Below are 72,089 nucleotides of genomic sequence, written 5' to 3'. Positions count from 1 at the left end.
CAACATATCCATTCCTTATAATGCACTCATGAATCAAAGTAAAACTTTTATTTTTATATTTTTCAAAAGGATTTTGTTGAAATCAATTTTTCTTTTTGTTTCAAAAATTACTATCAACAATAAATGACATTTTAAGAAATATGAAAGAAATAAGATTGCAAATAACGGGCAAAGGCTCGAACTTTTTAATAGAATGGTAGCCTGCAAAAGGCAAGACCCCACAGATGATTACAAAGTTTGGAAAGTGGTAATTTTGTGGAAAAGGTACATTAAAATGTAATGACCCCATCCTCTCTCTCAACTTGGAATTCCTGAGCAAAGGCTTCCGTTGAAATCTGTTGAACTTCTTCATGATAAACAGAGGACTGCTGATGATCAAGTCTTGTCTGATGTAGTTACTTGCCATGAATCCCTAACTTTTGCCTGGACCGCCCTTTCGGGTTTTCAGTCCACCGGGTATTTTATTCTGTTTATGTCTCTAATTTTTGTCTGGACCGCCCTTTCGGGTTTTCAATCCACCGAGACGCTCTTTTTTGCCTAAGCCGCCCTTTCGGGTTTTCAACTTAGCGAGCTGTTCTTTTATTATTTTTAGGCAAAGTATTTCTTGACTACATCAGCATTCACGGGACGTGTGAGCTCCTCTCCATCCATAGTTGCAAGAATTAATGCACCGCCAGAGAAGGCTTTCTTAACAACATATGGTCCTTCAAAATTAGGAGTCCATTTGCCCCTTGAATCGGAGGTGCAAGACAAGATCCTTTTGAGCACGAGGTCGCCTTCTCAGAATACACGAGGTCGAACCTTCTTATCAAAAGCTTTCTTCATTCTTTTCTGGTATAATTGACCATGGCATAAAGCCGTCATTCTCTTTTCTTCTATCAAATTCAATTGATCAAACCTGCTCTGACACCACTCAGCCTCAGATAACTTGGTTTCCATTAAAACTCTCAACGATGGAATCTCAACATCAATAGGGAGCACTGCTTCCATACCATAAACCAAAGAAAAGGGAGTTGCCCCGGTTGAAGTACAAACAGATGTACGATACCCATGCAAAGCAAATGGGAGCATCTCATGCCAGTCCTTGTACGTAACAACCATCTTTTGCACAATCTTCTTAATATTCTTATTTGCTGCTTCAACAGCTCCATTCATCTTTGGCCTATAAGGCGAAGAGTTGTGATGTTCAATTTTGAAACTTTCACACAGTTCTCTCATCATGCTATTATTCAGATTCGAGCCATTATCAGTGATGATCTTGCTTGGTACACTATATCTGCAGATAATGTTGTTCTTGATAAATCTGACCACAACTTGCTTTGTTACATTAGCATATGAAGCAGCTTTTACCCACTTGGTGAAATAATCAATTGCTACCAGGATGAATCGATGTCCATTCGAAGCCTTAAGTTCAATCATGCCAGTCATATCAATACCCCACATAGAGAAAGGCCATGGAGAAGAAATAACATTGAGAAGTGTCAGAGGCACATGAATCTTGTCAGCATACACTTGACATTTGTGACACTTATTTACAAACTTGTAGCAATCAGATTCCATTGTCAGCCAATAATAACCTACTCTAAGCATCTTTTTAGCCATCGAATGTCCATTGGCATGAGTACCAAAAGAACCTTCATGAATTTCATGCATCAACATGTCTGCTTCGTGTCTATCCACGCATCTGAGCAAAACCATGTCATAATTTCTCTTATACAAAACATCAGCATTGATGAAGAAACTGCCAGCCAATCTCTTCAAAGTTTTCTTATCCTTATTTGATGCCCCAAGTGGGTACTCTTGAGTCTGAAGGAAATGCTTAATATCAAAATACCAAGGCTTTTCATCTGTTGTAATCCGGGGCTATGGATTTCCTTCTCATCAAGCTACGAGGGCTATTCTTCATCCAAATTCATCAAAGTAGGATCAGGGCCTTTCATCTGAAGCAAATACATGAGCACGTCTATCAAGACGCCTGATTGTAATCCGGGGTTCCTCATTATGGAAATTCACTTTGTACATGGAGGACAATGTGGCTAAAGCATCAGCCATCTGATTCTCATCTCGAGGGATGTGGTGGAATTCAACTTTGTTGAAGAATGTCAATAGCCTTCTGGCGTAATCTTTGTAAGGGATTAAACCAGGATGACGCGTTTCCCATTCTCCTTTAATCTGAATAATCACAAGCGCAAAATCTCCATAAACATCAAGAATCTTAATTCTCAGATTAATGGCCTCTTCAAGCCCCATGATGCAAGCTTCATACTCAGCAATATTATTTGTACAATCAAAACATATCCTTGCAGTGAAAGGAACATGCGATCCTCGCGGAGTTATAATAATGGCACCAATACCATGGCCATGAACATTAGAAGCTCCATCAAAAATTAAACCCCATTTGGATCCAGGCTCTGGTCCTTCTTCTGGCAACGGTTCATCCCAATCTTGAGCTCTCAAATACATTATATCTTCATCTGGGAAGTCCATTCTGATGGATTGATGGTCATCAATTGGTTGGTGAGCGAGGTACTCTGCAAACACACTTCCTTTCACAGCTTTTTGAGCTCGGTATTCAATATCATATTCTGATAACAACATTTTCCAGCGAGCAATCCTTCCAATTAACGCAGGTTTTTCAAATATGTACTTAATTGGATCCATTTTGGAAATAAATAGGGTGGTGTGATTCAACATATATTGTCTTAGTCGGCGAGCAACCCACACTAAAGCACATCAAGTTTTCTCAAGCAGCGAGTATCTTGTTTTGCATTCGGTAAACTTTTTGCTTAGGTAGTATATTGCATACTCTTTTCGACCAGACTCATCATGCTGACCCAACACGCATCCCATTGAATTCTCAAGCACTGTGAGGTACATAATCAAAGGTCTTCCCTCAACTGGAGGGAGCAAAATGGGAGGTTCAAGCAGATATTCTTTGATGTTGTCAAAAGCTTTCTGACAATCTTCATTCCACACACATCCCTGATTTTTCTTTAATAACTTGAAGATTGGCTCACAAGTAGCAGTCATATTGGAAATGAACCTGGAGATATAATTCAAACGTCCGAGGAAACCACTCACTTGTTTCTCAGTCTTTGGTGTTGGCATTTCCTGAATTGCTTTAACTTTATCGGGATCCACTTCAATTCCCTTCTGACTGACAACGAAACCCAATAACTTTCCGGAACGGACACCAAAAGTGCATTTGTTTGGATTTAAGTGGAGACGATACTTTCTCAAACGCTGAAACAATTTTAAAAGATCTTCCATGTGCCCCTCCTCTGACTGGGACTTGGCAATCATGTTATCCACATAAGCCTTAATTTCTTTGTGCATCATATCATGGAAAAGAGTGGTCATGGCCCTCTGATACGTCGCGCCAGCATTCTTCAACCCAAAAGGCATTACTTTGTAGCAGAATGTCCCCCATGGCGTAATAAAGATTGTCTTTTCCATGTCTTCAGGTGCCATCTTAATCTGGTTGTATCCTGAAAAACCATCCATGAAGGAGAAAACCTCAAACTTTGTCGTGCTATCTACCAACATATCAATGTGAGGTAGAGGAAAATCATCTTTCGGACTGGCTTTATTCAAATCTCTATAATCAACACACATGCGAACTTTTTTGTCTTTCTTCAGAACAGGCACAATATTGGCAATCCATTGAGGATATACAGAAGTGACAAGGAAACCTGCGTCTATCTGCTTCAAGACCTCATTCTTAATTTTCTCCGCCATATCGGGATGACTCCTTCTTAGCTTTTGCTTGACAGGAGGACATTCAGGTTTCAACGGCAAACGATGCTCCACAATATCCGTGTCCAACCCTGGCATGTCTTGGTAGGACCACGCAAAAATGTCAACATACTCTTTAAGAAGCTCTACAATTCTCTTCTTAACATCTTGACCAAGCAGTGCCCCAATCTTGACTTCCTTCTTATCCTCTTCAGAACCCAAGTTGATGACTTCTAATGGCTCTTTATACGGCTGAATGGTGTCTTCCTCGTGCTCAAGCAGTCGGGAAATCTCATCAGGAATACATTCATCACTCTCTTCTTCCGCCTCATACACAAGACACTCGAAGTGAGGAGAGGGTGCAGGGTCATTACTTTCAACGGTTTTATTGATTAATCTGCACAAGTGATTATTATTTCAGGAAAAGGAAAGATATATGCAAACATGTAATCGTGCAGATTATGGAAAATGAAAACATATTTTAAGGTTTTTTGTGTTACCACTTTCCAGAAAAAGCAAAAAGATAAAAAGCATGTATATGCAGAAACAAAATGACTTTTATTCATGATTTTAATGTTTAAAACAAACAGGAAAAAGCCCCAACAACTTCACTTTCATCTTGGGCAGAATGAAAGGATTTTTTTGAAAAACATAAAAGAAAATTACTTTGAAACATGAGTACACTCGGGAATGTCAATGGTGATCCAGTTCTTAATCATCTTTCCATGGGTCACAAAGCTTGGCACTTCTGGCTCTGATTCGTCTTCAATAATAGCGTTCACTTCTGGAGGAGTCGGATGTAGAAACCCACCACTATGGAACATCTCCTGATAAGGACGAAAAGCAGATTCAGGCTTCATCACAGACTTGTCAGAGGTAGAAAATCCCAGACCAGCTCTATTCTTGTTCTCTTGCAGACTCACCACTTGTCCCCATACTCCTGAATGTCCATTATGAACCAACAGCTGAGCGTCTTTGAAGGAGGCAATGGAAGCTTCATCCTTTTTGGATTCATCATTAATAGACAGGGCTTGGAATGCAGTTCCAATGACTACTTCATCAGCCTCTATGGTACGGAACGAAGAGAGATGACTAATCAGCAAAGCTTGTTCTTCATTCACAACGACCATCTTTCCATCTTTCACAAATTTCAACTTCTGGTGAAGAGTTGAAGTAACGGCCCCAGCTTCATGGATCCATGGGCGTCCCAATAAGCAACTGTATGCAGGAAAGATGTCCATCACTTGAAAAGTAATCTTGAAGACAAACGGTCCGATACTAATAGGCAAATCAACCTCTCCGACCACTGATTTCTTCGATCCATCAAAAGCCTTGGCAATCACATTTCTAAATCTCATTGGTGTGCCACCATAAGACAGCTTAGCAAGAGTAGATTTTGGCATGACATTCAGCGATGAGCCAGTATCGATTAGCACATTAGACATTGAGTCCTCTTTGCAACTGGCAGAAATGTGCAAAGCCAGATTATGATTTCTTCCTTCCTCAGGCAAATCTTCATCACTGAAGCTCAAATTGTTACACGCAGTGATATTACTCACAACCCCATTAAACTGATCCAGCGTCACATCATGATCCACAAAAGCTTGATCAAGTATTTTCATCAAAGAATCCCTATGAGCAGGAGAACTCGTCAACAGCTCCATTATAGAGATCTTGTACGGAGTACGATGTAGCTGATCCACAATCTTATAATCACTCATCTTGATAAGCTTCAAAATCTCATTCATCTCCTTTCTTGAAGATGACCCAGCATTCACTCTTGTCGCATCATTCACAGGCACTTGAGTAGGATTCCTCTGGACATCCACAACTGTTTGGGGCTGAGTAAAAACTCGTCCACTTCTAGTCACTCTACTAACATCTGCTATATTCTCAACAGAAGACAGAGGCTTAATCTCGACTTCTTTTCCAGCTTCCAGCATGGTGGCATTGTATCTGTAAGGTACAGCTTTGTCAGAGCTATAAGGTACAGATCCAGGCAAACATATCACAAGAGGTTCTACAGCAGCTTTGCCATAATAACCAATCTCTACACATTTCGGGATTTCAAAGCATGGCTCAATCACACTGACATCATCTTCATCTCTATCCCTCAGAATCTCAATGAGCCTTTGATATATCATCTCTTGTAAATCTCTTCTCACAATATAACATCCTCGAGGATTGACCGAACAAATCCTACAAGCAGCATGATTATGGTCATAATGACTATACTCACACAGAGTGGCATGCATCTCTACCAATGATCCTCTGATGTGTTCCACACAATAAATCTTATACTTTCCAGGGCATCCATGCACCATGTTCACAGCAGACGCTTCATGAGTTGGCAATGGATTGTTCTGCACGTTTGGGCCAATATCACGGAAGGAAAGCATACCCAAACGAACCAATCTCTGAACTTCATTCTTCAGAGGCCAACAATTTTCCAAATCATGCCCAGGAGCATTCTGATGAAAAGCACAAGTGGCATCAGCTTTGTACCACCAAGGGAGTTTCTCTGGAACAGGAGGTGGTGACCTTGGTTGAACCAACTTCTTATGAATTAGTGCAGAATACAGTCCAGTATATGTCATGGGGATAGGATCAACATTAACTCGAGGATATGGATTCCGCCTTGCTGGTTGTTGATTAATAGGAGCTTCAGGCACTGAATTCACAACAGGAGTCACCGATGCTACTTGTTGAGATTGATTTCTGAATCTACTATTCCTCCCATGAGAAACAGCATTAGCATCTGATTCTTTCTTCTTCTGGAATGAAGAACCATACTTCTTCGCACCACCAGACGAATTGTCATTCCGAACCAGATGGCCTTCTTGCACAGCTTCTTCCAACCTGACACCCATACCCACCATTTCGGTGAAGTCTACAGGAGCACTTGCAATCATCTTCTCATAATAAAATGGGCCAAGAGTTTTAAGGAAAATCTTAGTCATCTCTTTCTCTTCCATCGGAGGAATCACTTGGGCGGCAACCTCACGCCATCTCTGAGCATATTCCTTGAAGGATTCCTTCTCTTTCTGCATCATAGCTCGCAATTGATCCCTATCAAGAGCCATGTCCACATTATACTTGTATTGCTTCACAAACGCCTCAGCTAAATCATTAAAAGTGCGAATATGGGTGCTATCAAGGCCCATATACCACTTAGAAGCAGCTCCAGTCAAACTATCTCTGAAATAATGGATCAACAGACGTTGATCATCGGTATGAGTGGACATCTTCCTTACATACATCACCAGATGTGCCTGAGGACAGGAGTTTCCTTTATACTTCTCAAATTCAGGAAACATGAACTTAGCAGGTACTTTCACATTGGGAACAAGGCAAAGATCATGCACATTCTTTCCAAACAGTTCTTTCCCACGCAAGACTTTCATCTCTTTCTGCAGTTCTTCAAACTGATCTTGGAAACCATCCATTCTGTCATGAATTTCACTTGGAGCAGCATCATAAATGGGCTCCGGGACAAAAGGACCAGTGTGAACAATAGGAGACGTGTTGACAATAACAGGAGTCAACAGACGAGTCATCTCAGGAACAGACAGATAACCTTCAGGCATACCCCAGGGATATCCATTAGGCATACGTTACTGAGTAGCACCAACAGGAACAGCAGGAATTGTTGTAGCAGCAATTTCAGAAATCACAGTGGCCTGACCCTGTGCTTGGGCATTGGGAGGAGGAACCTGATTCTGATTCTGAAACTGAGCAGCCATCAATGTCTCAACTAGAGTAGTGAGACGATCCACACCAGATCTGAAAGTAACAACCTCTTCGCGTAGCTCACGATTCTCTTGTTCAAGACCTTCCATCTTCTTCTTGCAGTTAGCTCGAGTGTTATACCGGTGAGTCAGCTTGATTCTGTATGAAGAACACTGAATAAGACCTCGGGAATACTCTCGGAAGCAAGACCAAAATGCGGAATGATGCATGAAATGCAATGCAAATGATTTTCATTGGTTTTCAAGGATCTTTAAGACTTCAATTGTAAACATTAACAAAAACAGCATAAAACATAACAACATTCTTTCATTAGTAATGGAAAAGCTTACAAAAGGATTCAAAGATCCAAAAGTACAAAACAACAGAAAAGCTAAAAATTAGAAGGGAACGCTTCTGATGAAGATCCAACTCCTCTCTGCAGCTTCCTACGGAGCTTCTCCAACTCATCTTCATAAAAGGCCTTCAAATGAGCATTCTCGACCATCATCTTATCAGCAACTTCCTTCCATGCAACTGAATCTTCATGACTACTAGAGGAAAATAAATCCCCTTGTTGTCTCTTTCGCTTTTCACCATGTTGTTGAAGTAGCTCTTCCTGACGATGAATCTGATCATCCTTTTCTAACAACCAACCATCTTGGATATCAAGCATTTCATCCTTTTCTTTCAAATGTATCTTCAACTCTTTATTCTCAATTTCTGAAGCATGAAACTTCTTCTCCCAAGCATCTCTTTCCATTCTCATCTTAGCCACGAGCTCTAGATGCTCCTTACTACTTTCAACAGGAGTAGTGAAAGATAATGGTGGAGTAATGAGTAGAGAAGGCTCTTCGAGTAATTAAGGCATCTGAAAGGTGTGAGCTCTAGCTTGAACCCAATCAGTATAGTCTTTGAGAGCAACACATTGCTTCTTTCCCAAATGTCTCTTCCTATCGATATGGTGCCAAGCACGCACAAACCGATTTCTCATATCCAAATTTCCATCCTGATTAAGATAGAAGATTCATGATACAAGAATACTAGCGGGTCTCTCCTTCATGGGGTAACAAAATTGACGCCTTGCAAGAATGGGGTTGTAGGTAATTCCTCCTTGTATACCAAGAAGAGGTACGTTAGGGAATTCTCCACAACTATCAATAATCTCACCAATGTCATAAGCAGAATTATACCAATGGATATTCCCATTAGTAAGAGGCATGATCTTCTGAGACCATGAGAGACCATCCGGATTACTCAAGAAATTCTTAGTCTGAGGTAAATGCGAAATAAACCACTTATAAAGCAAAGGAGTGCAACAGTTGATAAGTCCACCTTTCTTATCAGTCCTATGGTGAATGGAATGATAAGTATCCCCAAGCAAAGTAGGCACATGATTCCCAATCATGAAGATCCGAATAGCATTAACATCGACAAAGTTGTCAATGTTGGGAAAGAGTATCAAACCATAGATGAGCAAGGCCAAAAATGTCTCAAAAGCAATCATACTTCCTTTACTAGTCAACATAGAAGCCTTTCCAATCAAGAACTTAGAAGTCAACCCCCAAATTCCTCCTTTTTTGGTCATATTTGCTTTCACATATGATATTTTTAACTGAAGAAGCTCTGCTATCTCATCAACCTGAGGCTCTTTCTCCAAACCACTAAACGGTATATTATTCGTAACTAGCAAACCAATCCAATAAGAATACTCCTCCAAAGTGGGCATAAGCTGATAATCCGGAAAGGTAAAACAATGATAAACCGGGTCATAAAACTGCACAAGAGTCTCGAGAATCCCCTTTTCCACTTTGGTCTTCAAGATAGAGATCAATTTCCCATAACGGTTTTTGAAGTAGTCAAGATTAGGAACCAAAGTTGCTAGCTCTTTCAATTCCTTTGCACTTGAATTCTTGAAAGTGTACTTCTTGATGCTTCTCTTTTGATCCATGGTACCTGTGATGTTTACAAACAAAGTCTCTAAGTTCCTTGAAAACCATTTGTGAAGAACATTTTTATGAATGCATGAATGCATGGTTTATGCATCAATCATAATCAAGAGCACACAAGATCACATCAAATCACACAAAATCACACAATCCAGGTTCAAAGGTTCGACGTCACGAGCATGGAGCCATGGGTCTACCCATCCCACAAGGTGTGTTCTAAGGAATTTTGTACCTGCCGATCGGATTCTACAAAGGTTCCCAGAGTTTTCAATCTTCTATCGGATATTACCGGCACGCACAATTGCTCATGGGCGCCAATAATATGCCTAAAAAGTCCTCATCTGAGCGTAGTATCGCATGACAACAAGCTCAAATTGGTACTTGATCTTGTTTCTGCACTACATCCTAAAAAGGCCTAGATTGGTTAAAAGGGTTCTAGGCCATTCAGCTTCTACGGACACTCACTATTGAAAGTAATAGCGTTATCACGATGGTTCGTAACAACCTATACTACCTTCCATGAGGCCTCCACTGATTGGGGTTCCACCATATGACGCTCATGGTAAGGATTGCTCTTGACATGCGACTATTGGTCTTACCACCTCCTATCTCAAGCTACTCACCAAAGTCCGGGTTAGAACTTTATCTCATCACAGAGGAACCATCGAGCACCAAAAAGAAAAAAAACAAAAAAAAAACAAAGCACACAACAATATATACAGATAAAAAACACACAGATAAAAAAAAATAGGCTTAACACACTTAAAACTGGATCCCCGGTGAAGTCGCCATTTTTCTGTAGCGGGGAAAATCTGAGATCAAAGCCATAGAATTGACTCGACTCAATATTTCAGTGAAAGTCGCCACCGCGCTTTATTGTTTCCAAAGGAAAAGGGAAAAGAACGAAGAAAACCCAAAGTTTGTTTTTTAAAACAAAAAGAAGAGATCTTAGGTACGGGTGTTGATTATACAAGGGGAAGGTTTTAAGCACCCCTCATATTTGTGGTACTCCACAGGAACCTTTTTGAAAATCTGTGTCGTGTGTGCTAAAAAAGGGTTTGTTTTATTTTTAAGATAAGATCGGCAAGACATTAAGCCTTGTGCCTACATACCTCCTCGGTGCAATGGAGAATTCAGAGCTAATGTAGTTCCGCTTAAAAGGGAAAAACGTTTAAAAACGAATAAACACTTTATCATCGTCGGAGAGAAATACTCAGCCATTGATCTTGAGCATGAGAACAATTGAGTTCTTTGCATCGCAAATGAAAGAAAGGCTCCAACTCGGACAAAATCAACGAGTATGCCACTAGCTCTCTCACGTGGAAAAGATCTCATTATATCAATCAATTTCAAAATCGTGGGGAATAACCACTCGTTTCGACAATTAGTCGTGTCTAAACTTTTGTAGAAAAGCCACTAAGGGCAAAAGATATTTTTAAAGAAAAGGTTTCGAAAAGATTGCAAACATAAGAAGGTTTTTGAAAAAGGGAGAAGATTTTGAAAATTTAAGAATAGGAGGAGATGAAGAGGCTATCCTATTGCGTAAAATAAAAGCTAAGGAAAAGAATGCTCTAACCAAAATAAGAAGGCAACACTTGACATTGTGTGTCAAGGTAGATTTCCCATCCTTTGGACTTATCAATACCAAACCAAAACATTACCACTTGGGGATCCAGAGAAACTTATTATCTTAGCACCACTTTGCATTAAGTGTCATACCCCAAATTTGTCCTACCCCTTTATTTTTAACTGGCTTAGGCTTTGCATTCATGTACATACTCTCCATTAGGTCATCTAACACATCATGCATCATTAATCAATAAATTTGGCATGAGATCAAGGGTCTTGGAAATTAAGGCTTCTACTTCACTCAAGCTTGATTCATCTGGCTACCCTTTAAGTATCGAATGTGAAATTATGGTTTTGACTGATGGTCACTATGGATTTCCTTCTCATCAAGCTACGAGGGCTATTCTTCATCCAAATTCATCAAAGTAGGATCAGGGCCTTTCATCTGAGGTTGTATCCAACAATTGAAAAGAGGTTAAATACATCAAAGTTAAAAGGTGCGCTTATCAGGTGTTCTGTTTCAAAATACAAGTTAAACTAAACTTTGGATTCAAGTAATGGCATATGGGGTCAATTGTGTTTCGAATTATGAAAAAATTGAGATGCACACAAGGGTGGAATTTAAGGAGTATTTGTACGAGTTCTGATCGAGATTTCACCTGAACACAGTTCAAGGTTCATGTCAAAGATGGTTCGTATCGTACAAGTTCATCATTCACTCATTCAAAATCTACACATTCAAAGGGTTCAAGGTCCATATATTTAAACATTCATACATTCCAACAAAGTCAAAAGGTCATTATTCACTACAAAAGCCAAAAAAGTCCAAACCATTACAAAGTTCAAATAAAGTCCAAGATTCCACAAGAAACCTATACAAATATAAACCTTGAACCACCTATTCTAAGAGCATATTCAAATAGTCACACAACTTGATTCAAATTGATTTCATTTGCCTTGTTCTAATAATCCCATGTTCTCTCCAACTATGCTGCAAATATCAAAATGTCAAATAGCAAATGCTTGTACTGCCATATGAACTCATGGTCTGTACATACTTCAACCATTTCACGTTCATGTCACCCCAAAAGTGAGTTATTTAACTTCATTCATTGCCACTCCCAGTTTCACTTTACCCATTACCACATGTCTCTTGTTTGAAACATCATTCAATACCACCAACCTGCATGATGGGAAAATAGAACAAGTCAGGTTCATCCAAAGATTAATACAAGGCTATATTAGCAAGGACCAACAACAAACAGCAACCTGCAAACATACATAAAACCATCCTACTTACCTGCCAGCATTCAAAAAAACAATTCAAAGCCACCCCACATTCAGTTCGGTCAGATCAGATCGGCAGAAAGTACATCACAAAAAAAGGGTATCGCATTTGTTTTTGATAGCTTGAACCAAAGTCCTGGTCACTAATCCTACTTACCATTTCCATTTAAACTATTTCAAAATCCATTCATGTCTGTTCCAAACATACCATAATATAACCTCAGAACATTCAGATACAAATCTATACCATATAGACCAAACAGTCATCATACCACATTCAAGTTTAAGTCATGCATACATATATCTTTGCACACATTACAGCCCTGCATCTAACATTCATTCAGAACATACAATAACCAACCGATCAATACATTCCGCCAACTATTGAAAAATTCAAAGAACCTGCAATCCAATGCCAAAACAGTCCACATACATTCAGTTCACATAAACCCTGCATAAACCGAAACTACTAATCAAAACAGCCTTATACCTCACATAACAAAACCACACATCCGTTTGACCAAACTGAAACGTAGAACAGAATTTCCCAACTTACTAACTATCCCAAAATATCCCCTACTGTCAATTAATGCTAATCCCTCCAAACTCTCTTTCAAACTCCATTCTCCTAACTAACTTCAATAACTAACCTAACAGTTTCAATTCCCAACTCTCTATAACAGTTTCATAACCACCTTTTAACAGACTGTAACCGAATCAAAACAGAATGTAACCAACTGCCAAACAGAATTCTAACTGCAACCTAACAGAAAAACCAACCCTCTAACCTTCATAACTAACTTCCTCTCCCTCATAACCAACATAACTAACCCTCAAATCCTCACCCTTCAATTCATAACAGAATCCTCCCAATCCAAGGGTTCTAAATCACTCTCTAACTGAATCTCTTAAACCTTCTCACCTATATATTCTCCTCTCCCTCCACAATTCAAACTTCACGCCATTGTTACCATCCTCCTTCATCCTCCACTTCTCAATTTTCTCTCAATCTTCATCCTCTTCCTCTCACTCTCCCATCTTCATCACACTCTCACATTCTTCTCTCATTCATCTTCAGCACCATCTTCCACACGCTCATTCTTCACTCCACCATTCACCACCATCACTTTTCATCACTTCACAATTCCTTCACCCTAACTCTCTCACTCTCTCCAATTCACTCTCTCTCAATCCTTCATCTTCAACCTTCGCTTGCCCTCTGCAAATCATCACCTACACCATACCAGAGCTCCTTCGAAATACCTCTCGAAGCTTCACCTCGAAGCTCCGACGAGGTAGAGCTTAGCCTCCGCGATCGCTTAATCCCTCGGCATCTTGTTCTATCCCTATCCTCCATCACTCGTTCTCACGTAACAACTCACAGAAAATCGCAAAAAAGGAAAGGAGAGAAGAAGGAGAAAAAGAATTCGCGAAGAGTAATAGCGTCAAAGATCGTTACCTGAAGCATTCACCTCCTTATCGCGTTTATTTCGCGCCTTTAGTGTACATCAAGAACACGGAGTCTCCCCTCTGGTATCCTCGATCTTCAACCTCCTTCGGCAAATTCAGGTAAGTCTTCGTAACTCCTTGTTTCTCCATCTTCTTCACATCTTCCTTGATGCAATATGAATGCTTGAGCTTCACTGAACGCTTTCCCCATGGTTATTGCTCAAAAGGCCCCGAGATTTTCGTTCAATTTCAAACTTAGGTTAGAGTTCTCTGTGTTACCGAATTAGAGAGAAGAGTGAGAATATGAATTGGGAATCGATTTGAGAGATGAGAGAAGAGGTGATTTTTTTTGTCACGGTGGCGGAGCGAAGCTCCGATCGGAGAAGAGGGTGAAGGATTGGTACGGCACCGGTGAGAGAGAAAGTCTGAGGCGAGAGAGAGAGAGACTGAGTTTCGGTCAATTGGGAGCTGAAAAGTCACACTTGCAATACCCTACTTCCCCTTTTCCTTTAATTTTCGTTTTTTTTTATTTTTTATTAAATCAAAATGTGAAATGAAATAAAGAAAATATAATGAATCCTTGGGCCAACGAATTCTGAAGCGCACCCCCATGGCCCAATTACCTTTTTTTTGTGTGCTGAATTAAAATTTGAAACAAAAACGTTCCGTTGGGCCCTCACCAGTATTGTTGTGCACACCCCTAAGGCCCAGGCGCACCATAACACCATTTTTCATACAAAAATACTTCCTGGGCCTATTCATTAGGCCTGCGCATGGATCACTAGACAACACCCTTATTTAATTCTCACCCCCCTGGATCCATTAATTCATGTGTGGATTTAGTTTTTACATAGTTTTTTTTCCTTTTTAAAACAATAAAGACCATAGTTTTTTTTAGGTTCTTAGATAATGGTTAACATAAAAAGCTCATAAAAATAGTAGATTTTTAGGTAATTTTGACATAATTGATAGAACTCCCTTCATAAAAACCATATAAAAAATAGTATTTTTTTTTAGTTTAATTTCGCACTAATGCTTGAATTGCTCTTGTACTATTTCCATGTCATTTTTGTGTAATCATCATGTGATTTTTGTTACTTGTTTTTGGCCATACTTTTGGCCTATTTTGTTAACATCATTTTAATGCTCCTTTTAGAATTTAGTCACCATGTTAACACAACTTAGATTAGAATAACAAGTAGGCTTAGAGAATTAGGCTAGTCCCCCACTCTTTCATTTCTTTTTCTTTTACAACACTAAAACATCTAATAAATATTCAAAACAAAATCCCTTTAAAAAATACAAAGAAAACATTAAAAAACATTAATAAAAAAGTGAAAATCATTAAAAATGGAATGGAAGCTTGAATCTCCCTTGCTTTAGGGAATCATTCGAGTGCTTGGATCTCCCTTGCTTTAGGGAACCATTCGGGCGTAAGTTCCCAAATTCTAAAAGACACAAACCAAAGAGTAACTCGAGTTTCCCTTGCCTTAGGGATTTCCTCGAAACACTCAAACTCTCTCTTCTCTCCTTTCTTAAGGGCATTGTTATCTCCGCTCTATTGCATCCTAGGCGATCCCTTATGCAAGAGCACGAGCGTTAACTCCGCCCAACTAAAAAACACAAAAACAAACAAAAAATCTTGAGCCGAACTACGGCGCTCTGATTCCTGAAAAGGATACGTAGGCATCAAGTCGCGGGGCTTGAACGAGCACATTTGTAAATAATTCCTTCTTTTCCCCGTATTTATTTTGCATGCATGCATATAGACATAGACATAAGATACACACCCTTTAGATAGAAACAAACATAGGTGGATACCATCGAGTACGATGGGCGTGAGGGGTGCTAGCACCTTCCCTTCGCGTAACCGGCTCCCGTACCTAGATTCTCTGGTCGCAAGACCCTGTTCCTTTCTTTGTTAGGTTTTCTGATATTCCTTTCCCTTATGGGATAAATATATTAGTGGCGACTCTGTTCATTTTTCGCGAGCGTGCGACATTAAGCACATTAAAATTCTGACGAAAATCGGGCAGAGCAACGGCTGTTTTCAGGTAAAATCCTTATCTCAATGCCTTGGACTTAACCATCAAGGACTTTCAAGAAAATACTTGCATACACAAACAGACAACAATCCAATGCCAGACAGACAGAATAACAGCATAGTAACAACAAAATAAGGGTCCAGAGGCACTAAGTCCATATGTCCGAATCTCCAAAATGCTCGGGATAGTAACCAATAGTCCGAAAGAGAGCCTTATGTGTTTTTTAGATTTGTGTTGATTATTAGTGTTTTAGCATAAAAGTAAAGTATGGTCCAAGTGGACAAAGAGAAAATAGCGGAAACATAAACATAGTGTCCAAATGGACAAAGAGAAAATAGCGGAATGTAAATATGATGAAATGATAAAGCATAAAGCAAAATATAAAGAGCAATATAATAAATTGCGGAAATTAAAGTCAATTGTTAGATGTTAAAGATAACCATCTTGAAACTTGTCAAGTATGTTATCAAAGTTAGTAATTAAGATCGATGGTGAGTGAAGGATGTTCTCGGATTTAAATTCAATGGACATTTATCAGAAGCTTGATAAAATCATAGCGACTACACGATAAACCTCCATAAGTCTTAAATCAACCGCATACAATTCTCTTCCATATTTGATCTTTTTGATTCGGGACACGAAATATTGCGCTATGTTAAGCAGATCGCCAAGTGATTTATGTAGAAATCACCCTACAACGAGGCCGGTCAAAACTTTATGTGCTAATGCATGCGAGAGAAGCGATATGTAGATCACTCTCCGAAAGCAATACTGCACGAAAAGAAAAATGAGAAGCGATCTAGTCTTTACCAAGAATCCATAAGAATCCTCAAGGTATTAAGACTTTCATCGATCAAAAGGAAAAGAAATAAAAGATGGAACCACATTAAAAGCTCCTTTCATCCATAATTTCAATCACTTAATTTTGCGGATTTGGATTCTGATCCTATCGACGCCCTAAGTCCATTGATATTAGAGAGAAATTAGGCCTCTAATTTGTGATTCAAAGAAAATATCAAAAGAATGGAGTAGAAGAAGAGTTAGAACCAAAAACAAGTCAAAAATAGCAAAAACAAGCATTCTGCCTCACTGGAAATCGATTTACCTCTGTAGGAAATCGATTTCCTGCCTGCAGAATTCAGATCTGGCGCAAAAAATAGAGTGGAAATCGATTTCCCTCTGTAGGAAATCGATTTCCTGCGCACAGTTTTCAAAAAAACAGCATTATGAACCATAAAACTTGATTTAGACAAACATACAAACACCTTATGATCACATATCCATTGGAGCACGAAATTTCCACCAAATCACCATCAAATAGGACCAATATAGCATCAAAGATGCATTGAACACAAGCAACAAAGATCTACATCTTAGAATTTAGGAATTTACCAATTCTTGAAACAAATTGTTGGAGTAACTTCAAGAACAAGCACAAAGTGTGTAGATCCTTCAAAATTGGAGATGAACAAACAAAGCAAAGAGAGAAATGTAGGAGGTTTAGTTCAAAATTAGTAAGATTCAATGTGAGTCTCACTAATTCTATGAGAATGAACTTTGGGTGAGGGTTTTGGAAAGGGTGAGAAATGAATTTGCAAGCAATTTTTTGGCTCTCCAAGCTTGAGAAATGAGAAAGTAGAGACCTCTATTTATAGGATGAGAGCAAGAGTAGTGGCAATTTGGTCATTTTGCTCTTGGTTAATTAACTTGTGTTTAATTGGTACTTAAATGGTAAAATGAGACTAAAATGGGTTTAATGAAGGGATTAATTTTGGTGAGGTGGAAAATTGGTAAAATGATCAAATAAAAAGGTGCCAAAATGATGTCAAGCTTCCCTCCTTATATTTTTTTTTAATTTTGCGCACAGGAAATCGATTTCCCATAGGGGTAAATCGATTTCCACCTTCAAATTTCCAAAAAATGTTTTCTTGCAGTGTTTTGATTTTTTTCCCGATCTTTTACCTGTAAAATATAAACACAAGAGACAAAACACATATTTTTTGATTTTGGTTAGTATGAACAAATAAAAAGCTAAAAGTGCTTGATGATTCCCCTCAGAGACAATCACAGTATCAAAGATAGAGCCTCACAATGGTGCTCTTGATTAATGATTAATATGCAATTGATGTATGATTTTAGGGTCAAAAATTGGGCTATGACAAGCGTGTGTTACTAGAATTTTCAATTGGCATCAGAGCAGGCACCCTGCCTGTTTACATCTGGGTGAGATCTAGGGATAACAAAATTCTGGTACTATGAGCAAGAATAAAGAGGACACTGCACAATATGTCACAGTACTAACGAGTTCTTGTGAATCTGATGATGATTCCAGTGAAGATGAATTAACCTTTGATGAGCTTGCAACCTCCTACAAAGAGCTATATGCCAAAAGTACTGAAGTATGTAAGCAAGTGGAGAAGAAAAAGAGCCTAATAAAGGAGTTGGAAACTGAAACGAAAGAACATCTTGCAACCATAGAGTCACTCAATGATGAGATCAGCATGCTAAACTCTAAGATAAATCAAATGTCAAAATCTATCAGAATGTTAAATTCTGGAACTGACTCTCTGGAAGAGATACTGCAAATTGGACAGAGATCAGGAGACATGTCTGGAATAGGATTTGTGGGAAGATCAGAATCCATCTTAGGTCTCAAAAGTCCAAAACCTGAAGTTCTCATTCGAGGTCAGATGTCTAGACCAATGTCACAACATCATAAGGACAGGAGGATAAATCATGGTAGGAGGAAATTTAATCAATGGAGATGTCATCACTGTGGAAGATTTGGTCACATAAAACCTTTTTGTTTCAGATTGTATGGCTATCCCAATCAGTTCCCTCAAAAGAAAACCAAGCAAAGCGGCTCAGTCAAGAAACAACAATGGGTTCCTAAAGGCATTGCCTTAATGGCTCACACTCCCCTGCGAGTATCATCAAAAGAAGACTGGTACTTTGATAGCGGCTGCTCAAAACACATGACAGGTATAAGAAATCTGTTAATAGATGTCAATCCTCATTCCTCTAACTATGTCACGTTTGGTGATGGAGGAAAAGGAGAAATCCAAGGGATTGGAACTCTAAAATATCCTAAAGGTCCAAATCTGAACAACGTTCTTCTGGTAAAAGGATTGACTGTGAATCTAATTAGCACCAGTCAACTGTGTGACCAAGGCTTCAATGTCAGATTCACCAAGAATGAATGCATTGTCACAAATGGAGACCATATGGAAGTCATGAGGGGCTCTAGGTCTAAAGAAAACTGCTACTTATGGGAACCTAGTATTTTAAGTTGTTCCTCTAAAGACTCCATGACCAAGGAAGAGATCGAGGAAAATCAACAAGAAAGATCAGTTGAAAATATAGCTGAAAATTTGAGAGAATCAGTTAAAGAAGCATCTGCCAGCGATCTCACGGCCAGAGAACTTGCTACTATTCTCTCTGAAAACTATCTAAGAAATGAGAGATTATATGCAAGAATGTTAGTGGATAGAAGTACTTACACTCTCCTTCAAGAAGAAAACATAAGCCTTCGGTCAAACATTGATACTCTGAAAGAGGAGTTGTTGAACAAATCTCACAACAAGGATGGAGAAGTAAGAAATCAGACTTACTTGATGGAACAGATGATGCCTAATCAAAGGATGCAACATAAAAGGCAACATCAACATATAAGAGATGCTATCAATGTGGCAGGACAGATCACTTGAAGTCCACATGTCCTGAAGCTCATGATCTTACCAGAAGGATGATATATCAACAAAGAAATCCCTTAAAAGCTGAACCATTTCTCCTCGAGCTAAGTGATGAAACTGAGCATCCAAGTTTAAATACAAAGATTTCAGGAAGAAAAATAAATAGTGTAAAAAGGAGAAGACCGTATCAAACTTCTAAAACTTGGTATGAAAGAAAAGCTGGAAACAGATACGAAGAAGAGATATTCAAAACCTTCTTTGTAAAAATTGAAGGTGAAAAAGTGATGTTGTCTGAATACAATGTCACTCAAAATGTCATGACATTGTACTATGAGAGGGGTGCTAATGTGTCAAAGAAGATCACCCAACTCATCAGAACCAAGCACATGAAAACAACATGTCTCTCTCCCAGGAACCTTGCAGCTAACATGGTTTTTATCATAAAGCATGAAACTTCTAAGCTACCAAGTGGAGACATCCTTCCTGAGAATCTAAGCACTCTCCATACTGAAGTCTTGAAGAACAAATTAGGTATTTACTCCTGTGAAGTGTTATAGCAATTACAGTGTCTAGGGAACTATTTTTTGAACAAAGAAAATAACTCAGATTTAATGATTGGTCAAAATTTAAATTCCCTCCTCCAAGTACAACCCTTCCCTCTATTCCCTCATTTCCACTTCGTTGGTCTCTTACACTTCTCTCATCTCTCGTCCGACAACAAAAACAACCAGACACTCAGATCGTCTCCAACATCTTCCTCAATGTCTCAACAATCTATTCCTCAGTCTTCGTCAAAAATGTCCACTTCTGCTGCTCATGAACAAGATGCTTCCAATGCTCCCATTAACCCTAGTGAGATTCTTGAAGTCACTCCTTTGAAGATGGTAACCCCTTTCGATCTCGTGACAAAACGACCCAGAACAATGCATGCACGAAGAACCAAAGAGACTGCAAGAAGACCTAGAAATCCCAACTCTGGTCAGACCTCTCAATCATCTGTTCCTTCCTCTAAGGAAGAGCCAACCAAAGAAGGCTCAAGGTCTAATCACATCGATATTGTCAAAATTGTTACCCAAATCCTAAATGAGGAGAATGTTTCATCCAAGATCCCTGGTCCTGAGAATCCTGTGCTTCCTAAGTCAAATGTCATTGGGCATGTTAGTGACACCGCTGACAGTTGTGTTCCAACAAATGATGAAATGAATGAAAGTGTGCATGTGAGTGACAAGAAAAGAAATGATGTTAGTATTGATCTCTCTAAAATTCCTGATGGTGCTGAACACAATGAAGAGATCCCCAGCAATGTTTCTACTAACACATGTGTAAATCACACTGAAAAGGGCCAAATTGAAGACAAAGAACCAAAGAAAACTCAGACTGACAAAGTAATCAACCTTGATGATCTCTCTGATGATGACCTGGTTGCTTCCATCAATCCAAGCATAGCCAGAAGGCTAATGAGGAGGAAAGAAAAGCAAGCTGTAGTTGAGGTCTCTCAGAAAAAGAAGGCAGTAGCTAAGTCTGTTTCTGTTGGACCAAAGAAGGCATGGAGCAAAGTGGTGCCTGTAACGCCCGTAAATGTGTTTTTCTGATTAATTGTGATGTTTGCTACATTTCCCTAATTTTACCGTTTTTGAGTCGAGTCAGTCGGTAAATATTAATTATGCTAATATTTTACTTATTACTTTCCATGTGTGTAATTATTATGTTTTGGGTGTTAATTGGTTAGAAATAATGTTTAGTGACATTTGGGCCAAAATTAGAATTTATGAGAGTTAAGAGGGTGAAAATTAGAAGTAGAGAAATAGAAAGAGATATAGAGAGAAAAAGAGATATTTTGAGATATTTTGGGAAAGAAAGAAAGAGAGCTTGTGAAGAGAAGAGGAAGAAGAGAAAAACAAAGAGAAGAAGAGAAGTGTAGGAATCCAAACCAAGCTAGAGCCAAGAATCTAACCAAGGTAAGGGGGATGAATCTAGTTTATCTTGATTGTATGGTTCTTGTAGTTTTGTGTGTTTTGTTCTTGTTCTTGCTCTTTTCTAAGCTTGATCAACAATGGTAAATTTGGTGTTTTGTGAGCTTTGAAGTTATAAACTTGATTTTGTGGTGTGTATGTGTACTATGATGATAGATATTCCCATGGATCATGTTTGGTTTTCATTTCTCCATGTTTTCTTGCTCATGAAGAAATTGTTAGGTTATTGACATTTAGTGAGTGAGCCATGGATTATTGATTGATAGAGTGAATATATGGCATGTATGGGTTGTGTAGGATTTGTAGGGAAGCTTATTTGAGGTTTTGAGAGGATTGGATTGGGTTTTGCAGGTCTGTAGCAGAACTGATTTTTCTAGGTTTACGCAGGTCCGCTGAGCGGAGGGGGTCCGCTGAGCGGAGGTCCTTTTGCAGGAAAATCTCTGTGAGGGTCCGCTGAGCGGAGGTTCTGTATTTTTGTTTGGTGATTCCCTGTCTGGGTCCGCTGAGCGGAGCTTAAGCGGACTGTGCGAAATTTTGTTTTCCAAACTTCGTTTTGTTGTATCTTTTGAACCGTAGGTCGTTTCTACGCGCCGTCTGAAGTATTATGAGAACCCTTGAGTATGCTTTATGATAAGGAGGGGTGTGTTGGTGGTTGAATGAATTTTTCATAAATGTATTTTTGTGAAACGATAATTGCTAATCAAGTATGTTTTGACGGTATATGTGTGCTGTGTGAATATGAACGCCTGAGTGGCAATTTTGATGATGTATCCGTGTGGATTAATATAACCGGTGTGATGTAGATATGTGACCGAGTTATATTGTTGTTGTTGTTATGTAATTGAGTCGTTTGTATGCACAACATGACATATCATTACGTTAATGGCGGAATGCTATTAACAGGTGGCCTGAATTGGCAATTATTACCAGTGGGAGCTTAATGCTCGGTAAAAAGGTGTATTTGCCCGAGTGGCAAGAGGTCATCAGTGGGGGCTAGATGCTCGATGACGGTTAGTCGTAGCTTACTGCTCGACAAAGGTGTATTTTCCTGAGGGAAAGAAGTCCCAGCATAATGCTCGGCAAGGTGTATTTGTCATAATGACAAGGAGGAGTTTTACTCCGGATTTGGTACCACATGCATACGCATAGTCGAGTCTCATTCATCATCGTCAGTCTTTATAAATTATGTTATCATTCATGTACCGCATTACTTATATATTGATTGTGGTTGACTTATTGGATTATCTTGTTTTATGATTCTTAATGATATTTGTGGGCATTACTATATTGATCATGCTTTCATTATGAATCATATTCTCACCCTTCTGCCTTAATGTTACCTACTCGTGGGTAATGTGCAGGTGATCCGCAAGTGTAGGTGCTCTCTTTGTAGTCGTCCGTTTTGGTGTCGTCCGCTCGTGATACGTAACACCTAGGGGGGGATTGAACACTTATTTTGTAGATAATGCTTATAGGATCCTTTTGATGTATATTTGATCCTTTAGATGCATTCGTATTATGTATTTTGGACACCTTCTCATGCGATGTATTTTGGAAGAATGTTGTGGATATTTTGTTTACCGATGCATTTATATAAGTGTGAATACATTCAGGTGTTTATGGGAATCCTTCCTCTTTGATTAATTGTGTTACGTATATTTTGCGAGTATGTTATGTTTGGTTACGTGGTTACTTAAGTGTAACGCCCTAATTGTTTTTATGTATTTAATTTTTATACTCTGATATTTGTACCTATATGCCTGGGTAGAATTGGGGTGTTACATTAGTGGTATCAGAGCGGGTCGGTCTTGTCCGACCAAATGTCGTGTCGTTTGGTCTAACAATTCTTGTGTTTATTTTTTTGGGCTTACTTCTCTTGGTGTTATTGTGAAGTTTAGAGATGGCTGGACGTAATGACGCTGCTATTGCTGCTGCATTGCAAGCTATGGCTGAAGCTATGCATACGGATGAGAATGCAAGGTCTCGGAGTTTAGCGACTTTCCAGAGGGAGAATCCTCCTGTGTTTAAGGGAATGCATGACCCCGAGGGAGCCTTGACTTGGATGAAGGAGATGGAGAGGATCTTTCGTGTGATGGATTGCACGCAAGAGCAGAAAATCAGGTATGGCACTTATCAGTTAGCTGTGGAGGCTGATGATTGGTGGCTAGAGACTTTGGCAAGGTTAGGAGCAACCGGTGAAGAGATTTCCTGGACGGTGTTCAAGAGGGAGTTTTTGAGGAAGTATTATCCGGAGGATGTCCGTGGAAAGAAAGAGATTGAGTTTCTGGCTTTGGTTCAAGGCAGCATGTCTGTGTCTGAATATGCGGCAAAGTTTAATGAACTTGTGAAATTCTACCCGCACTTTGTTGGTGAGGGAGAAGAATTTTCTAAGTGCATTAAGTTCCAGAATGGGTTACATTCTGATATCAAGAAGGCGGTAGGATATCAGAAGATTCGGGTGTTTCCAGATTTGGTGGACAGCTGTAGGATTTATGATGAGGATAATAATGCTCATCATAAGGTGACTAATGAAAAGAGGAACAAAGGTCCGAAGAATCGTGGGACGCCGTATGATGGAGGGAAGGGTAAGCAAAAGATGAATTATGGACCAAGGTTTAGTGGGGGAGATGCTCCTGCTAAGATTGTATGTTTTAAGTGTGGTAAACCTGGCCACAAAAGTAATGTCTGCTTTAGTGACGCAAAGAAATGTTTCAAGTGTGGAAGGGTAGGACATGTGTCATCCAAGTGTGCATCCAAAGGAGTTGTGTGTTTTAATTGTGGTGAAGAGGGACACATGAGCGGTCAATGTCAGAAGAAGAAAGTTCAAGCTGGTGGGAAGGTGTTTGCTTTGGCTGGAACTCAGACGGACAAGGGTGATCGACTGATCAGAGGTACTTGTTTTATTAATGGCATTTCTTTAATTGCTATTATTGATTCGGGTGCTTTGCATTGTTTTATAGCCGATGATTGTGTTAAAAGATTAGGTCTTGTTTTATCTGACCTGGGTGGTGAGATGGTTATCGATTTACCAGCAATGGGGTCGGTGACTACTTCTTTAGTTTGTAAGAATTGTCCGGTATCAATCTTCGGTAAGGACTTTACTGTTGATTTGATTTGTTTGTCGATGAACGAGTTAGACGTGGTTCTGGGAATGGATTGGTTGATGAATAATCGTGTCCATATCGATTGTTATCATAAGTTGGTGAGGTTTCCATTTCTTGAGAAGGATGTGGAATTTGATGTCTTATCTACCAAGGAGTTGAATCGACTGTTAGAAGATGGGGCACAATTGTTTGGTGTGTTTGCATCGTTGACTGTGGAGAGTCGAGCTGCAGTTGGGGATTTTCCAGTAGTGCGAGAATTTCCCGAAGTGTTTCCTGAAGACTTTTCTGATGTGCCGCCAAAGAGAGAGGTGGAGTTTTCCATAGATCTAGTTCCTGGTACGAGGCCTATTTCTATGGCGCCATATAGAATGTCGGGATCAGAGTTAGTGGAATTAAAGAAACAATTGGAAGAGTTGCTAGCAAAACATTTTGTGAGGCCTAGTGTTTCACCATGGGGAGCTCCAATTTTGTTGGTAAAGAAGAAGGATGGAAGCATGAGGTTCTGTATTGATTATCGCCAGTTGAACAAGGTGACAATTAAGAATAAGTATCCGCTTCCTAGGATTGACGACTTGATGGATCAGTTGGTGGGAGCCAGTGTGTTTAGCAAGATTGATTTAAGATCTGGTTACCATCAGATTCTGGTGAAGGAGGAAGATATTCAGAAGACTGCGTTTAGGACTCGGTACGGGCATTATGAGTTTTTGGTGATGCCGTTCGGAGTTTCTAATGCACCTGGTGTGTTTATGGAGTATATGAATCGCATATTCCATGATCAGTTGGATAAGTTTGTTGTGGTCTTCATAGATGACATCTTGATTTATTCTAAGTCTCCGGAAGAGCATGAGGAGCATTTGCGTGTTGTGTTACAGGTTTTGAAGGAGAAGCAGTTGTATGCTAAGTTATCCAAGTGCGAGTTCTGGTTATCAGAGGTGATTTTTCTTGGTCATGTGATTTCAGGTAACGGGATTGCAGTGGATCCATCCAAGGTAGATGCGGTGCTACAATGGGAGGTTCCGAGATCGGTTACTGAGATCAGAAGCTTCTTAGGTTTGGCGGGTTATTACCGAAGATTCATAGAAGGCTTTTCGAAGTTGGCACTTCCGTTAACTCAGCTTACTTGCAAGGGTAAGGCGTTTATTTGGGACATAGTTTGTGAAAGGAATTTTGAAGAGTTGAAGAGAAGGTTGACTTCAGCTCCGGTTTTGGTTTTACCTGATCCTGAGGAACCGTTTGTGGTGTATTGTGATGCATCACATATGGGGTTAGGTGGTGTTTTGATGCAGGAAGGTAAGGTGGTGGCTTACGCTTCGAGGCAGTTAAGGATTCATGAGAAGAATTATCCCACTCATGATTTAGAGTTAGCTGCGGTGGTTTTTGCATTAAAGATTTGGAGGAATTATCTCTACGGTGCAAGGTTCGAGGTCTTTAGTGATCATAAGAGTTTGAAATACTTATTTGATCAGAAAGAGTTGAACATGAGACAACGTAGGTGGTTGGAATTCTTGAAGGACTATGAATTTAGCTTGAATTACCATCCTGGTAAAGCTAATGTGGTTGCCGATGCTTTGAGTCGGAAATCTTTGCATATGTCCGCTATGATGGCGGAGGAGTGGGAACTTTTGGAGCAGTTTCGTGATCTTAGTTTAGTATGTGAATTGACGCCAGGTAGTGTGAAGATGGGTATGTTGAAAGTGACGAATGAGTTTCTGTCGACCGTTAGCGAGAGACAGAAAATGGATGTGAAACTTGTTGATTTGTTTATGGTGGCAAATCAAAGTGATGATGGCGACTTCAGAGTGGATGGTCAAGGTGTTTTGAGATTCCGTGGTCGAATTTGTGTACCTGATGATTCCGAGCTGAAAAAGATGATTTTAGAGGAAGGTCACAGAAGCAGTTTGAGTATTCATCCGGGAGCCAATAAGATGTATCAGGATTTGAAGAAGATCTTTTGGTGGTCTGGTTTGAAAAGGGATGTGGCTCAGTTTGTGTATGCGTGTTTGGTATGTCAGAAGTCAAAAGTGGAGCATCAGCGTCCTGCAGGGTTGTTGCAACTGTTGGATATTCCAGAGTGGAAATGGGATAGTATTTCTATGGACTTTGTGACGAGTTTACCAAATACTGTGAGAGGTTTCGATGCGGTTTGGGTGATTGTTGATAGGTTGACAAAGTCTGCTCACTTTATTCCTATTAACATCACTTTTCCAGTTGCGAAGTTGGCTGAGATTTATATCAAGGTGATTGTGAAACTACATGGTATACCGTTGAGTATTGTGTCGGATAGAGATCCAAGGTTCACATCAGATTTTTGGAAAGGTTTGCAAGAGGCTCTAGGTTCTAAGTTGAGGTTGAGTTCGGCTTATCATCCTCAGACAGACGGTCAGACCGAAAGGACTATTCAATCGTTATAAGACTTGTTGAGGGCATGTGTTCTAGAGAAGGGAGGTTCGTGGCATACTTATCTTCCGTTGATAGAATTCACTTACAACAACAGTTTTCATTCTAGTATCGGAATGGCACCTTTTGAAGCGCTATATGGTCGTAAGTTTAGAACTCCATTGTGTTGGTTTGAATCGGGCGAGAGTGTGGTACTCGGACCTGAAATAGTAAGAGAGACTACAGAGAAGGTGAAATTTATTCGTGAGAAGATGAGAAGTTCACAGAGTAGGCAAAAGAGTTATCATGACAAGCGAAGGAAAGATTTGGAATTCCAAGCCGGTGATCATGTATTCTTAAGAGTTACACCTATGACTGGGGTTGGACGAGCTTTGAAATCGAGGAAGCTTACTCCGCGTTTTATTGGTCCTTATCAGATATCGGAGCGAGTTGGCAAAGTTGCGTATCGGGTGGCGTTACCGCCAAGTCTTGCTAATCTACACGATGTATTCCATGTGTCTCAGTTGAGGAGATACATTGCGGATCCGTCCCATGTGATTCAGATGGATGATGTGCAAGTGCGTGAGAACTTGACGGTTGAGACGATACCGGTGCGTATTGAGGATTGTGAGACTAAGACTCTGCGAGGCAAGGAGATCGCCTTGGTGAAAGTCGTATGGTTAAGTGCGGCAGGTGAGAGTTTGACCTGGGAGTTGGAGAGCAAGATGCGAGACTCCTATCCTGATTTGTTTGTAGCAGGTAATCTTTATTTTCGAGGACGAAAATCTTTTAAGTGGGGGAGGGTTGTAACGCCCGTAAATGTGTTTTTCTGATTAATTGTGATGTTTGCTACATTTCCCTAATTTTACCGTTTTTGAGTCGAGTCAGTCGGTAAATATTAATTATGCTAATATTTTACTTATTACTTTCCATGTGTGTAATTATTATGTTTTGGGTGTTAATTGGTTAGAATTAATGTTTAGTGACATTTGGGCCAAAATTAGAATTTATGAGAGTTAAGAGGGTGAAAATGAGAAGTAGAGAAATAGAAAGAGATATAGAGAGAAAAAGAGATATTTTGAGATATTTTGGGAAAGAAAGAAAGAGAGCTTGTGAAGAGAAGAGAAAGAAGAGAAAAACAAAGAGAAGAAGAGAAGTGTAGGAATCCAAACCAAGCTAGAGCCAAGAATCTAACCAAGGTAAGGGGGATGAATCTAGTTTATCTTGATTGTATGGTTCTTGTAGTTTTGTGTGTTTTGTTCTTGTTCTTGCTCTTTTCTAAGCTTGATCAACAATGGTAAATTGGGTGTTTTGTGAGCTTTGAAGTTATAAACTTGATTTTGTGGTGTGTATGTGTACTATGATGATAGATATTCCCATGGATCATGTTTGTTTTTCATTTCTCCATGTTTTCTTGCTCATGAAGAAACTGTTAGGTTATTGACATTTAGTGAGTGAGCCATGGATCATTGATTGATAGAGTGAATATATGGTATGTATGGGTTGGGTTGTGTAGGATGTGTATGGAAGCTTATTTGAGGTTTTGAGAGGATTGGATGGGGTTTTGCAGGTCTGTAGCAGAACTGATTTTTCTAGGTTTACGCAGGTCCGCTGAGCGGAGGTCCTTTTGCAGGAAAATCTCTGTGAGGGTCCGCTGAGCGGAGGTTCTGTATTTTTGTTTGGTGATTCCCTGTCTGGGTCCGCTGAGCGGAGCTCAAGCGGACTGTGCGAAATTTTGTTTTCCAAACTTCATTTTGTTGTATCTTTTGAACCGTAGGTCGTTTCTACGCGCCGTCTGAAGTATTATGAGAACCCTTGAGTATGCTTTATGATAAGGAGGGGTGTGTTGGTGGTTGAATGAATTTTTCATAAATGTATTTTTGTGAAACGATAATTGCTAATCAAGTATGTTTTGACGGTATATGTGTGCTGTGTGAATATGAATGCCTGAGTGGCAATTTTGATGATGTATCCGTGTGGATTAATATAACCGGTGTGATGTAGATATGTGACCGAGTTATATTGTTGTTGTTGTTATGTAATTGAGTCGTTTGTATGCACAGCATGACATATCATTACGTTAATGGCGGAATGCTATTAACAGGTGGCCTGAATTGGCAATTATTACCAGTGGGAGCTTAATGCTCGGTAAAAAGGTGTATTTGCCCGAGTGGCAAGAGGTCATCAGTGGGGGCTAGATGCTCGATGACGGTTAGTCGTAGCTTACTGCTCGACAAAGGTGTATTTTCTCGAGGGAAAGAAGTCCCAGCATAATGCTCGGCAAGGTGTATTTGTCATAATGACAAGGAGGAGTTTTACTCCGGATTTGGTACCACATGCATACACATAGTCGAGTCTCATTCATCATCGTCAGTCTTTATAAATTATGTTATCATTCATGTACCGCATTACTTATATATTGACTGTGGTTGACTTATTGGATTATCTTGTTTTATGATTCTTAATGATATTTGTGGGCATTACTATATTGATCATGCTTTCATTATGAATCATATTCTCACCCTTCTGCCTTAATGTTACCTACTCGTGGGTAATGTGCAGGTGATCCGCAAGTGTAGGTGCTCTCTTTGTAGTCGTCCGTTTTGGTGTCGTCCGCTCGTGATACGTAACACCTAGGGGGGGATTGAACACTTATTTTGTAGATAATGCTTATAGGATCCTTTTGATGTATATTTGATCCTTTAGATGCATTCGTATTATGTATTTTGGACACCTTCTCATGCGATGTATTTTGGAAGAATGTTGTGGATATTTTGTTTACCGATGCATTTATATAAGTGTGAATACATTCAGGTGTTTATGGGAATCCTTCCTCTTTGATTAATTGTGTTACGCATCTTTTGCGAGTATGTTATGTTTGGTTACGTGGTTACTTAAGTGTAACGCCCTAATTGTTTTTATGAATTTAATTTTTATACTCTGATATTTGTACCTATATGCCTGGGTAGAATTGGGGTGTTACATTAGTGGTATCAGAGCGGGTCGGTCTTGTCCGACCAAGTGTCGTGTCGTTTGGTCTAACAATTCTTGTGTTTATTTTTTTGGGCTTACTTCTCTTGGTGTTATTGTGAAGTTTAGAGATGGCTGGACGTAATGACGCTGCTATTGCTGCTGCATTGCAAGCTATGGCTGAAGCTATGCATACGGATGAGAATGCAAGGTCTCGGAGTTTAGCGACTTTCCAGAGGGAGAATCCTCCTGTGTTTAAGGGAACGCATGACCCCGAGGGAGCCTTGACTTGGATGAAGGAGATGGAGAGGATCTTTCGTGTGATGGATTGCACGCAAGAGCAGAAAGTCAGGTATGGCACTCATCAGTTAGCTGTGGAGGCTGATGATTGGTGGCTGGAGACTTTGGCAAGGTTAGGAGCAACCGGTGAAGAGATTTCCTGGACGGTGTTCAAGAGGGAGTTTTTGAGGAAGTATTATCCGGAGGATGTCCGTGGAAAGAAAGAGACTGAGTTTCTGGCTTTGGTTCAAGGCAGCATGTCTGTGTCTGAATATGCGGCAAAGTTTAATGAACTTGTGAAATTCTACCCGCACTTTGTTGGTGAGGGAGAAGAATTTTCTAAGTGCATTAAGTTCCAGAATGGGTTACGTTCTGATATCAAGAAGGCGGTAGGATATCAGAAGATTCGGGTGTTTCCAGATTTGGTGGACAGTTGTAGGATTTATGATGAGGATAATAATGCTCATCATAAGGTGATTAATGAAAAGAGGAACAAAGGTCCGCAGAATCGTGGGACGCCGTATGATGGAGGGAAGGGTAAGCAAAAGATGAATTATGGACCAAGGTTTAGTGGGGGAGATGCTCCTGCTAAGATTGTATGTTTTAAGTGTGGTAAACCTGGCCACAAAAGTAATGTCTGCTTTAGTGACGCAAAGAAATGTTTCAAGTGTGGAAGGGTAGGACATGTGTCATCCGACTGTGCATCCAAAGGAGTTGTGTGTTTTAATTGTGGTGAAGAGGGACACATGAGCGGTCAATGTCAGAAGAAGAAAGTTCAAGCTGGTGGGAAGGTGTTTGCTTTGGCTAGAACTCAGACGGACAAGGGTGATCGACTGATCAGAGGTACTTGTTTTATTAATGGCATTTCTTTAATTGCTATTATTGATACGGGTGCTTCGCATTGTTTTATAGCCGATGATTGTGTTAAAAGATTAGGTCTTGTTTTATCTGACCTGGGTGGTGAGATGGTTATCGATTTACCAGCAATGGGGTCGGTGACTACTTCTTTAGTTTGTAAGAATTGTCCGGTATCAATCTTCGGTAAGGACTTTACTGTTGATTTGATTTGTTTGTCGATGAACGAGTTAGACGTGGTTCTGGGAATGGATTGGTTGATGAATAATCGTGTCCATATCGATTGTTATCATAAGTTGGTGAGGTTTCCATTTCTTGAGAAGGATGTGGAATTTGATGTCTTATCTACCAAGGAGTTGAATCGACTGTTGGAAGATGGGGCACAATTGTTTGGTGTGTTTGCATCGTTGACTGTGGAGAGTCGAGCTGCAGTTGGGGATTTTCCAGTAGTGCGAGAATTTCCCGAAGTGTTTCCTGAAGACTTTTCTGATGTGCCGCCAAAGAGAGAGGTGGAGTTTTCCATAGATCTAGTTCCTGGTACGAGGCCTATTTCTATGGCGCCATATAGAATGTCGGTATCAGAGTTAGTGGAATTAAAGAAACAATTGGAAGAGTTGCTAGAAAAACATTTTGTGAGGCCTAGTGTTTCACCATGGGGAGCTCCAGTTTTGTTGGTAAAGAAGAAGGATGGAAGCATGAGGTTGTGTATTGATTATCGCCTGTTGAACAAGGTCACAATTAAGAATAAGTATCCGCTTCCTAGGATTGACGACTTGATGGATCAGTTGGTGGAAGTGTCTGATAATCAAATGTGCAAAGACATTACAGCTGGTCAGGTGAAGACATGGCCTGTCAAAGGGAAGCTGACTGTGAGCAAACTAAGTGTGAAATATGTTGTGCTTCACAGGATTGGAGCTGCCAACTGGGTGCCAACTCAACATAAGTCTACAATTTTTGCTCTCCTAGGTAAATTCATCTTTGCTATTGGTACTAAATCTAAAGTTGATTATGGAACTTATATTTTTAAGCAAACATTAAAGCATGCAGGTAGCTATAGTGTCAAAGGTCCCATTTCTTTCCCTTCCCTCATCTGTGGAATCATCTTAAAACAATTTCCCAATATTTTGACTTACAAAGATTCTGTGTGCAAAAGAGCAAGTCCTTTAATCTTTCATCATAAGCTCTTCCAAGGAACTCGTGTTCATGATGTTAACAAAACTTCAGCTGGACCATCAAATGAAAGCACCATTAGAGAAAAACTGCCATGATTGCTTTGCTCCGAGAGACATGTAAGGAGCTGGAGTTCAGAAAATTGGCTCTTGAAAGATTGATCAGCTCTCTTGAAATGAGTGAAAGTGATAAATCTGCAGATACTGATGTGGCAGAACAGGGTGAAGATGATGGTGGATCAGACAGTGAGATTGAGAGAGAAGCCAGTCCTGAAGATGGCACTGATAACAGTGTAGAATTCAGTAGCTAAGAGTCTGAAGACTGAAGCAAGTGTATATGGTGGTTTTAAGAATATTTTGGCAACATTTCTGGTGAAAAGGGTGAGAAATGATATTGGGTTGGTTGATATTGTAATGATGGTGTTGTGTTTTTGTTTTATGTTTTGTTTTGGACATCTAATTTGTGTAAGCTGGATGAATCTTTAAGTTAACTGATATGTGCTAGTAAGTTGCTTTTAATTCCACAATCTTCTTTATTTGTGTGTTTGTTCTCCGCTGCAAAGAATCTCTTATATCATGGTAACAGAATGTTTTAACCAAAAATTTGCCAAAGGGGGAGATTGAAGGTGTTTCTATATTGGCAGTATTTTGTGATAAAACATTCCTGGTGTATGTTTGTGGAATTATGCAGGATCGTATGTCTGAACCAGTAAAACTGTTCAAATGGATGTCATGCTTGATGTCTTGACATTGGAATCTGACAAAAGTAGCTGTCATCTTTTAGTTGTGAGGTTTCCTTTTTTGTCTCAGGACTCTTTTGGAAACTATATATTGTGCGATGTTTGTTTTATGCTAAAATTGATTGAATCACAACGTATGTGATCATCTTGACGATGTGGAAATTAGGTTTACATGGGTAACCCTAATTTATGTAAGAAAGGCCCATGGCCTAAGATCTTCTGCCAGCTGACTATATATCGACTGCAAATCCTACTTTCAGAGGCAGAGTTTTAGAGCATAAAAGATTAGTAAACTCTCAGTGTTTCCATCATGTGTGTTTCTTGTGATCCAAACAATTATCATGTTGATAATTGTTGTGGAGTAGTGTATCCGTAACTGGGGATTGTGAAGAACTGTTGTTCTGTCTTTGTCTTTTGTGATCCACGTTATTATCTTTGATGATTGCATTGGAATTAATTTATGTTTTAGTTGTGTCACTCTAAGCTTTTAAGCACGAGTGTGTGTCTCTTGATTGAAGCTTTTAAGCAGATCGAGGTGTGTTTTTGAAGTGTGTCTTCTATCTGTAATTGTTTATTGTGTATGTGTTATCACTTTTGTGATTGAAGGGGAATGGAATGAAGATATTCCATATCTAGGTAGAACCTAGGTAGAAGGGTCATTGGGTAGTGATTAAGTGAAGAGTTGTAAACTGGGAGTTCAGCTCTGAATTGATACTGCTAATAGTGGACTTCATCCCTGGCTTGGTAGCCCCCAGAGTAGGTTGTTTGAACCGAACTGGGTAAACAATTCTGTGTGTTCTTTACTGTTTTCTGTTGTTTGTTATTATTGTCTGTGTTGCGTAATTGTGGATGTCATAACATCCAGTTTGACATCTAGCGTGTGTTACTAGAATTTTCAAAAATGAAACGAGATTAATACCAAACGGATTATGCTCCGTAAACTGAAGCAAATATGGAAAGAAAACCAGAGATCCCGTAAGCGAGCTAGCAAAGGCAACAACAAATAGTCAGCACACCGATTAGCCACATAAGCAAACAAGGGTTGACTTCGTGAAAATAAATCACGCGTAAACATACGCATCAAGCATAATCACAATACACCTACAAGGGAAATAACAAATCCAGACAAACAGGTATAAAGTATAAGACGTGTCTCCCAGATGAGAACACGACACGAGGGATTGAGACTGTGTCCCACAAATAAGGCGAAACACAAATGAGATGCGCGTCATCGATAGTCGTCTTTCCAAATGCCTTGCACACTAGCACACAAGTTAGAGATAACAACATATCATAATCGGAATTACGTTATTGTACTACAAACTAAACCGAAAATGGATAACGATGTAAAGTGCAGAAACACTAAACAAGTAAACCAAAACCCAAACGGGGCATTAATGGAATGCATAAGAAAATATACAAAAACATGTCGAAACAAACGACAAACACACGCGAGTAAACGCGCAAAAACCACACCGAAAGCGAGTCAAAATACAATCATGAAGGATATATAATTCAGCAAGATAAACCAATTCACAAGAAAGTACATTTCACAAGCTTTCAAACGATATAAAGAATGTGTTGTTAGAACAAGAATTGTTCTGATCAATATTCTTAGTTTTGATGATAACATTATATATGAATTTTGTATAAGACAATATGGTACTCTAATCCTATGCATTTCCCATTTCAGGAAATATATAAAGAGTATGCACAATTCAGCGCAAGAAGCACTGACTCAGAAGGTTCAAGTTTGCAACATCAGAACATGCTCTCGCAAGACATCAGATGATGGTCAAGCAGAATCAGAACATGGTCTATTGAAGCATCAGAAGAACTTGAGTTCAGAAGCAAAAGCACTAAAGTTCTTATGGTATCACGCTAGAAGCACTTCAAAGTCAAAAGACAATAAGATGCTCTGCACCAAGCTGTTTGACTCTGATTAATTCAAACGTTGTATCTACAAACATCAAATCAGAAGCAAGTACAAGATGACAGGTTACGCTGACTGACAAAAGGAACGTTAGAAGCTATTAAAGGCAAAGTCAGTTAAAGCAGGAAAAGCAAGGCTCGAGGTAGTTGACAAAAGAGTGAAACATTAAATGTAATGCTGTACGGATCACGCAACGCATTAAATGCTCCCAACAGTCATCTTCTCAAAACGCCTATAAATAGAAGTTCTGATGAGAAGCTAAAAACATAACTCTTGCGCAAAAATACAGAAACGCTTTCAAATTCAAAAGCTCTCAAACTTCATCCTTAACCTCACTACACTTGTAATATCTTAGTGAGATTTAAGCTTAGAACTTAAGAGAAATATCACAGTTGTGATTATAGCTTATTAAGAAGCATTGTAATACTCTTGTAAGAATTTGTTTACATTCATTTGTAAAAGGTGCGTAGAGTGATCAGGTTGTGATCAGAATACTCTAGAAGACTTAGAGGGTATCTAAGTGGAAAACCATTGTAATCAAGGTTGATTAGTGGATTAAATCATCAGGTGAGGTAAATCACTCTAAGGGGGTGGACTGGAGTAGTTTCGTTAACAACGAACCAGGATAAAAATCATTGTGCAAATATTTTTTATCTTAAGAGTTTTTAAAGTCACACTTATTCAAACCCTCCCTTTCTAAGTGTTTTTCTATCCTTCCATTGGCATCAGAGCGCCGGTTCTAAGGTGCAAGCACTTAACCGTGTTAGAAAAGATTCAGGAAGAGAAAAACTCTAAGTCAAGATGGTTGATACTCCAACACCTACATCTACATCTGGCTCTGCTGAGCAACACAATGGAAATGGTAACAACGACTACACTAGACCACCAGTATTCGATGGTGAAAACTTTGAATATTGGAAAGATAAACTCGAAAGTTACTTTCTTGGATTAGATGGTGACTTAGGGGTTCTTCTGGTGGATGGTTACAAACATCTTGTGAAAGCTAGAGGAATAAAGATGTCAAGACAAGAAATGAGTGATGATCAAAAGAAAGAATTCAAAAATCATCACAAGTGTAGGACTATTCTGCTGAATGCTATTTCTCATGCTGAATATGAGAAGATATCAAACAGAGAAACTGCCTATGACATATATAAATCATTGAAAATGACTCATGAAGGAAATGCCCAAGTCAAGGAGACTAAAGCTCTTGCTTTAATCCAGAAATATGAAGCCTTCAAGATGGAGGATGATGAAAACATTGAAACAATGTTCTCAAGATTTCAAACTCTAACTGCTGGATTAAGAGTTCTTAACAAGGGATACACAAAGGCTGATCACGTTAAGAAGATCATCAGAAGCTTGCCCAGAAGATGAGGCCCAATGGTGACTGCATTCAAGATAGCAAAGAATCTGAATGAATTCTCTTTGGAAGAGCTGATCAGCGCCTTGAGGAGTCATGAAATAGAGTTGAATGCTAATGAAGCTCAGAAGAAAGTTAAGTTTATTGAATTAAAATCTAATTATAAAAAATGCACTAACGCTTTTCAGGCTGAAGAAGAAGATTCTGAAGAATCAGAATCAGAAGAAGAAGATGAACTGTCCATGATCTCCAGAAGGATAAACCAACTCTGGAAAAGCAAACATAGGAAGTTCAAGAACTTCAAAAGTTCTAAGAAGCTTGAAAAAGGAGAATCTTCTGGAAGTAGAAGATATGACAAGAAGAAGGTCACGTGCTTTAAATGCAATGAGCCAGGACATTACAAGAATGAGTGTCCAAAGATTCAGCAAGAGAAGCCCAAGAAGAAGTTTCATAAGAAGAAAGGTCTTATGGCAACTTGGGATGATTCAGATTCATCAGAATCAGACTCTGAAGGCGAGCAGGCAAACATTACCCTGATGGCCACAGTTGATGATGGATCAGAATCTACATCAGAATCAGATTCTGAAGAGGTATTTTCTGAACTATCTAGAGAAGAGTTAGTTTCCAGTTTAACAGAACTTCTGGAACTCAAGGCTCATCTTAGTATCAAATACAAAAAGCTGAAAAAGCTATTTGAATCTGAAACTAAGAAGCTGAAGTGGAAAATTCTGAACTGAAGGAAAAAGTTTTAAAATTATCCAAAGATATTGGATCTCCTTCTGAATCAGAAAAGTCTACTTCTAGTCTGAACCATATTCTTAAAGAATATGACTTGAGCTTTAGAAAGTTTTCATCTAGAGTTATTGGAAGAAGTCAACTTGCCTCTATGATATATGTTGTTATTGGAAACAAGAGAGTTGGCATTGGCTATGAGGGTGAAACCACGTACAAACTTGAACCTGTAGATGATATGAAAATCACATACAAGCCCTTGTATGATCAGTTCAAGTATGGCCACTCCCATGATATTAGGCTCACATCACATGCTAAAAGCTTTCACATTACACATACTAAGAAGCATATGACACAACCTAGGTAATATCATGTAACTCAGAATAAGGAATATCATGTTGTACATCCTATTGTTTATCATGCTAAACCCAAGTTCAATCAGAACTTTAGGAGAACTAACAAGAAAGGACCCAAGAAAATGTGGGTACCTAAGGAAAAAATTATTCCCGTTGCAGATATCCTTGGCTGCAAAGAAGAAAAAGGAAAGCATGTCATGGTACCTGGACTCTGGGTGCTCTCGACACATGACGGGAAGAAGGTCTATGTTCCAAGACCTGGTGCTTAAATCTGCTGGAGAAGTTAAGTTTGGAGGAGATCAGAAGGGCAAGATAATTGGCTCAGTAACCATAAGTACTGGTAACTCTCCTTCTATAACTAATGTTTTTCTGGTAGATGGATTAGCTCATAACTTATTATCCATAAGTCAAATAAGTGACAATGGTTATGACATAATCTTTAATCAAAAATCTTGTAAGGCTGTAAGTTAGAAGGATGGCTCAATCCTATTTACACGCAAGAGAAAGAACAACATTTACAAGATTGATCTTCAGGATCTTAAGAATTAGAAGGTAACTTGTCTTATGTCTGTTAGCGAAGAGCAATGGATCTGGCACAGAATATTAGGCCATGCTAGTTTGAGAAAGATTTCTCAGATTAACAAACTAAATCTGGTCAGAGGACTCCCTAATATGTAATATAAATCAGATGCACTTTGCGAAGCATGTCAAAAAGGGAAGTTTTCCAAACCTGCATTCAAGTCTAAGAATGTTGTCTCTTCCTCTAGGCCTCTAGAACTTCTGCACATTGATCTGTTTGGCTCAGTCAAAACAGCATCTGTCAGAGGGAAGAAATATGGATTAGTCATCGTAGATGATTATAGTCGATGGACATGGGTAAAGTTCTTGAAAGACAAGGATGAGTCTCATTCAGTGTTCTTTGAATTCTGCACTCAGATCCAATCTGAGAAAGAGTGTAAAATTATAAAGGTCAGAAGTGATCATGGTGGAGAATTTGAGAACAGATTCTTTGAGGTTTACTTCAAAGAAAATGGTATTACCCATGATTTCGCTTGCCCTAGAACCCCACAGCAAAATGGAGTTGTAGAGCGCGAGAATAGGACTCTACAAGAAATGGCCAGAACCATGATCAACAAAACCAATATGGCTAAGCATTTCTGGGCAGAAGCAATAAACACTGCATGTTATATTCAGAATAGAATCTCTATCAGACCTATTCTTAATAAGACTCCTTATGAATTGTAGAAGAACAGAAAGCCCAACATTTCATATTTTCATCCTTTTGGATGTGTTTGTTTTATTCTGAATACTAAAGATCATCTGAGTAAGTTTGATTCTAAGGTACAGAAGTGTTTCCTTCTTGGATATTCTGAACGCTCTAAAGGCTACAAAGTATACAATACTGAAACATTGATTGTTGAAGAATCAATCAATATCAGATTTGATGATAAGCTTGGTCTTGAAAAGCCAAAGCAGTTTGAGAATTTTGCAGATATAGATATCTCAATTTCAGAAGCTGAAAAACCAAGAAGCAAAGTATCAGAAGCTGAAGAACCGAGAAGCAAAGGATCAGAAGATCAAGTTGCTGCCTCTTTAGAGAATCTCAGAATTTCTGAAGAGCCAACTTTCAGAAGATCTTCTAGACTCAACTCTGCTCACTCAGAAGATGTCATTCTTGGAAAGAAGGATGATCCTATCAAAACAAGAGCATTCCTTAAGAACAATGCAGAATGTCAATTAGGTCTTGTTTCTCTGATCGAGCCAACTTCTATTGATCAAGCTCTAGAAGATGCAGATAGGATAATTGCCATGCAAGAAGAACTAAATCAGTTTACAAGGAATGATGTGTGGGATCTTGTTCCTAGACCAAAAGGATTTAACATCATTGGTACGAAGTGGGTTTTCAGAAACAAGCTAAGCGAAAAAGGAGAAGTTGTAAGAAACAAAGCCAGACTGGTGGCTCAAGGCTATAGTCAGCAAGAAGGTATTGACTATACATAAACCTTTGCACCAGTGGCCAGGTTAGAATCTATTCGCTTATTGATTTCTTTTGCCACTCAACATAACATCACTCTATATCAGATGGATGTAAAGAGTGCCTTCTTAAATGGTTATATAGATGAGGAAGTCTATGTCCCCCAACCTCCTGGTTTTGAAGACTCTAAGTCTCCAAAACATGTTTTTAAGTTAAAGAAATCATTATACGGATTGAAGCAAGCTCCTAGAGCTTGGTATGAAAGACTAAGTTCTTTCCTTCTGGATAATGGTTTCCCTAGAGGAAAAGTGGATACTACTCTCTTCTGTAAAACCTTTAAAAAGGATCTTTTAATTTTCCGAATTTATGTTGATGATATTATATTTGGAACATCTAATGCTACACTTGGAAAGGAGTTTGCTAAGTCTATGCAGGCTGAGTTTAAAATGAGCATGATGGGAGAACTCAAGTATTTCCTTGGGATCCATATCAATCAAACATCAGAAGGAACGTATGTTCACCAAACCAAATATGTGAAAGAACTTCTGAAGAAGTTTAATCTTTCTGAAAGCAAAGAAGCAAACACTCCTATGCATCCAACGTGTATCTTAGGTAAGGATGAGGTAAGTAAGAAGGTAGATCAGAAGTTGTACAGAGGTATGATTGGATCTCTTCTATATCTTACTGCTTCTAGACCTGATATTTTATTCAGTGTTTGTCTGTGTGCAAGATTCTAATCAGATCCTAGAGAATCTCACTTAACAGCTGTTAAGAGAATTCTGAGGTATCTGAAAGGTACTACTAATGTTGGTTTAGTCTACAGAAGATCTAAAGAGTACAACTTAGTAGGACTCTGTGATGCTGATTACGCTGGAGATAGAATTGAAAGGAAGAGTAATTCTGGAAGTTGTCAATTTCTTGGAAGTCATCTGATCTCCTGGTACAGCAAGAAGCAAGCTACAATTGCCCTCTCTACAACAGAAGCAGAATATGTTGCTGCTGCTGGATGTAGTACACAGATGCTCTGGATGAAGAGTCAGTTAGAAGATTATCAGATATATGAGAGTAACATTCCTATCTTCTGTGATAATACTTCTGCTATCTGTTTATCTAAGAATCCAATCTAGCATTCCAAAGCTAAACATATTGAGATCAAACATCATTTCATTAGGGACTATGTTCAGAAGGGAGTTCTATCTTTGAACTTTGTTGATACAGACCATCAATGGGCTGATATCTTTACAAAACCCCTTGCTGAAGATAGGTTTAAATTCATTCTGAAGAATATCAGTATGGATTTATGCCCAGAATGAGAAGATGAGAAGTTTTGACGTATGGATTAGTTCTGAAATGATTTTGTTTTATCTTCTTATAAGAAGTTCTAATGTTGATCAATTAGAAGTTCTGATTCTGTTATTACTAACGTTTCATTATCTAAGTTGATTCAGAATCTCTTTTAAAGCAAAATAGCTGTCACCATCTTTCCAGATGTTGAACACGTGTTCACTCTATTTGGACAAGTACGCGTGTAGTTGAGGAGACGCCGCCCTAGGTAACTGTGCAAATCATTTCAAATATTACGTTATCTCTCCTAAAGTCATTTCTCATTAAATGTATTTGATTCTATGTTTTTTTGTAATCATGTTCATTCAAACGCATATTGCATTTCATTTCAAATCCGTCTCTATATAAGCTCATCCCCATAACAATTCATCTCTTTACATTCTCCCTCTACATTCATTGTCTCTTTCGTTCATCTCTCTTTCTCATTCTTGCATAAACCCTAGTTTCTAAACCGAATCTCAGAGTGAATTCATGCTTTCATCCTCAAGTATTCAACACAAAATGTCTTCAGCACATCTCGTTCAACATAAATATGGATATCATCCCTTGAAGACTTGTTCTATTCCACATGATGAACTAGAAGTTCTATGCGAAACAATAGTGGATTTTGAAAATCTGTTGGAACATGATTTCAAAACCAAGGCTGCTATGCTGGTACAAGGTTGGTCAAACTACTTTGAAAGATTGGTTGGACTAGTTTATCCTCTCTTGGTTAGGGATTTTTGGATTCATGCAACAGTTACTCCAACTGCTATCATATCCTTCGTATTAGGGCATGAAGTTGTTATAACTGAGAAGATGATAAGGAAGTTGTATGGTCTTGATGACACAGATGGAATCACAGGTGCTCTTCCTGGTAGAGTTGATTGGGAAAAAGTTGATAGAGTATTGTCTTCTTCTGGATCTTCATCTCATCAAACTACTTCTTTGAAGCCTTCCTGTAGAGTTTGGGCTGAGATTATTCTGGGATCTCTCTATCATAGAAAGCAATCTCTTGCTTCTACGTATGTAAATCAGGATCAGAAGTGTGTACTTTTCTGCATTGGAAAAAGTACTAAAGTTAATCTCTCAAACATTCTCTTTCAACATTTGAAGACAAATATTGAAGAATCAAGAGATTAAGAACGCAAGAAGAATCAAAATTTCAAGAAGAACACTATCCCTCTTGCCAGAATGATTTCAGATATTCTGATAGAAAGTGACTTGATGGATCTTCTGAGAGCTGTTGGTTCACCCAAGTTCTTAACTGTCATTCAAGGACGCATTCTGAATGCTTTTGAGTTACAAAGGATGCAACTGATTGAGAAGGTAACTTCTATTCCAAGAATATTTCCAGATATTCTGACTAGAAGGACCCCTATTGAGAGCTTCTATCACTTGTTCAAAGAAGAGCTAGACAAGTCTGTTAAGCGCTATTTGAAGTCTTGTGTCAAAGCTCAAACTTCTGTTGATCCTGCTTGGATTCGAGGGAGAACTCTTCCATCTGCGGATGAGTTGAGAAAGAAAGAACAGAAGAAGAAGGAAAAGAAGTTGAAGAGAAAGGCCTCAGAAGCAGGACCTAAGTCAGCTAAGAAGCAGAAGCAACTCTTTGATCCTCTCAAAGTTCAATCTGATGAATACATTGATAAGCGCCTCAAGAAAGCTTTTCGTGCAGATGCTTCTGCCTGTTTCTCTCAGAAAAAGCCTCCTCCTTCTGAACCCCAAAATTCTTTCACCATTCCAAACAGTTTCCAACCACCTCCTTCTACACATATTCTGAACCCTCAACCACTAAATGCCATTCCCCCAACACCTTCTGAAAATTCATCTTCATCCACCTTTACCTCAGATTCTACATCTTCTTTAACTCACTCTTTACCTTCAAGAAAATCCAAACCCTATTGCCTTCTGTACCCTGATTATCGTTTCACCTTTAATCCTCCTGAACCCTCTCTTGATGTCTGTTTTGACCTATTCAAGCTTAAATTCAGAACAAGGATGGAAACTTTGAGAGCTGCTCATGACTCCAAGTTGGATCATGTTGCTATTCGAAGCTTATGGATAATCTTTAAGAAGGACTTTCAGATTGATGCTATGAACATTCAAAAGAGATGCGTGGCTGAGGCATATGGTTCTTGTGGTTGTTTCTTAGAGGTTGATGATGGTAAGTACTATCATCCAATCAGAAATTGGAAATCTCTTGAGGAGAAGAAGTTTGTAGATGAGCTGGAAGATGAACCTTGCCTTGCAATGGTCGTATGGAAGCCTCGGTTTCTTGTTCTGACTGGAGATTTTCAGTCATTATTCAATTGGCTAAGGGAGAATCCCTCAGAAAAAGCACCAGATATGGTATATCCAGCTGTTGAATACCCTTCAGAAGTTGCTGCTCCTACACCTCCAAGGAATCTGGCTGAGATTCTTCAGGCTCTTCAGAATGAAGATTCTGATATTCCTGCTCCAGAATATGCTGAAGATGCTTCTATGTCAGAAGCTGATGCTGAGAAGCAAAGTGCTAAGAATCATCCTGCTGATAAACTTCCTGTTCAGGAAAATCAAAATGATGTTCTCATGATTGATGCTGCTGTTGAGCATGCTACTCCTCTGAATGATAGTTGTGAAGCTTCTTCTGATGAACCTTCTGTTCTGGTGAACGCCATGAAGGCTCTTTAAAAGAATCAAGATGCTCTAGCTTCTCGTTTGGATAAGCATGAAGATCCTCACAATGATTTTCGCTCATTCAAGACGCAGACAGAAAGCACTTTTGAGATTCAAAACCTTCTGGCCAAGATAGTCTCTAGGCTAGGCTAGTCGTAGTCCTTTGGTCTTAGTTTGTTTTCTTGTTTTTTGCATCTGTTTCTTTTTGTATCTTCTGATATTTTGTTGAATCAATGAAATATTATCTTCTTCTCTCATATTGTTTGTTTTTCATCTGAATCTTTTGTATGCTTTTTTATGTTATGACAAAAAGGGGGAGAAAACGTGATAATTGATTTGATTTACTATATCAGTTGCTGGGAGTAAGTCTCAACATTCCTAAAAATATTTGCAACTTCTATGTCTTTGAGATTTTTTGCAGGATTGAAGATATCCTGAAAAAGCTCAACATGAGAAGCAAATACATGGGGAAACGCAATTCTATAAAGAAACATGCTCTTGGAAATTGAAGCTAGCTTAGTGCTGTGAAGCTTCAAGATCAGAAGCAAGAATGAAGAATGTTCTGATATTCTCGTGGCAGAATATGCTCTAACACATTCTTATCCCTCATATGTTCTAATACATATTTCTTTTAAGAACTTATCAAAGTTTGCTCTGATATTTTTCTAGCATTGCTCTGATACATGTTCTTTCATTAAAGAATGTTCTGATTCATTCATGCTCTGACTTTTGTTGTCTAGTTTGTTCTGAAACATTTCAGGATGTAAAGATGCTCTGATGATGCTCTAGTATATTCAAGAATGTTCTGATACAGTCAAGCATGCTATGATTCAAGAAGAAATTCAAAGCTCTGAAGCTGTCCTATGGAAGCAAGAAGCAGAAGCTCTGAATGTTCGGAAGTTCTAGGCAAATCTGAATGTTCTGATCAATATTCTTAGTTTTAATGATAACATTATATATGAATTTTGTATAAGACAATGTGGTACTCTAATCCTATGCATTTTCCATTTCAGGAAATATATAAAGAGTATGCACAATTCAGCGCAAGAAGCACTGACTGAGAAGGTTCAAGTATGCAACATCAGAACATGCTCTCACAAGACATCAGAAGATGGTCAAGCAGAATCAGAACATGGTCTATTGAAGCATCAGAAGAACTTGAGTTTAGAAGAAGAAGCACTGAAGTTCTTATGGTATCACGCTAGAAGCACTTCAAAGTCAGAAGACAAGAAGATGCTCTGCACCAAGCTGTTTGACTCTGATTAATTCAAACGTTGTATCTACAAACATCATATCAGAAGCAAGTACAAGATGACAGGCTACGCTAACTAACAAAAGGAACGTTAGAAGCTATTAAAGACAAAGTCAGTTAAAGCAGGAAAAGCAAGGCTCGAGGTAGTTGACAAAAGAGTGAAACATTAAATGCAATGCTGTACGGATCACGCAACGCATTAAATGCTCCCAACGGTCATCTTCTCAAAATGCCTATAAATAGAAGTTCTGATGAGAAGCTAAAAACACAACTCTTGCGTAAAAATACATAAATGCTGTCAAATTCAAAAGCTCTCAAACTTCATCTTCAACCTCTCTACACTTGTAATATCTTAGTGAGATTTAAGCTTAGAACTTAAGAGAAATATCACAGTTGTGATTATAGCTTATTAAGAAGCATTGTAATACTCTTGTAAGAATTTGTTTACATTCATTTGTAAAAGGTGCCTAGAGTGATCAGATTGTGATCAGAATACTCTACAAGACTTAGAGGGTATCTAAGTGGAAAACCATTGTAATCAAGGTTGATTAGTGGATTAAATCCTTAGGTGAGGTAAATCACTCTAAGGGGGGTGGACTGGAGTAGTTTCGTTAACAACGAACCAGGATAAAAATCATTGTGCAAATTGTTTTTATCTTAAGAGTTTTTAAAGTCACACTAATTCAAACCCCCCTTTTCTAAGTGTTTTTCTATCCTTCACGTGCAAATCAGAGTTACGAGTCAAAAGATCAAATCTTCTAAGTTGAAAGCATAAAAAACAAAGTTCTGTCAACGACGTAACCGGTTACGGTTGGGAGCGTAACCGGTTACGCTGAAGTCAGTAGCGAAAATTAGCGAAAACACAGATTCGTAACTGGTTACGGCCTGGAGCATAACCGGTTACACTGCACACAGAAGCAAAGAACAAGACAAAACCATAGTACGTAACCGGTTACGGCCAGGAGTATAATCGGTTGCGCTGCACACAGAAGCAGCATAACAAGGCAAAATACAGGTTCATAACCGGTTACGGCCAGGAGCGTAACCGGTTACACTACACACAAAAGCATCATTTCAGCAAGTTAAGGCATTCAAAAACATCATACTCATGCATTAATCCAAAGGCTTTGGCATGTACGAATTTTCAAGCAATTAACACTACAATATGAGCATAGAGAAGGCACAAACTAGCGACATACTCTAAACTCCACATCACCAATTCAAGTATCATGCACTAAAATCTCATGTGAGCATTACCACAAACACCTATAGCACACAACTTGCAACAACACAAAAACTAACAATAGAATTCATGTTACCAACCACAAAATCAAAGACCTACATCTTGAATCAATACTTAATCATCATCAACATCAATTAATCAAAATCAATAAGCATATTCATCAATTATCACAATTAAAAAACTATCAACAATCAAACATCATCATCAATCAATTATCAACAACAAACAATGGATTCATATTCAAATTCACATGATGATCAACAATTAAGCACTTAGTTCAAGATCCGAAGACTTACCGAATGAAAATTCAATCTGAAGCGCGAACACGAATACAAATGCGAACATGAATACAAAACAAAGTCGAAGTTGTGAATCCGGAGAGGGAGAGGAAGAGAGGCGCGCGAGAGATGAGAGAGGGAGTAGAAATTCGGATCAAGATCTTGATTCTTCAATACATGTTGTTCTTGAATTTGATGAAGATCAATGAATATCCATGAAGGTTGACGAAAGTTTTGTGATATTTGTGGTTTTGATCTTGGAAGAATTGAGAGAGAATTGAGAGTATATTTTGATATTTTTGGGAGAATTGAAGTTATGAGAGAAAAAGAGGGAAAATGGTTTATATAGTGTAGCGGGGAAAACTTGAGAACGAAGCCATTAGATTGACTCGACTCGATATTTCAGTGAAAGTCGCCACCGTGCTTTATTGTTTCCAAAGGAAATGGGAAAAGAAGGGAAAAAAACCCAAACGTTTAAAACAAGAAAGAGATCTTAGGTACGAGTGTTGATTATACAAGGGGAAGGTTTTAAGCACCCCTCATATCTGTGGTACTCCATAGGAACCTTTTTGAAAATTTGTGTCGTGTGTGCGAAAGAAAGGTTTGTTTTAAAATATGTTCGGCAAGACATTAAGCCTTGTGCCTACATATCTCCTCGGTGCAATGGAGAATTCAGAGCGAATGTAGTTTCGCTTAAAAGGGAAAAAGGTTTTTAAAAAGAATAAACACTTTATCATTGTCGGAAAGAGTACTCAACCATTGATCTTGATCATGAGAACAAATGGATTCTCTGCATCACAAATGAAAGAAGGGCTCCAACTCGGATAAAAATCAACGAGTATGCCACTAGCTCTCTCTCACGTGGAAAAGATCCCATTATATCAATCAATCTCAAAATCGTGGGGTATCTCAACTCCCAACAACAATTAATCGTGTCTAAACTTTTAAAGAAAAGCTGTAACGCCCCAAATCTACCCCGCAATAAAGCGGAATATCAGAGTACAAAATTTCTAGCAAATAGAACATAACGATTCGGAGCGTCACATTTAAAGCCACAAAATCACATATGTATATCATGCTCAATCACTTAGATACATAACACTCATATAGGAGAACAATATTGAAATCATTAATCATTGTCAGCCAATCAAGTACTTGCATCGCAGCGGAAAATCATATGTCAACAACAATACAACTCATAATATCACGGCCAAACACGGCATGATACATCTAAAAAGTCTCAGCATAATATAAGGACAAGGTTTAACGAGGATAATCGACACACACTGACTCGAGCTATAGGTACACGACTACTCCGCGTCATTACCTGCACGTTACCAACAGAGGGTAACATTCAAACAGCGTTACCAACGGAGGGTAACATTCAAACAGAAAGGGTGAGATATCATTCATTATAAAGAAGCGTATGATAATATTCAAAGCGGAGAAATAATCATACATCGGTCACCACTTCTCAACATATATCACTTACTACTATTCACATCATTCAACATCTTACCGACAACAATAATATCAATCTCAATTAAGGCATACATAGTCATTTATCACATATGCTCAACGAAACAACCATCAAATTGACACAAGATAACATTCATGTTATGCGCACACAAATATTCAAATACGACTCATCATACGACTTTACTTATGCAACTCAAACAATGCAAATGCATGTGGTACCATTGGAGTAAAACTCCCGTCTCAAACAATTTCCATTGGGCCGTCTCAAACATTCGCCACAAGGGCCGTCTCAAACATTTGCCACTAGGGCCGTCTCAAACAATGCAATGAATGTGACTCAATGATGCACATTCACAGTCACACTTAACGATATAATCGACTCAAACAACATAATCTACGTATACGACATGATCAACTCAATTGACATAATCAGTTCCGGATATCCAATGTCAACAGAATCCAATTCAAGAAGATTCCAAGAGTTTTCAAAGTTATACTAAGCATATTCTACAGAAAGACATCAATTAGGGCTTCACGTAGGTTCAAACGGCACTTAAAAAGGAGTTACGGTTCAAAAGTTACATCATTTCAAAGTTTAGGAAAAGTTCTGCAAAACAGGGTTCGCGGCGCCAACAGGGTTCGCGGCGCGAACTTAGCGAATCCAAAAATTCCCAACTTTCTGCCAAGCAGTTCGCGGCGCCAACAAGGGGTCGCGGCACGAACTGAGTGAACCAGAACTTCCAAAGTTTCTGCCAAGGGGTTCGCGGCGCGCACAAGGGTTCGCGGCGCGAACTGGCGATTTTCAAAAAACCCCAAACACAGAAAACAGCATACGAAACCCATCCCAAAACCCCTAAACTCAACCCAATCAAGTTGGAAAACATTAAACATCACGAACAACCACAGAATACATGGTATAAACACAAATACCACACATATTATGGGTCTTATAACATCATAACATCATCAAACATCAATTAAACACATTTCAAATCATCAAATCAAGCATTTGTTCATAGACCCTAACATCTCTACACACAACTTCCATGGATGCAACATAAAATTAAATCCCACCCAAAACATCATCATACATCCCTTTAGAATGAAAGAATCCCACCCTTACCTTAGGTTTGGATTGAAGACAACTCTAGCTTCAATATTGAGATTACCCTCTTTCTCTTCACTCTACTCTTCTCTTCTTTCACCAAAAACCCCAAAATGAACTTCTAATTTCTATTTCCTCTAAAACCCTTGTTTTAGTTAAACCCTTACTATCTTAAATTACTAATGGGCTCTAACTAACACCTCTCACTTACTAATACTAACTTAGGCCCAATAATCAACATCACTTACTATCTTATATTATTTACTAACAATTCCCAAATAAAATAACATAAAATCAATTAAACATATAATTAACACATAATGCACAATTAATTCACATAAATACATAATTAAAGAAAAATGGTCGTTACAACTCTCCCCCACTTAGAATATTTTCGTCCTCGAAAATTACCTCAATCGAATAACTCAGGATACGACTCGCCCATCTTGCTTTCCAATTCCCACGTCATACTTTCACCGGTAGCACCCGACCAAACGACCTTCACCAAAGCAATCTCTTTGCCTCTAAGCGTCTTCGTCTCGCGATCCTCAATCCTTATAGGCATAGTCTCCACCGTGAGATTATCCCGCACTTGCACATCGTCCATATGAATCACATGCGAAGGATCTGAAACATACTTTCGATGTTGCGACACATGAAACACGTCATGCAAATTCGAAAGATTAGGCGGTAAGGCCACTCTATACGCCACATTCCCAACTCTCTCAGAAATCTGATATGGTCCGATAAAACGAGGAGTTAGCTTCTTCGACTTCAAGGCTCTTCCCACACCAGTCGTTGGCGTAACTCTTAAAAATATATGGTCACCAGCTTGGAATTCTAAATCTTTCCTCCTCTTGTCATGGTAACTCTTCTGCCTACTCTGAGAAGCCTTCATCTTCTCACGGGTCAACTTAACCTTCTCGGTAGTTTCTCGAACAATCTCCGGTCCAAGTACTACACTATCACCCGATTCATGCCAACACAACGGAGTCCTACATCTCCGACCATACAACGCTTCAAAAGGTGCCATCCCAATACTCGAATGGTAACTATTGTTGTATGTGAACTCGATCAATGGAAGATAAGTATCCCACGTACCTCCCTGCTCAAGAACACAAGATCTCAACAAATCCTCCAAAGATTGAATCGTTCTCTCCGTTTGACCATCTGTCTGAGGATGATACGCCGAACTCAACCTCAACTTAGAACCCAACGCCTCTTGCAAATTCTTCCAAAAATCTGAAGTGAACCTCGGATCTCTATCCGAAACAATACACAAAGGAACACCATGCAACTTCACAATCACACGGACATAAATTTCCGCCAACTTCGAAACTGGATAAGTGATGTTAATAGGTATGAAATGAGCCGACTTTGTAAGCCTATCAACAATCACCCAAATAGAATCATGTCCTCTCACGGTATTCGGCAAACTTGTCACAAAATCCATGGAAATACTATCCCATTTCCATTCAGGGACTTCTAACGGTTGCATTAAACCAGCAGGCTTCTGATGTTCAACCTTCGACTTCTGACAAGTCAAACATGCATACACAAACAAAGCTATGTCCCGCTTCATTCCAGGGCACCAAAACAAATTCTTCAAATCTTGGTACATCTTCGTAGCTCCGGGATGAATACTCAGATTACTGCTATGACCTTCCTCAAGAATAGATCTTTTCAAATCCACACCATCAGGAATACAAATCCGATCACGATACCTCAACACACCGTGCGCATCTAACTTGAAATCACCATTCTCAGCTTGATCGACTCCAATCATCGAATCAACCAATTTCACATCCAACTTCTGGGCTTCTCTGACACTATCCAGAAAATCATTGTTAATCTTCAACATACCCAATCGAACACTCTTAGGGGTCACTTCACATACCAAACTCATGTCTCGAAATTGCTCAATTAATTCTAACTCCTTAACCATCATTGCCGACATATGCAAAGTCTTGCGACTCAAAGCATCGGCAACAACATTAGCCTTTCCTGGATGATAATTCAAACTGAAATCATAATCTTTCAACAGTTCTAACCACCTTCGTTGTCTCATATTCAGTTCCTTCTGATCAAATAGATACTTAAAACTCTTATGGTCGCTAAAGACTTCAAATCTAGAACCATAAAGATAATGCCTCCAAATCTTCAACACGAACACTACAGCAGCAAGTTCTAAATCATGTGTAGGATAGTTCTTCTCATGAACTCTCAACTGTCTTGATGCATATGCAATAACTTTACCATTTTGCATGAGCACACCTCCTAAACCCATCTTAGAAGCATCACAATAGACCACGAACGATTCTTCTGGATTAGGCAATATCAAAATCGGTGCCGACGTCAACCTTTTTTTCAACTCAACAAAGCTCTCTTCACAAGAAACATCCCACACGAAAGCCTTACCCTTACAAGTCAACTTAGTCAACGGAAGGGCAAACTTAGAGAAACCTTCAATGAACCTTCTATAATAACCGGCTAATCCCAAAAAGCTTCGAACCTCGGTAGCCGACTTAGGAGTTTCCCATCTCAACACGGCGTCAACTTTAGACGGATCCACAGAAATACCATCACTCGAGATGACATGCCCCAGAAAACTAACCTCTTTCAACCAAAACTCTCACTTGGACAACTTAGCATATAATTTCTTCTCTTTCAAGACTTGCAATGCCAACTTCAAATGCTCAGCATGATCTGATTCTGATTTAGAGTAAATCAAAATATCATCAATGAACACCACCACGAAACGATCCAGATACTCAAGGAAAATGCGGTTAATGTACTCCATAAATACTCCAGGTGCATTAGTAACACCAAAGGGCATCACGGAATACTCATAATGTCCATAACGTGTTCTGAAAGCCGTCTTCTGCATCTCCTCATCTTTCACTTTAATCTGATGGTAACCCGACCTCAGATCAATCTTGCTAAACACACGAGCACCAACCAATTGGTCCATCAAGTCATCAATTCTTGGAAGTGGATACTTGTTCTTGATTGTCACCTTATTCAACTGACGATAATCAATACAAAGTCTCATACTTCCATCTTTCTTCTTAACCAACAACACTGGAGCTCCCCACGCGACACACTAGGTCTCACAAACCTCTTCTCAAGCAGCTCTTCCAGTTGCTTCTTCAATTCAGATAATTCAGATGCAGACATCCTGTACGGTGCCATAGACACAGGTCTAGTACCAGGTACAAGATCAATAGAGAACTCAACTTCTCTCTCAGGCGGCACATCGGGAATTTCATCAGGGAAAACTTCAGGAAATTCACATACTACCTTCAACCTTTCTATTACAGCCTGATTCTCAACAGACATCGAAGCAACCAACGCGAACACTTGAACATCTTCTTTCATCAACAAACGAAACTGTCTGGCCGATAACAACTCTAAGCCTTCCTCTTCAGGAGAAGAAAACCTCACTGACTTATCGAAACAATTAATGTGAACATGGTTATGCCCTAACCAGTTCATCCCCAAAATCACATCCAAACCCCTCAACGGCAAGCAAACAAAATCAACAAGAAAGTCTCTGTCGAAAATTGACACGGGACCCTTAAGACACACAAGAGAAGTAGTCACCGATCCCTTAGCCGGAGTATCGACAACCATTTCTCCATTCATAGCAGATAACACCAGACCCAATCTATCAACACAATCAGCAGATATAAAGCAATGCGTAGCACCGGTATCAATAATAGTAATCAAAGGAATGCTATTAATGAAACATGTACCTCTGATGAGTGAATCCTCACTAGTGGTCTGAGTTCCCGACAAGGCGAACACCTTGCCACTAGATTGTTCCTTCTTGGGCTTCTGACACTTGCTTCCATTATGGCCTTCTTCACCACAATTGAAACACACCATATCCTTATGCGTACAATCGGACGATGCATGACCAAACTTCCCACAACGGTAGCATCTTCTAGCATCAACATTACACGACGTGCTCTTGTGACCAACCTTGCCACACTTGAAGCACACAATACCAGCAGGAGCATCTCCCCCACTAGTTCTCTTACCCTCAACCGCTTTCTGCTTGCCCTTTCCACTCAAAGCTTCATAAGGCTTACCACGACCTTGATAAGCCTTTCCCCTCTTCTCACTTATCACACGATAACGAGCATTGTTATCCTCTTCATAGATCCGACAACAATCAACCAAATCAGCAAAGATACGATTAAATCCCTACATCCCTTTATCCTCTTCATTGTTATCTCTACACACAACTTCCATGGATGAAACATACAATTAAATCCCATCCAAAACATCATCATACATCCCTTTAGCATGAAAGAATCCCACCCTTACCTTAGGTTTGGATTGAAGACAACTCTAGCTTCAATATTGAGATTCCCCTCTTTCTCTTCACTCTACTCTTCTCTTCTTTCACCAAAAACCCCAAAATGAACTTCTAATTTCTATTTCCTCTAAAACCCTTGTTTTAGTTAAACCCTTACTATCTTAAATTACTAATGGGCTCTAACTAACACCTCTCACTTACTAATACTAACTTAGGCCCAATAATCAACATCACTTACTATCTTATATTATTTACTAACAATTCCCAAATAAAACAACATAAAATCAATTAAACATGTAATTAACACATAATGCACAATTAATTCACATAAATACATAATTAAAGAAAAACGGTCGTTACAAAAGCCACTAAGGGCAAAAGATATTTTTAAAGAAAAGATTTTAAAAAAAGATTGCAAACATAAGATTTTTGAAAAAGGGAGAAGATTTTGAAAATCTACGAAAGGGAGGAGATGAAGAGGCTATCTTAGAGCATAAAATAAAAGTTAAGGAAAGAACGATCTAACCAAAAAGAAGCCAACACTTGACATTAAGAGTCAAGGTAGATTTCCCATCCTTTGGACTATCAACACTGAGCCAACACATTACCACTTGGGGATCCAGATGAACTTATCATTTTTAGCACCACTTTGCATTAAGCACATTAACATTCTGACGAAAATCGGGCAAAGTAATGGTTGGTTTCGGGTAAAATCCTTATCACGACGCCTTGGAATTAACCATCAAGGGCTTTAGAGGAAATACCTGCACACACAAACAGACAACAATCCAATGACAGACAGAAAGAATAACAGCAGAATAACAACAACATAACAGGGTCCAAAGGTACTAAGTCCAACAAGTCCAAGTCTCCAAAATGCTCAGGATAGTAACCAATAGTCCATAGGGCCTTATGTGTTTTTTAGATTTTAAGTTGTTTATTAATGTTTTAGCACAAAAATAGAGTATGGTCCAAGTGGACAAAGAGAAAATAGCGGAAATAAAATGTCCAAATGGACAAAGAGAAAATAGCGGAAACATAAACAAAGTGTCCAAATGGACAAAGAAAAATAGCGGAAACATAAACATGATGAATGATAAAATAAAGCTTAAAGCAAGAAACATAAAGTACAATATAATAAAGTTCGGAAATTAAAGTTAATTGTCAATTGTTAAAGATGACCATCTCGAAACTTGTCAAGTATATAATCAAAATGTTAGTAATGAAGATCGATGGTGAGTGAAGGATGTTCTCGGATTTAAATTCATTGAAAGTTTATCAGAAGCTTGATAAAATCATAGCGACTTCCATAAGTCTTAAATTAACCGCATACAATTCTCTTCCATATTTGATCTTTTTATTCGGGACACGAAATGTTGCGCTATGTTATGCAGATTGCCTAGTGATTTATGTAGAAATCACCCTACAACGAGGCCGGTCAACAATCTTTGTGCTAATGCATGCCAGAAAACAATATGTAGATCGTTCCCCGAAAGCAATATCGCATGAAAAGAAAATAGGTAGCAATCTCGTCTTTATCAAGAATCCATAAGAATTCTTAAGGTATCAAAGACTTTCATCGATCAAAATAAAAAGAAATAAAAGATGGAACCACATTCTAAACCTCCTTCCATCTCTAAGTTTAATCACTTAATTTTGCGGATTCGGATTTGCTTGTTATCGACGCCCTAAGTCCATTGACATTAAAGAGAAATTAGGCCTCTAATTTGTGATTCAAAGAAAATATCAAAAGAATGGAGTAGAAGAAGAGTTATAATCAAAAACAAGTTAAAAAAAGGAAAAAAAACACATTCTGCTCAGCAAGCAATCGATTGCTCCAAGAGTGCAATCGATTGCTCCTTCTTCAATTTTCAAAATCTGTGCAGTTTTTCAAATGTGCAATCAATTGCACATAGAGAGAAATCGATTGCATTATGCATTTTTTCAAAAAAAACAACAATCAAAAGGAGTAAAACTTGTTTAAACATAAAACCAAACCCTTGTAGTCTTGGATCAACTTGAGCACGAAAATACATCAAATAAGCAAGCAGATAATATCAATGTAGCACCAAAGGTGCATCACACACAAACAACCATGGATCACATCTTTGATTATGAAATGGATCAAGAGGATTACCACTTCTTTCACAAAACTTTAAGTCTACTTGAAGAACACAACCACAAGTTCTTTGATCTTCCTCAATTGGTGATGAATAACAAAAGAAAATAGTGAAGTGATGAAGGTTTAGTTCAAAATTAGTAGGATTCAAGGTGAATCTTATTAATTCTATGGAAATGAACTTTGAGTGAGGGGTTTGGAAAGGATGAGAAGAGCAAGAGCAAGAGTTTCTTTGGCTTTCAAAGCTTGAGAAAAGAAGACGGGGAAAGCCTCTATTTATAGGATTTAGGCTTGGGATTATTGGTGGTTTGGAGTTAGGATTGGAAAATAGATTTAGGTTGGGTAAGTAAATTTGGAGCCAAAATTATGATCCAATGGTCCTGATGTCATCACATGAGGGTTTATGATAAAATGATGTAGGAAATCAAATATAAGAACTAAGTCATGCTTCCCACACAGGAAAATGATGTCATCACCTTCAAAAGCTGAAAATTGCTTTCATTTTTCCAATTTCGTACTGGTGCAATCGATTGATCCATTATACAAATCGATTGCACTGCCTGAATTTAGTGCAAAAAATAGTTGGTGCAATCGATTGCACTCTTATGCAAATCGATTGCACAGGAAACAGAATGCCAATCTTGTGAAAATCAAGTTGGTGCAATTGATTTCACTCTTATGCAAATTGATTGCTTGCTAAAGAATGTTGAAAAATGCCCTTTTGATGGATATTTTGACTTGGTACCTACAAAACACAAACATACAAAAGCACAAGGAATTTTTTTGGTATTTTGGTTAGTAAAACATATACAAACTAAAAAAACATTGGTGCTCGATGATTCCCTTGCAGATGAATTGAGCACAACATCACAAGTAGAGTTCTAAGTCGAAACTCTTGATTGATGATTGATATGTAAATGATGTATGATCTTAGGGTCAAAAATTGGGGCAAGACAGATGCCCCTATTTAAGTTTCTTCTATCCGGAGATACGAGGATTGGAAATCTTCGTGTCGACGAGGTCGAAGAGACTTAAATATATAAAACACACAATTTTTTATCCTAAGATAGAATGCAATGCTTAATGAATGCATCTGACATAACGGGGAAACAAGACACCACTGGGGAAAAGAAAAGTCTCGTGGGAAGAACTCCACTGGGAAAACAAGACTTCGCTGGAGAGATGAGAATTTGCTGGGAAAAGAAACTTCGCTGGGGAAAATATTTCGCACCAGAGAGGTTGAAGCACCATCTTTCACTGGGGATGCAAAACACACTGACTTTCATAGAAGGTGGACGAGGAATGCATTCTCTTTCACTGGGGATGAGAAAATATATCCTCTTTCACTGGGAAATCAAAATTACCAATCTTTCATTTGAAAGTATACAAGAAATACACCAACGTTCCACTAAAGGTGAGCTACCAACGTTCCACTGAAGGTAGAAAAGAGATACACCTATGTTCCACTGACGGTGAGGATATAGAAAAATACATCAACGTTCCACTGAAGGTAGAAAAGAGATACACCGACGTTCCATTAACGGTGAGGATAAAACAAAATACACCAACGTTCCACTGAAGGTGAGCTACCGACGTTCCACTGAAGGTAAAAAAGAGATACACCGACGTTCCACTGACGGTGAAGATAAAACAGAATACACCAACATTCCACTGAAGGTGAGCTACCAACGTTCCACTAAAGGTAGAAAAGAGATACACCGACGTTCCACTGACGGTGAAGATATAGCAAAATACACCAACCTTCCACTGAAGGTGAGCTAACGACGTCCTATTGAAGGTAGAAAAGAGATACACCAACGTTCCACTGACGGTGAAGATATAACAGAATACACCAACGTTCCATTGAAGGTGAGCTATCGACGTCCCACTAAAGGTAGAAAAGAGTTACACCGACGTTCCACTGACGGTGAAGATATAACATAATACACCAACGTTCCACTGAAGGTGAGCTACCAACGTTCCACTGAAGGTAGAAAAGAGATACACTGACGTTCCACTGACGGTGAGGATATAACCAAATACACCAACGTTCCACTGAAGGTGTGCTACCAACGTTCCACTGAAGGTAGAAAAAGCAATACATCCTCTTTCACTGGGGATAAGATAAAAAATACACCATCTTGTACTGAGGGTGAGCTACCAACATTCCACTAAAGATAGAAAAAGCAATACATCCCCTTTCATTGGGGATAAGATAAAAATACACCATCTTCCATTGAGGGTTAGCTACCAACGTTCCACTGGAGGTAGAAAAGCAATACATCCTCTTTCATTGGGGATAAGATAAAAAAATACACCATCTTCCACTGAGGGTGAGCTACCAACATTCCACTAAAGATAGAAAAAATAATACATCCTCTTTCACTGGGGATAAGATAAAAATACACCATCTTCCACTGAGGGTGAGCTACCAACGTTCCACTGGAGGTAGAAAAGCAATGCATCCTCTTTCACTAGAGATAAGATAAAAAAATACAACATCTTCCACTGAGGGTGGGATACCAATCTTTTACTGACGGTATCAGAGTACAAAGAGGTACATTAATACCTTTGCTTTTCAGAAGACCAAGGGTGCAAACATAAGTGCGCGATCTCAACAAGAGTCATATAGCGACCAAAATTCAATCCATGGCCAAAATAGAAAGAAACTGTCAAATAAGACTGGATTAAGTGAGGGAGTAACTAACTGGATTTCTGTTCATAAGTACTTTTGAACAGAATAACTGAAACACATTACCCACATAGAAACAAAATCAGCGGGGATTTTAATGAAAGAGGATATTTTCTGCCTAGAGATACTCTAAATGAAAGAGAGTTCTAATGAAATTAAACTTTTCATGACGGTAAATATGAATGTATGACTATTTTTTATGCATGTTAATGATGCATATGCTGTCAAAACTAGCATAAAAATTAACTCAGTAGATAGAATACAAGAATAGCATAGTAAAGTTTGTCTCAAACAAAACACTCGTGGTATCATCAGCAAATACGAGCAAAGAGTTGCCACAACAAACTTTTGATGACTTTGGAATAAATGCTACCCATTACTGGGGAATCACCGAAGCTGAGATAACATGATAGCTGGGTCTTATGTCATCTTTGAACCAAGCCAATGATACACCAAACCGGAATATGCTCCTTTTTTTACACATGAATACATCACCATATCCATTCCTTGTAATGTACTCATGAATCAAAATAAACCTTCTTTTATATTTTTCAAAAGGGATTTTGTTGAAATTTCAATTTTCTTTTTGTTTCAAAAATTACTATCAACAATAAATGACATTTAAGAGATATGAAAGAAATAAGATTGCAAATAAAGGATAAAGGCTCAAACTTTATTAATAGAATGGTAGCCTGCAAATGGCAAGACTCCATGGATGATTACAAAGTTTGGAAAGTGGTAATTTTGTGGAAAAGGTACATTGAAATGTAATGACCCTATCTTCTCTCTCAACTTTGAATCTCTGGGCTAAGGCTTCCATCAAAATGTGTTGAACAAACAGATGATTGCCGATGATCAAGTCTTATCTGATGAAGTTACTTTCCATGAATCCCTAACTTTTGCCTGGACCGCCCTTTCCGATTTTCAGTCCACCGGGTAATTTATTCTGTTAATGTCTCTAATTTTTGCCTGGACCGCCCTTTCGGGTTTTCAGTCCACCGAGATTCTCCTTTTTGCCTAAGCCGCCCTTTTAGGATTTTCGACTTAGCGAGTTGTTCTTTTATTATTTTTAGGCGAAGTATTTCTTGACTACATCATCATTCATGGGATGTGGGAGCTCCTCTCCATCCATAGTTGCAAGAATTAATGCACCGCCAGAGAAGGCTTTCTTAACAACATATGGTCCTTCGAAATTAGGAGTCCACTTACCCCTTGAATCAGAGGTGAAAGACAAGATCCTTTTGAGCACGAGGTGGCCTTCTCTGAACACATGAGGTCGAACCTTTTTATCAAAAACTTTCTTCATTCTTTTCTGGTACAACTGACCATGGCATAAAGCCGTCATTCTCTTTTCTTATATCAAATTCAATTGATCAAACTTTCTCTGACACCATTCAGCCTCAGATAACTTAGTTTCCATTAAAACCCTTAACGATGGAATCTCAACCTCAACGGGGAGCACTGCTTCCATGCCATAAACCAGAGAAAAGGGAGTTGCCCCTATTGAAGTACGAATAGATGTCTGGTACCCGTGTAAAGCAAAAGGGAGCATCTCATGCCAGTCCTTGTATGTAACAACCATCTTCTGAACAATCTTTTTAATATTCTTGTAAGCCACTTCTACCGCTCCATTCATCTTTGGTCGGTAGGGAGAAGAATTGTGATGCTCAATCTTAAATTCCTCACATAGTTCCTTCATCATACTGTTATTAAGGTTTTAACCATTGTCAATAATGATCTTACTTGGTACACCGTATCTGCAGATGATGTTGCTCTTGATAAATATAACCATAACTTGCCTAGTCACATTAGCATAAGAAGAAGCTTCTACCCACTTGGTAAAGTAATCAATTGCTACCAGAATGAATCGATGTTCGTTCGAAGCCTTGGGTTCAATCATCCCAATCATATCAATGCCCCACATAGAGAAAGGCCATGGAGAGGAAATAACATTGAGAAGTGTCGAGGCACATTAATCTTGTCAGCATACACTTGACACTTGTGACACCTCTTTACGAACTTATAGCAATCAGATTCCATCGTCACCCAATAGTAACCTGCTATAAGCATCTTTTTAGCCATTGAATGTCCATTGGCATGGCTACCAAAAGAAACTTCATGAATTTCATGCATCAACATGTCTGCTTCGTGTCTATCCACGCATCTGAGCAAAACCATGTCATAATTTCTCTTATACAAAACATCCGTATTGATGAAGAAAGTGCCAGCCAATCTCCTCAGAGTTTTCTCATCTTTGTTGGATGCCCCAAGTGGGTACTCTTGGGTTTGAAGAAAATGCTTAATATCATAATACCAAGGCTTTTCATCTGCGACTTCCTCAATTGCAAACACATGAGCAGGTCTATCAAGATGTCTGATTGTAATCTGAGGCTCCTCATTATGGAAATTCACTTTATACATGAAGGACAGCGTGGCCAAGGCATCAACCATCTGATTCTCATCTCGAGGGATGTGGTGGAATTCAACTTTGTTAAAGAATGTCAACAGCCTTCTGGTGTAATCTTTGTAAGGGATCAAACCAGAATGACGCGTTTCCCATTCTCCTTTTATCTGATTGATCACAAGCGCATAATCTCCATACACATCAAGAATTTTAATTCTCAGATTAATGGCTTCTTCAAGTCCCATGATACAAGCTTCATACTCAGCAATATTGTTTGTACAGTCAAAGCATATCCTTGCAGTGAAAGGAATATGTGAACCTTGCGGAGTGATAATAATAGCACCAATACCATGACCATGAACATTAGAAGCTCCATCAAAAATTAAACCCCATTGGGATCCAGGTTCTGGTCCTTCTCCTGGAAAGGGCCCATCCCAATCTTGAGCTCTCAAATACATTACTCTTCATCGGGGAAATCCATTCTGATAGACTGAAGATCCTCAATCGGTTGGTGAGCAAGGTACTCTGCCAACACACTTCCTTTTACAGCTTTTTGAGCGCGATATTCAATATCATATTTAAATAACAATATTTTCCAGCAAGCAATCCTTCCAATTAATGTAGGCTTTTCAAATATGTACTTAATTGGATCCATTTTGAAAATCAATAGGATGGTGTGAACCAACATATACTGTCTTAGTCGGAGAACAGCCCACACCAAAGCGCAGCAAGTTTTCTCAAGCAGCGAGTATCTTGTTTCGCACTCGGTAAACTTTTTTCTAAGGTAGTATATTGCATACTCTTTTCGACCAGACTCATCATGTTGACCCAACACACATCCCATTGAATTCTCAAGCACTGTGAGGTACATAATCAAAGGTCTTCCTTCAACTGGAGGGAGCAAAATAGGAGGTTCAAGCAAATATTCTTTGATATTGTCAAAAGCTTTCTGACAATCTTCATTCCACACACATCCCTGATTTTTCTTTAACAACTTAAAAATTGGTTCACAGGTAGCTGTCATATTGGTGATGAACTTGGAGATATAATTCAAACGTCCGAGGAAACCTCTTACTTGTTTCTCAGTTTTTGGTGCTGGCATCTCTTCAATTGCTTTAACCTTGTCAGGATCTACTTCAAATCCTTTCTGACTGACAATGAAACCCAATAATTTTCCGGAACAGATACCAAAAGTGCATTTGTTTGGATTCAGGCGGAGACGATATTTTCTCAAACGCTGAAACAACTTTAAAAGAACCTCCATGTGCCCTCCTCTGACTGAGACTTGGCAATCATGTCATCCATATAAACCTCAATTTCTTTGTGCATTATATCATGGAAAAGAATGGTCATGGCCCTCTAGTACGTCGCGCCTGTATTCTTCAATCCAAAAGGCATTACTCTGGAACAGAATTTTCCCCATGGTGTAATAAATGTGGTCTTTTCCATGTCCTCAGGTGCCATCTTAATCTGGTTGTATCCTGAAAAACCTTCCATGAAGGAGAAAACTTCAAACTTTGTCGTACTATCTACCAACATATCAATATGAGGTAGAGGAAAATCATCTTTTAGACTGGCCTTATTCAAATATCTATAATCAATAGACATGCGAACTTTCCCGTCTTTCTTCGGAACAGGCACAATATTGGCAATCCATTGAGGATATACAGAAGTAACAAGGAAACATGCATCTATCCGCTTCAAAACCTCATTCTTAATCTTCTCCGCCATATCGGGATGACTTCTCCTTAGTGTAGCAACCTGCCCTAAAAATTAAACTTTAGAGTCGCCACCTATTCTATCAAAGCGAATAGGAAACCCTACGCATTTAAGAGATCGGGTTAAGATTATTATAATCAGGTCGAGGGAAGGTGTTAGGCACCCTCAACCCTTTCCTAAGATTTCGAGTTTAAGGTTCGTGGTTAAAAGTATTAAGGTTTAATAACTAAGGAAATGAATAGGGGAAAAGTGAGATTCAAACTGAATTGAGGTTTTAGGGAAGGGGACTCGCCTTGTTACCAAGTGCCTACGTATCTCCTTAGGGAGAATCAGAGTCAACGTAGTTCGGGCACAGGGTTGTACGCCTTTGAATTTGATATGATATGGTTTGAAGGCTTTGTGAATGGCCTTATCGTAGTTTTGAGATGCGAAGTTCGCAAGGTATTTTGAATTACCTTATCGTAGCTTTGAACATCGCAGTATTGAAGAGATGAAATTCTGTAGTTTCGTGGTTTAGTGTGTTTTAAGATTTGGGTGTACAACCCTGATTTAATATGTTACCGTTAGTTGCGATGATCAATAGATTTGATCATTATAGTTAACGGATTGAAGAATGTATTGTTGGTTATTCTGATCGATAGATTCGATCGTCACGGACAGCAAATGAGGTGTATTTTAATCTTTGTATAATTGAATTTTGAGTTTTATCATTGTCTCTCATAACCAATAGGTTTGGTTATTATATGACAACGAATTTTATTATATGTTTTATTATTTTATCCCTCGCCAATGCGACTAATAGGTTTAGTCGGAAAGAGGAGAAAATTGGCCAAAAATTAGTTAAATTAATATTAACAAATAAATTAATTAGATTAAATTTATTTCTCGTCAATGCGACCAATAGATATAGTCGGATCGAGGAGAAAATTAATTGAAGGTTAATGTTTTTCCAAATGGGCAGTGGGATTGGGCAAACCCTAATACATGATAACCTTTCTAGGGTTTTAGTGATTTTTATAATTAAAACTAATTAGATAAATTAAATCGATATGGTCGAAATAATCGGGAAATCTAATTCTAAACCCTAGTCATTTAACCTAACCCTAATTATATCCTAATCTTAATTAAATAAGTCCACTAAATTAAACCTAATTAAATAGCAATTTAATCTAACTAATAATAATTAAGTAAATAAATAAATAAATAGAAACCTGGACAGAAATCCTATGTGGCGCGCCTGTGAAACTCCATGGTGTGCATGCATCTTTCTGGGCATTAGATTTGAATCATAGGAGATCCTATGGTTGGGAGATGAGGGAGCATCATGTATGCCCTTATGTGAAACACGCTGGATCCGGTGGCAGCTTATGGCATATATTTCAATAAAAATTAAAGCGTTGAGGGTAGGGTTCGAACCCAGGCCCTCACGCTTATCACTAAAACACCCTTACCAATCAGGCTGCGTATTTTAATTGTTAATACACTCATCATGAATAAATAAATAGGTAAATAAGTAATTCAATTGGAAATTCAAAATTGAGTCAAAGTGGGACCCTTGCTGGCGCTGGCTAACGAATCAGAAGGAGAGAGAATGCGAGTTGATCACTGACTGGCCACATGAGAGATGACGCGCGTCTGGTCAAACGGTCAGACCGTCGTTTCATTACCTCATCCAACAAGGAGATGCCACGTCTCGTCTTCTTCCCCAGTCAAATTGCAATTGGATTACCTGCGGATTTTACTTGGGATTTTGCTGCGGGTTTTGTTGCAGAAAAACCTTCGAAAGCCAAAACTTGCAAAAATAACCTCAAACAAAAAAAGCAAAGGCCCAGCTCACCCTAACAATAACCCCTGATCATGAATATTGTGGTGGTCGTTTTCTTTACCTCCCCGTTTCACTTGGGAGGACGGCACGCTAAACCCTTCACGCGAAATTTGGAAGGAGAATGCGCCCGTGGCGGGATGAATTTTGTTTCAGTTCTTCCTACGATATCACACGAACTTTCTTATTTGTCCTACGAGTAGGAAAGGGGAAAAAAGATCTCAACTAAACCCTAGGAGTTTGCTAAGTGTGGGGATTTACACCTAGACTAGAAATTCTGGAGTCCGGGAGGTCGGTTATACATAGGGAAGTGTTTAAACACCCTACATATCTGTAGTACTCTACAGGAACCTTCTCTGTGTCATTGTGTTTGTGTTTATTGCTAATGATTGGGAAAGTTTCTCCTTTGTGTTAGGAGAAGGAATTGGATTGATTAAAGAAAGACAGACAGACAGACTGACTATTTTTGGTATTTTATTAGCTCGCTGAGATTCCTTGTGAACCTCATGCCTACATATCCCTAGTGGAAGTCAGAGCTTAATGTAGTTCGGGGAACTAACTAGGGAAATTAATTGTTTTTGGTGCCTTGCTTGAAGCTCAAGGTTGAAGCTTGAATTAAATCTCTGTTTACAGTAAAGAGACATGAAATTATCTCTACAGAGAGGTATTAGTACTATTCTACCACAAACATTTAAAGAGTGACAGAATAACTGAATTCATTTCATTCAAGAGGGGGACCTTACTTGTGTATGTGCAAGTATACCAGTCAAATGCCTCTAAAATGAAAGAAAGATGCTCATCCAAATTAGGGAAAGTTACCACATGTCTGGGTTTTACTGCCAGCTCATGCCTTTCAAAATCCTAAATGGGAGACTTGATTAAAATTGAAATGAAATGTTTGTTTGTTTGAATGTGGTAGAGTAGTAAAAATATCTCTCTATGGAGATAAGCTATGTCTATCTACTGTATAAAAGATTTGACTTTAGCTGGCTTGTATGAGGCCCAAGCTTGAGGCTTTTTGATTGATTAATTAATATTATTGACTCTGGGAGATGACTCCACTGGGAATTAATTACAGGGTATTTTTGTGTTCTGTACAAAGCCCAGAATTGAGGCTGACTCTACTTAGGGAGACTCTATTTGTGTGCCTTGTACAAAGCCCAAGGTTGTGGCTAACTTTAGCTAGGGAAAACATTATTTTCTGCCTTGTACAAAGCCCAAGGTTGTGGCGGACTCTTAAATGAATTAAGTATGGATGACTATATGGGGAAAGATCCTAGGTGTTAAGAATCTTTGACACATGAAAGATATGGTTTATCTGCCTTGTACAAAGCCCAAGGTTGTGGCTACTGAATGATGAAGAACTCACTGGGGAGACTCTATTATCTGCCTTGTACAATGCCCAAGGTTGAGGCTGACTCTTGACAGGGGAGTTTTATTGTTTGGGTGCCTTGTATGAAGCCCAAGGTTGAGGCTAACTGTTTTTGTTGGTTTTGACTCTACTGAGGAGGTTTTATTTATTGAAAGACTGTTTTTCTTTGGAAGCTAACCCTTTCCAGGGATTTTGACTCAGCTGGTGAATTTGTCTGTTAAAAGACTGACTTTATCATGTTTTTTTTTTTTGGAGGCTGACCCTTTCCAGGGATTTTGACTCTTTGGGGAAATTATCTCCTAAGAGAATGAAATTATTGATTAATTAATTTTGGAGGCTAACCCTTTCCAGGGGTTTTGACTCTTTGGGGAAATTATCTCCTAAGAGAATGAAATTATTGATTAATTTTGGAGGCTAACCCTTTCCAGGGGTTTTGAAAGAATGATTTGGGTAGCACTCCATTAATTTATTAAAGGATGAAAAGATTGGCAGAAAGATTATCTAGTGGAGACTTCTTGTTTAAAGCCCAAGATGAAGGCTGACTCAAATACTGAGGATGATCAAACATGGATCCTAGACTCTGCTAAGGAAGATTGATGAAGATAAGGGTGACAGAGACTGTCCATGTCTCTCATTCCAAAAATGTACTCAATGTGAAATTGAGACAAACTTAGCTTGTTTAAAGTCTGGTTTTAAATTAGAAGAAACTCACCAGGGTAGGCTAAAAGGTGACTAAAGACCTGTTCCTATGTTTATAAGAAACCTGATGGGTCCTTGTATACAAGCTCAAGAGGAAGCTGGAAATGCTTTTAAGAAGCCTGTGGGTCCTTGTACAAAGCCCAAGAGGAGGCTAATCGAGGGTCCTTGTTATAGCACAAGAGAAAGCTATGTAGTTTTGAACTTATTTTGGCTCTAAGCAAATGGGTAAGAGGTTTCACCGGGAATAATTCCTCTTTGGGTGGATGTGTCCTATTATTTGGATTCTAAGGTTTTTGCCAAGATGTTTCACCGGGAATAATTCATCTTGGGGGTTTGAACTACAGATCTCTAATTAGGAAAGAGCCTTCACCGGGAAGACATTCTCAATCCTAGGTCATATTCCTATAATATATATATAGTTTAACTGTCCTAAGGTTTATACTCAAACGCAGTTCTAAACTAATATATGCACAGTTTACATTTGACAGTAATTTAAACAAAGACTGTAAATTGAAAGCTTGTAAAGCCTAACCTGGATGGAGTGGAGGCCATTGAAGAAGTATGTACAGAGCCTTACCAGTAATTGATGGATAACAGTTGAATATATATGATAAATAGTTAATGGTTTTTGAAAACAGAAGAAGTGAAGATGGACAAAGGTCACATAGGTATCTGAAGAGTTTCACCGGGAATAATGCCCTTCAAATACCAGAAGAATGTTTTGAAAACAGAAAGAAGATTTTGAAAATACAGTTTTGAAAACAAGCTAAGAAGAGAAGGTTTTTTGGGACTTACACTCTATTAGAGGCCCACTTAAAAATGATTTACTGTTTATGAAAATAGTTGAAGAAAAGATTGAAATGATATAAGGTTTTGTTGTTTGAAAAACCTTAATCGTCTGTTTAATCGGAGATTGAAAACAATTTTGTAGATTGACAAAAGTCAACTTAATTAAGGCAAAGATGAAATCTATACCTAATTAAGACCTAAATAAATAGGGTTTTTATCATAACATTATTCACAAAGTAATTAGGTAAAAACAAAATGAATATATATATTTTAAAGTATTTAAGAAAACATTTAAAACATACTATTTTAAACCTAATTAGAATACATGAAATAAATAATATTTTTATGATTTTTTTGATTATTTATAAAATATATATATTAATCAACAAGTGTTTAAACAATGAAGTCAAAATGAATTAATTTGATAAGTTAAATAATTGGTTAAAGTTGTGAAGGAATTAAGTTAGAAAAGTGATAAAAAAAATAGGTTTTGGTCCTAGCAAGGCTTGAACTCACGCCCTTGAGGTCACCAGTCCAAAACAACACCACTGAGCCAACGCGCGCTCAGTGTTAGTGACTTGCCTCCATTTGGTCATATTTCAAAACAAGTTGTAAATCCTTAAAAAATAAAAGAATCAAAAAGTCTGGGGCGAGGGGGATTCGAACCCCAGACTTGTGGCATGATGATACTAAGGGCGCATGTGTGGCCACTAGGGCAAGTTGTTTAGTCGTTAATAAAACGCATACCATTAAAAATAAAATAAACCCTGCCCTGAGAATTCAAATTTGCGCGCCACCACCATCTTCGTCTTCAACCTCAAGCTCTCCATTTTTGGATTTCTGAACTCACTCGTTTCTCAACCATTTGTCATGATGTAAACACGAAACTTGCTCTAATTTCACTCACGATTCTAAATATGTAACTAACATGAACTATCATTAACTATATCTAGCTAATTTATCAGAAATCGTGAAGAACCCTAAAATTTCAAAATCAAATTAAATGACTATACTGAAAGATAAATGGATGATGATAGAGGGTTTTCAATCCTCTGATGATGCTGAACAAGATAGAATCGAGCTATTTCACAAAAGGTACTTAAATTAGAGAGGTGAAGTTCAGAAACTTACCTCTGAAAATGGAGATCGTGAGGATGATTGAGAGCACCTGGGTTTGAATGAATGATCTCAATAGCTTCCCTGAGACTCAATGATGCTAACTGGATGCTTATTGTAGCCTGAATCCTTCTGAATTGTTCTATGGACCTCCCTCGATTTGAGCTTCAAGTGGACATGGAGGTTGTTGAATCCTGAGTTACAGATGAGCTGCAGCCATCTGGTTAGCTTCACTATGACCTGAGGAGTGTGTCTGGATGATTGGCTTGCCTTGAAACCTTCTGAATCACCCCATGGACCTCCAACTGCAAGTGCTCCAAAGTGAGAGCAACAATGGTGTTCCTCCACCTACAGAAGTGATCCAGGTGCTTGGATCACCTCAAATGACCTCCCTTGAGATGTTAGAATGTTCACTTCCCAAAGATAAGCTTTGGTTTGAAGAAATCGATTCTTCTTGCCAAAGAACTTTGAAAAACAATGAACAAGAAGAGAGAAAGAGAAAGCAAGTAATATGGTTGCTTTGGTGTGTTTTTGAATGAGGAATGCATCTGTATTTATAGGCAAATGGATCAGTATAGCTGCAGAGGAGTGAGCTTCCTTAGTGAAGTTGATTTGCTTTCTTAGCCATGAAGGAATTTTGCAAATATCTCTTATGCAATGATGAGAATTTTGATTCCATTTGATCAATCCCCTAGCCCTCGATTTTGCTTGATCTTAGGGGACAATTCTGAGCCAGAAATGAGCTCTAATTGGTTGGTGAGAAGATTCCTTGGGTGATTCATCAATTTGCCATAAATTCACAAATGTAATCATTACATAATCACATGTTCTTGTTTTTTAGAATCTTCTTCAATCCTTATGGCATGGTGAAAATGAATGCATGGCATGGTTTCAGATGTGTTATGGGTCGTGTAGCATCCATAAGAGAGGTTATTTGCACAAAATTTGCAAAGTCCAAAAGTGTCCATGACCTATAATTTTACTTCATGAGGCCAACTTTGAACAAGCATAACTCCTAGCTCAAATTGAATTTGGAGAAGGTTGAACACAATTTGGAAAGCCCTAAACATCTACTTCAAATCATTAGTTTATGTCTTCTTCAGAATCATTTAGGAAATTTGTGAAAAATGAGCCCAAAGTTGGATGAAAACTAGGTTAAAACACTTAGAAAAATTTCTAAGTGTTTATGACCTAAACTTCAAAATTTCCAAAACTTCATAAATGGTTGATCTTTTGAAAAAAGTTCCTTTGTAAGATGTTGTTTTATTTTGCAAGATCTACAACTTTCATGTTGGAAGTTTTTTGAGTTGTGTAGGTGAAATTTTGAGATCTCACCATGCCTTCAAAAACCCTAATTCCCGACTTTTCGCTCCTTGATGAATTTCTTTGAATTTCTTTGGCCAAATGACTTTGACATCCATATATTGATGATATTGATCTTTGAAAGTCATTTTTTGACCAAAAACCTTAAAAGTCAATGATGATCCTTCACAGTTGACTTTTTCCTGACAAAGTGAATTTTTGGGCTTTTGTGTAGAAATAAGATCTTCTCCACAAATGGATGATATAAATGGATTATATGGAGGTAGTAGAGATCCTTGAATCATGTCTTGAGTTTTGGATTCATGCCCTGATCAGAAGTCAACTATCTTGATGAATTAGGTCAAAACCCTAATTTGTCGACCATGTGAAAGTAATGACTGTAGACTTTGAATTGAAGTGTGATGTCCAGTAGACCTTGTAATATGAGTTATTTGAAGATGATTGATGTCTTTGAATGACCCTCTGAGGTTTTTTAGGGTTTCCCAAATGTGATCCCTGATTTCAGTCCTTGATAGGCTCAAAACCCTAGTCTGGCGACCTGAGTAAACCAGTACTCATATGACTGGATGTCTAATCAATCATAGATGAGAAAAGTGAAGTCTTTGAGCCTCATGATTGTATTAGGGACTAATCCTTGTATTGATTGATCCTTTGCCTGAGCTTTCTTGTCTTTGAGCATCCTCGATTAGGTACCAGATGGAGAAATGACTGCTCTGGGTACTTGTCTTGACCTGATGAAAAATCCTGAAGATATGTCATCTCAGGGGGGGTCAAAAATTAGGGTATGACAGATGCCCCTATTTAAGTTTCTTTTATCTGGAGGGAGAGAGATTGAGATCTCGATCTCTCCTGCGTAAAAGAGACTTAAATATCAAAGAATGCCCGAATTTTGGGCGCTCCTGAGATGTTGTAATTGATAAAATCTTTGCATGATTTGATCCCGTTGTCGCACTTGGCGGGGGATGAGGAGACAAACTCCTGCAGAAATACTTGATGTGGATTCTGGTGAATGGATGGCAATGTAGGATGCACAATCCATCTTCTTTAACTAAGTGTTGATATTTAGAAAAAGGTAAACAACCTCCTCTCGTTCCGGATGTCCAATCTCGAAACTGGTCTCGGTTGCGTTTGGACAATATCTCAGATAAAGATAAAATCTCCAAAGGTTTGTTTCCTCATCAAACTTCTCATCAGCACTTGGAGATGAGATACCATCTGACGGTAATAAAGAAACTTCAAAGGTTGTTTCCTCATCAAACGTCTTACCAGCACTTGGAGGTAAGATACCATTTGATGGTAATAAAGAAACTTCAAAGGTTGTTTCCTCATCAAACTTCTTACCAGTACTTGGAGGTAAGATACCATTTGATGGTAATAAAGAAACTTCAAAGGTTGTTTCCTCATCAAACTTCTTACCAGTACTTGGAGGTAAGATACCATTTGATGGTAATAAAGAAACTTCAAAGGTTGTTTCCTCATCAAACTTCTTACCAGCACTTGGAAGTAAGATACCATTTGATGGTAATAAAGAAACTTCAACACCTTCCCTTTTGACTTGGCACCTTTGAAAGGTTGTCATATGGGCCCACGCTCTTTTGAGGGGCTAATGACTTTGTTTTGAAGGCAGATGAACTGTTTTCGGGGTGAAAACTACCATTCGTCGATTGGTGCCTGGGGAATCAACAAACTGTTTTCTTAAGGGGAAAACTACCATTTATTGACTCTGTGGGGAACTAAACATCCCTGATACAGACAAACTGTTTGAAGAAACTACCATTTGTCGATCTCTTGAGTATTTAACAGACAAACTGTCTTTCCTTAGGGAAAGACTACCATTTGTTAACTCCGCTGGGGATCATGAACTATCTTCTGGATGAAGACTACCATTCACTGATTCTGCTGGGGAATCATTTGTCGATCTGCTGGGAGATTCTGAATTATTCTTTGACAAGAAGTGGCACCTCTCGACCTTGTTGGGGAAATGCCAAACTTTTGGGGAAGTCCACAATGCGAAGCAAACTATCTTATCTGAAGAAGATTGTCGAGCGTTGCTCTGCAGGAGATTCTCAGTTGAGGGATTCCAAAAGTGAACAAACTATCTCTTTGAGGGAGACTACCATCTATTGACTTGCTTGGGGAAATCTCTCTATATGGATCGTTGTCTTGCAGGAAGAAGTTTCTCCAGGACTTGCAGGGGAAACTTGAGTTCATGCCCTCATGACTCGGGCATTCTCACGATTAAAAGCCTAATTTGACTATGCAGTTGTGATGTAATGTATGCATGAATATTATGACAGTTATAAAATGTAAAGTGAATGTGAATAGAATTGTCGCGGATGTAAAATCCTAATGATACGACTTGAATTCTTGTTGATCAGAAGATGTCCTCTTCTTGGAGTTCGAACTCTGTTGGGAATACCTGGCTATCAGTCGTCCGCTGTTCGAAATGAGTAATATGAATTGAAGTAAAGATCCGTCATCGGGAGATGTTCGCAAAGCGACCTCATGAGGAAATCTTGGTTCCCGGAGTCTCAACCGTTCTCGGAGCAACTATTTGCATTCTTCCTATTGTTTGTAAACCTTAGAGAGAAATTTCACCTTTATTTTTGCGAGTAAATTCATTTTTATTTTATGAAAACATTTGTTTCAAGAAAATGACTGTTTAAACTTAAAATGCATTTCAAGAAACTGAATAAGACTAGATTGCAAAGGAAAAGCACAAGGCTCAAATTATTATATATGGAATGGTAATCAGCCAAATGCTTGATTCCATGGAGTATTTACAAAGTTGGAAATTGGTAATTTTCGGGAAAAGGGCTACGATGAAACGTGACGACCGTTATCTTTCCCTTCCACTCCGAGTTGCGCTGTATTCGTGCTTTGTAGAAGATGACCTACTGATGATGAATACTCCGCTATGGATTTTGAATGATCAAGTTTGTCCTGAACACAGTTACTTGCCATATATCCCTAACTTTTGCGTAAACTACCCCTTTCGGGTTTTAAGTTTACCGGGATTGATTATTTATTATTTTTATGTCTCTAACTTTTGCCTGAATCGCCCTTTCGGGTTTTCGATTCATCGAGACGCTCTTTTT

The sequence above is a fragment of the Vicia villosa genome, linkage group LG3 (assembly GCF_029867415.1).
Source record: "Vicia villosa cultivar HV-30 ecotype Madison, WI linkage group LG3, Vvil1.0, whole genome shotgun sequence".
In the NCBI taxonomy this organism is placed as follows: domain Eukaryota; kingdom Viridiplantae; phylum Streptophyta; class Magnoliopsida; order Fabales; family Fabaceae; genus Vicia; species Vicia villosa.
The sequence above is the reverse complement of the archived record's forward strand: the minus strand, read 5'-3'. Positions refer to the sequence as shown.